This window comes from Ambystoma mexicanum, chromosome 2p, assembly GCF_040938575.1.
Source record: "Ambystoma mexicanum isolate Mex_15411 chromosome 2p, UKY_AmexF1_1, whole genome shotgun sequence".
Lineage (NCBI taxonomy): Eukaryota > Metazoa > Chordata > Amphibia > Caudata > Ambystomatidae > Ambystoma > Ambystoma mexicanum.
In genome coordinates, this window is record NC_090923.1 from 286,635,577 (window position 1) to 286,707,665 (window position 72,089).

Here is a 72,089-nt window from a genome sequence, read left to right on the forward strand (position 1 = left end):
CCCATAAGAAGAGGAAGAAAGGAGACCTTCCTTGTATTTCCTCTTCAGCGCTGCGGTGACAGAGGGAGTACACGAAGTGCACAGAAGAAGCCCACCCAAAAAGGATAAAGTAAGGGGTACCTACCAAACGGCAAATCCCCATGTTAAATAAAAGTTGACTTGCAGTTGAAGAGCACAGCTGAACGCTGGGCATGTGAATCATTTAATGATTTGGCCAAGGAAAAGGCAAAAGTATCAATAAAGAAGAACACAGCAGAGCGCTGGGTATGGAATGTCGTAGACTTTTGAATGGCGGAAGGGATCAGCCTCGAGTTGGCCCTACGATGGAGCAGGGCCCCCGCTCACGTGATCCCAGGTCCCCCGAAACATTTTCTGTTATGATGTGTAATGGTTTTTTATGAGTAATGGTTGAGAATGGCGAATGTCCTCTCAAATGACAAAAACAAAACATACAGTAATTTACCCCATATTAAACCAATTCATGGCCCATATTGTAGAAAGGTCAAGAAATGCACTATTATTGTACTATAAAAAGGACAGAGGGCGACACACCATACGGCAGCACCCTTAACCCAAGGGGAGCCATAGACATATGCTTTAGAATCTGCAATGTAGATACAATAAATCTTATGAGGGCGATAGGCGTGAGACAGGGGAGAACATTGTTCTCAGTACTGCAGTGGTTGAGAACACCCTGAACAAAGTCTGTGTGGAAAAACATAGAAAGAGAGAAAATCTAAGGTAAAAGTCGTCTGTTATTTCTTATGTGCAAACAACATGTCTAGCTGCACCGCCCATAGAAAATCGGCTGCAGCATGGAAAGCCGAGAGGTGCATAGTACTCTAGGGCTCTCATGCTGTACCATCTGTGGGTTTCACAGTCAAGACTAGCCTCTAAGGGAGGTGAAAGGGCAGAGGTCACCTTTAATACTGAGCCTCTAGAGCTGTGCCCAAAAGGCTGTTTTTACAGTTAAGCTGGGTATAGAGTATATGGCGTTGCCCTGTGTCACTCAGCATAGTCTTTAAAACAGGTGATAAAGTAGCCCTTGCTTTATCTCGTAGCACACTCTTTAGACTTGTTGCTACTGCAACGTAGCCTGCAGCCACTTCACCTCAACTATCGATGTCCTGGCCATCTCAGTAGTTAATCCGATAGGCACCGGTTCAGTCCCTGTCAGAATAAATGAATACCAAAATCAAAGATAGCAGTCAATGCACATGCTAAAACAAATCTTTAAATTCTGCCCAGCATAAGATGTGAACAATGGATTGCACCATGAAAAAAGAACATGGCGCAGCAACACCAACCAGTAGAGACAATCAAATGTTAACCTCATTCCAGTAGTGTGCACAAATGTTTGTTGGTTGGGATGGTGGTGTGTGGTTAGTCAAAGTATTAGCTGTGTACGTGGATATTTCAATTAATGGACAAAAGGTTGTGCAGCTACAGGCCTATGAGATTGTTTAAAGAAGGAAGGTGGGGTAATCAATTTCAAAGAGTGGTGAGGTGTCCCTGTTCTTTGATTGGGGATCTTCCCATGACTTGTGGGTGTCATCTTGCTCTTCATCTCTTTGGCACAGATAGGAGTGAGTTCTGCTATTTGTGATTTTGAGTCAATTGTTGTTTGATCCTCAGGATTTATGGGAGGGGCATCATCACTGTATCTGAGATTATTTACCAGGTGTCCAATCATGTTTGTATTACAATTCCCATTGATGAGAGAGTAACTGTGTGGGTTTTTGTGGACATTTTCTGGAAAGTGACGATGCTTATTGGGTCACCTGAAATCCCTGGGTGCGACAAACCACATTCTGCTGGTGGTGGAGGGGAAGATATGCCTTTGCATACAAACCTGATATGATGCTACATTGAGAGTTAACAAATAAATATGACTGAACCAATGGCAATCTGTGAATGGCAAAGGGTGAAATGAGTTGGTCAAACGTTCTACTGGTGGATACTGGGCGGTTGGGTCGTAAGTCCAGTACCACATCTGGTGGCTATTCCTAACGCATCCATGTGCGACAGGTTGGGATGGCCCATTTGTTTGATGACCCTACCCTGGCCTGTTTAGGTAGAGAACAGGAAATATACGAACATGTGTAGAATAATGTAATAATTAGAAGGTCATCATCCACCCCTGGAAGTCTCTTCTGGCCTATTTCCACTCTGCTTCCACAGTCAGAACTATCTTAGTAAAACACCCCTGATCCCGACTATCTGTCTACCTTTTAAACTCCTTTTTGTAAACTCTGTATGTGTGTGTGTAAAATTTCTCTGGAATCTGATTGCCTCACAGACCACCTCCAGTGTGAGTTCCCAAACAGTAACTCCAATCCATGCCCAACACCATGTAAGAGTGTTTGATTTCTACCTTTGGCATCCGCCAAGACACCCACGTCCATCTGCAGCCACTTCTATGTCAGTGGCATTGGAAAGCCCATCCTCCCAATCGGATGCATGGAGATGGCCCTGATTTGGCAAATAGAAGCCACTTTTATCAGCCTGATCGGGTCCTTGATAGCCTCCAGCTCACCCTGATGTCACCTTGTATCTGCACCACCAGCCAGCAACAGCTTCTGCCAGGACCCCCATGACAATCAGCAGAAGCTGGATGGTTTGCAGCATTTAGGATGGCTCTGTTGTGCAGATAGCAGAGCACATGAACATTCTTAGCTGGTTGAAGTGGGACGGGTACAAAGTGTCCAGCTCATGGGCATCAAGGCTAAGGGCAGCTTGACCAAGGGTAAAACCAGTCTGCCTGCTCCCCTGGCTCGCCCTCTTCACTATCTGTCAGGGACCATTCAAACAGCCAATAGGGCTTGACATTGGACTCTGATTCCCTTTAGTATCTGCCCATCAGTTATATCAGCTCCCTCCCATCCACCCCTAAGCTAATTGGGTATTCACCATCTTCACCCATCCTTAGGATGTACAGAGCTCAGCTACCGTTTCACCCATGGATGGACTATTTCATGCTCCCTCCTAATCCATCCCTGGCAAGGTTGTGGCTTATCACTCCCATCACATATGGACTGTTTTTGTTTCTCCGCTTCCCACCCACCCCTGAACATGTTCTCAGCACCCTCTCCTGATTCACTCCTGAGTGGGTTCTGAATTCCCCCTATTCCACCTCCATCCTCTACTCCAATGTATGTTCCTGTCATGTCTGGCCACCCATTATCTCCTTCTCTGATCTCCTGGATTCTTTTTGTTACTCACTCTCAGAATGTGTACAATTGTAGAACGCGCAGCAATGGGATTGCTACTATTATGCTTTGCCCTGCATGCTGTGTTTTTGTTCATAACACATTCTGCGTTTAAAACAAAAATAAATAAATATTTACAAGTACACTCCATGGAAATGCCATTCACCCATGTCTCCAACTGTGTGTCAGTAGCCTCCATAAGTACAACTCATCCATCCCCATTCTACTTCATCTCTCTGCGACCTTTAAAAATCAGCTTCTAGAACACCACCCTTGCAAAGATCTCCTCTTACCTTCCCAACTGTACATGTTGCATCTCATGGGACTCTGGCACATCTTCTGCCATATCCCATCAGGTAGAGAATTCTACAGGTACCTGTTTTTGATCCCCTCCTTTTTACCCGATGCAACTGCTCCTTTGGCAAACATCTCCTCATTTGACTCCTATTATTAATTCGCTGGTTACACCCACATCATCTTTTCATTCCTATCTTTCACCCAGAGTTGTCCCCTTGTATCACCAAGTGCCTCTCCACCATTCATGAAAGGATGGTACTTTTATGGCCTGAACCTCAATCCCTCCAAAACTGAATTAAAATCTATTTCCTAGCATCTATCGCAAAACCTGTCATCCCCATTCTCACCTTTTCATCACATCCCTCATGGCTCAAAATCTAGGGCTGCAATTTGACAGCAACTCCACATTGTGTACTGCTACAACTGCCCACTTCCCTCACACCCCAATAACTATGCAAAACCACTAGCTTTTCAAGCTCCTTCTTTTCTACCAATTGGTCCATGGTCAAGCAGTCCCCCTCACATGGCTAACACTAGGTCTATCTACTTCACCTCTAGCCTCTTTTGCGTGTAGGCCACGCTCACCATATCTGTTCTCTGTCCACCAAGTTCTTCTTTTCACTTTCCCTCCTTCCTTTCCTCTGCCCACACCAATAGAGTACCAATTCCTCAGGACTAAAACCAGTATCACATTCTCTTACTCCAAGAGTGCCCTCACCTATACTCTGTGGAGAGACCACAACAATCTTAAAATCCTTAAAATACCTAAAATCAGGTGTACCTGTAGAAGGATCAATGGAACTCACGTGACAGAAATGAGTTTCAGTTCTTTATTATCAACAAAATAGGTTCAATTGGGAGCGCACATATGATGAAAAGAGGGTCTGTAAAAAAGTACTCTACGATGATCAACGTCAACAGCTTTAGGCTGGCCATACTATAGAGTGAAGGGGTTCCTCGCCTACTCGGGACAGGTGTCTTCCTCCGACTCTGCAAAGGTGCCTGATATGTCTCTAGGCTCCAGACCTCAAATAGAGAGTGGTTTGAATGTATTCCCATGGGGACTAATGCTTGCTTTAAAATAAAGAGCGACAACTATACTTAAAGAGTTAGGATGGTTTGTCTCAAACAGTCAATGGGAATCCCGCCTTAAAAGGATTCCCTAATATAACGCACAGTCTCAAGGATTAAGGGGCCAGCTAATTTCTTAGCTCAGAACTTGCAGTGTAATGGAGATATTGCCAAGCATGCTTATTGGCTTCTCGGTCCCAGAAATACCAAACCCAACATGCTCTTGGCTCCTCTTTTCTAGGGGTATAGTGGTCAGCATCCTTCTTGACTAATTTCCTACAGGCGTGTGTGTCGTTCACCTCTTAATTGCGGTCCTCCCTAGGACACACTCCTACCAGTGTTCGAAGTGTTCAGGCCTTAATGGGCTTTTGATTCACCTTCTCCTGCCAGGAGAGATATTGACCACAGTAAGCTTGCATCACTGTGTATTTAGACACATGTCCTAAGAAATGACTCAATCCCGGATAGCAATTGAAAGTATTTTGTGAGGACCATGTTTACAGCTTTGCCTCTGAATGGGGACATGGCTTGCAAATGAACAAGTATTTCGACCCAAAATCTGTCATTGTGCAGTGCATGTGAGTCTATATAAGTAGCCAAGAATCAATGAATCCACTGAGTAAATTAATCCCCTTGGCTGTTTCTTTATAGATTACTGCTGCATTTGCTCTCTGTTGAGTGCACTCCTGGACTACCACTACCAGCAGGCCGAGGTGTTGACTGTCGGGCAATCACCCTTTGAACCTGTGCAGCTGCTCATTTAAACAACCTGCACACGCTAAAGCAACATGAACGCAACGCGTGGGTGGCATGCAAAGCGTGTCGTCGTTGCCATGCCATTATCCAGGTTCCCGGTGTCCATTGAGGATGCCATGCTTGATATTATGAATCAGGACTTCGATGAAATCAGTCGTGTGATCCTCTCGATGACTACCTGAGAATAAAACTATTTCTGAACCTCAATGTAAAAATGATTTGCGACACCCGCAACGTTGTCCTCCTAAAATTATTAATGTTCCACCTGTTGTTTCATCCAAATCCAATCCACCTCCATTAAGTGGTAAAATTACAAACTACTTTTAGGCCAGAGAAGACCTGATAGAACATGAAGCATTGGCCTTTGAGTCTAGCAAAACAACTAACCTGGCCGGTCTTGGCAGTAAAAGGACCCAGGAAATTGTTCAGTTTTTATGTCCAGTGAACGTTTCCAATTCTCCTTCTTGCTCAGCCACTGAATCCGATGTTGCTTTGGTCTCTGAGGGCAACACTAGGCTAGTTACTCCCGTTATTACTAACACACGCTTCCCTCGGGATGGTTTGGAGACAGGGAGTTTGCCTCATCTACCCCACTCTGTGCTGCCCAGAGAAATACAAACAAATGAATTTGATCTACATAGTGGGGTTGATCGTTTATACGATAACAGCCTCTCGATGACTCCTCACCTCTTCCAGTCTATTTCCACATTGAATAATGAAGAGGAGACCTTTAACCCGACTCTCAATATTTCAGTTACGTCGAGGTCGGAAAGTCTTGCAAACAAGAGCCTATCATCTACCATGCAAATGCAAGTACTTGACCATGTGTTGATGATGTTGGTCGGTGCTTCTAAAGAGCTACGATACGCAGCTGCCTCTCATATCAACTTGCCAAATATTATTATTGAGTGCCTTTCACCTAAAAGACCACTTACCAACGTTGCTTGCAATCCCATTGCTATATCCCTCCCTCTTCTGTTACGGGTATAGCGCCAAGTGTAGCATCTGCCGCCTTGCAAATATGGATGAATGTAGTGAACGAAAAGAGGAATAGAGAGTACAGATCCACTACATAAACAATTGAATAATTGAATGTTTTTCGATGTTTAACGGTTCTCTCCCAGAAAAAGGAAGAAAAAGAATAATAGAGGGCCCTCATTACAACACCGGCGGTAACCAATGGCGCTATTAGCACCATGGTTGCTGCCGGTATTGTAACGAGTCCGCCAATGGTAAATGGGGAAATACCGCCCCATTCCAAGGTTGGCAGGGCGGTAATTCCCCATTTACCATTGGCCCTTCCCCATTCCCATTTTTGCCCCATAGGGCTCAATGGGACTGGGGAAGGCGGTAATTACGGTACCGCAAATTGCGGTACCGTAATTACCTCGAAAGTCCCTTTGCGGGTCCCTACTTTAACGGCTGGTCCAAACCAGCCGTTAAGGTCGGGAGCCGCTAAGGGACCTCGTAATCAACCTTTTACGGCACCGTTAACCCCTTAACGCCAGGGTCCTGATTAGAACAATTGGAGATTAACATTTAATTATACACTTTCAAAAAATCAATCAATTGAATCTTGTTAATATAATGTTTTAAACAGTTATGTTTTAAAGAATAATAAAAAGGTATCTTTTTTGATACAATGTTTCACTGCCCTTCGATTTTGTCACTAATAGACAAGAGAGATAGATATATCAATAAAAGTTCTATCCAACAGTCAATTGGTGTAAACCCGCGAAGGCAAAGGACCACCCAAACACGTTGGCCGTATTAGTATTTCATGTTAAGAAGGGATTGTTTGGAGAGGTCCAGATAAAAATTCCCTTTTGTCTCTATATTTTTGTTTATGAGGTTGGAAATAGAAAGAACAGCAGTAATAGGAAGACGGTTCATGGTGAGGAAATGGTGCCCTCAAATAAGCAAGACTTTCTATGCCGGTATACTATAATTTCTGCCACTGATGAGACAATTAGCATTGACGGGAACGGAAATGACATCATTCTATTTATTAGCATTGATGGGAAATGACATCATTCTGTTTGACCTGCATACAAAAGAAAGAAACTAAGAAGAAACACCAGAGGTCCAGCCTATTGACATCCGTTCAGTTGTGTACAAACAACTATTATGGAAAAAAAGGAAATTAAATAGGCAAAATAAAAAGATAGCCTGATTGTTTTTGATTCACAGTCCAGTGAACTTATCACCAATAAGGCGGGTCTATATGGGTCTGTTAGTTGCACCAATTTGTCCAATATAGTTCAGCAGGGGAGCTGGGGGCTTAAAAAGACAATGGGCCTCATTACGACCCAGGCGGTAAGTTACCGCCTGGGCCGTGACTTTACCACCATGGCGTAAACTACGTTTACGCCATGGTGGTTGGCGGACTTACCGCCCCATTCCGACCTAGGCGGGGCGGTAAGTCCCCAATCCCCATTTACCCTTCCCCATTCCCATTTTTGCCCCATAGGGCATAATGGGAGTGGGGAAGGCGTTAATTACGCCACCGTAAATTACGGTGGCGTAATTAACTCCATGGTCCCTTAGCGCCATGGATTTTAACACCTGCTAAAAGCAGGTGTTAAAAGCACCATGGCGCTAGGGGACCTCGTAATTGGCGGTAAGGGGTCGGCGCAGCTAACGCTGGCGTTAACCCCTTACCGCCAGGGTCGTAATGAGGCCCAATGGCTAAGAAAACGCCCACAATGGATTGTATGCCTGTCAACATTGTTAATAAAGCTTCTGTGAAAGTTGCTAAAGCCATTCGGTCATTTTTGCTCAAGACCTCGGAAGCCCAGACAATAGCCTACCAACCCGTCTCTTCAAGTAAACCACTTGTGACTTGCCCCAATACTGTCAGTGGAGAACTGAACAATGATATGGATGTCTTAATTTGGATGGCGGTAGTAGCACAACTGTTTTATGTGGAGGAGCCTGAAATCCATTGTGCCAAGGCTTTGCCTTTGAACTCTTACGCCACAACTAGCACTTCCTTGTTAGCGACAGGGGGCACTTATCTTGCTGATCCAACGGTTGAGCTTGATCTTAACCTAACCTTGGTTCTGCCAACAAGCTTTAATGCCTCCACTAGTACCAGTTCATCAGAGATAGGGGGTTTCACTTCTTTAAATACAAGTGCATCCAAACTCACACAAGGTAGTGGCTTTTTTGCCCTGAAATTCAAAGCATTTCTGTTTTTCTAATGATCAGTGTTTATATTGCTATTCTCTAGTTGTTCCACAGTGTGATTCCATTGCGCAGTATTTCATCAGATGATGTTGCCATTGTGGAGCAAATGGAGGACTCTGAATTTTCCACCAGTATTGTGCATTTTTCATTCAGTATCATCCCTTGAATGTTTATTCTCATCAAATGGAATTATGTAAAAAAAAGGTTATTACTGCTCTATGGTCAATGTTTCTTTTGAACGTTCTTTGGAGATGCCCTCCCGCCACAAAGAACCCTCATCTATAAGAATGGATAGCAGACATGTAAGACAATCCTATAACTGCTGGAAAGGATGACCATGGCTCTTTAATTATTAGCCTTGATACTTTTGAAAACAGACAAATAACTGCTAAGGACCCCCTCCTCATTGATTAGAACTGGATTCCCAAGGTTTTGCAGCCATGGTTATTAAAACGTCCCCACTATGCAGTTAATTAGTACCTGGAAAAGGGGGGTGTTGCGGCCTCCCAGCCAAAGAGGAGGCTCAGAGAGGGGTCTTTACCATACAGTATAGACCCCACTCTGTGTCTCCTCAGAGCAGGAGGCTGCCATCTTCCCTTGCCGTAAATCAGGAAATTGTGCTCCCGTGTGTCCCCATTTCCCACCCCTCCCCCGTTTCCACATATTCAGGCCCCATCCACGCCCTCCCCACTTGCCTTGTGCTTCCTTGTCTCTTGCCGGCACCAGGAAAAGTAGTGTTCCCGGCACATCTCTGATTATTGAATGGCTGCCATGGAAAGGGAGAAGGAACTACGTGTAGTTCCCTTCTACCCGATCCTAAGCAGCCATCGTTTTTTGTAGTTTTATCACGAGCTGAAAAACGGCAAACATGCAGGGTTGTATTTTGTCTCTCACACACTTTAACCTCTATCTGACTGGCTTGACTACTGCTGTGTCCATGGATAGAGTTTGTCCGCCAAATGTTGGTGGGGTGCCTCTCCAGTAGCAAGAGTATGCAGATGATCTAGTCATAATGGATTTTACACCTATTGGGTTTCAAATGCAACTGAATTCTCTAAACAACTATAACCAGAATGGGCTGAAAATGAATATAGAAAAATCTAATGGCCTTTCATCCAACTAAACATTCTCATAAAGGTTTGAAATGGACTCTCAATGGGTCCCCCCTTGACATTGTCCATGAGTATAAATATCTTGGAATAATTATTGACTAAAACCTTAATTGGTGTCCTCAATTACAAAGCATTGCTCTGAAGGTTCATCAGCTTATTGGTGTGCTTAGAGCTTTTCCATTCCAACATGGGGGCTATACAGTCAATACTCTTATTAGAATATAACAATATCAAATGCCCCTTGTGATTTCATAAGGGGAGCAATGTGGGCAATAGAAATGGGATTGTTTTATTGTGGGCAATGACATAAACTTGATTTATCATTTTACCAATTTATGGATATGTGTAAGAAATTTTCTTTTGGACCTCACTAGTGTTTCGATTTTTTAAACTTGGATGTACTTGTCAGGGTACAGGGAGTCCTAAGGGGGAGTCAGGGCTTAGTGAGAGGCCCAGGGCGCAGAAGAACCAGATACAAAACAAAACAAACCCAAAGGAACAGCCTCCAGCCTTATAGGAGGCTTCTCTGTCCCCTTTGCAGGCAGAAGGCTCGCCTGACCACAACTCCCAGCAGCCTCCGGGACGGGAACTACTTTTCCACTCCCAGGTTGGGAGGGGCTCACGCACACGCATGCGCGCAGAACAAAGGCACGGGGCTTGTGCTTAAGCTCCCGACCGGAACTGACGCATCCTTCAGAGCTCCTGCCGACGGGGATCACGCGAGGGGCCACGCCCCATGGAACCAGCATTCCGGCCCCTCGCTTACAACAGATAAGTGCAGCAAAACCGTTGCGAACGAGCAATCAACCCCCACATGGGAATTAGAAGCGCAGCTGCGGGGGGAAAGCGCGGAACAAGCAGAGGAGCATTGGAATATCCAGTCCGTTGAGGGGTTCGCGCAGGGGGCGCCGCCCAGCCATATTACGTCCCCTGCAAGGGGCAAAAGCTAAGTGCCTATCAGCGCTCCCTAGCATTTAACCAGCGCCGATTTCGGCTACCAAGACCCATTACTATTAACGCTTGCAGCGTTTATTTACTAACGTGTTTTCAGCCACGTGCGGCAAACTTTGGCAGCACAGAGAGCATTTCTGACCACAGCCACGTGCGGCAAACTTTGGCAGCACATAGTGCTTTATATAAGGCCACGTGCGGCAAAACTTTGACGGCACGATGAATCTTATTCCCTTTAAGACTTGGGCCACATGTTCTGAACCACTCGCTATAGTTGGGTACTATTAAGCTCTGTGAGCAGATTGTCTCCAATGTGTAATGTGCATGTGCTAGTACTGTATGTGTGTGTGATGTATTATGCCTATGTGAGTTAACACAGGTCACTAATACCAAAACTCTCTTGCAGCATTGGAACTGCTCCGAGCTCCGGACCTGAGAGTGCGCAGGCAGGAGGCTAGCACTCAACCACAGAGCTAAGTGCCTTTTGCATCAAAACCTATTGTAAATCACTGTGTGTATGTTGGGACGATAGTGCATATGTTACTATTATTTTTTTCCCATGTGTTCCCTTGCCTGTCCACTTACCCTCTCCTAACCCTCACTCCGGTTACCCTCTGTTCGAGACCCATCCAACCAGCGAGATCCTAACCCTGTTTCCCTGCTGGGGTCTTGGCGGCCTGTGTAAGCTTTGTCTTGCAGGTACCCAGACCGCAGTGGGGGTAGTTGGTTCGCACCACTCCTGCACCTGGACTTTGGAGCCGTGACAGACGCACAGGCCCAAGTGTGACAGGTGCCTGAGTGGCACGACCCAGCTAGACTATGGAGGAATTAACCAAGGTCCTGCAGGACCTACAAGCTGAGCTCACTGCCACTAGACAAGACTATGCTACCCTGGCCGTCCAAGTACATTCTTTAGCAGCCCAAACTGCGAGCCTTCCCCCAGAGCAACTGTTGATAATTACACCTCAAATCAGCATATCCTATTCAGTAGAAAAAGTCTATTGAGTTGGCTGCCACTCTGCATCTGATTAACACGACCATGTGATCTCCTGTGCTGTTGCTGGTAAGGGCAGGTGTGAATGTTTCCCATGGACAGAGGGCTCTTGAACTTTTAATTAAATCAGACTGCCTTCTAGTATAGGGCCCGAGAACAGTAGGTGTTAAGAATTCTCATTAACCAGCAAGGCTTTGAAGTTTCCAGCTAACCCAGGTTCCTTCTCAGCTCCTGAAATACCGGTCTCCTGTCAGAGTTTAGATCGCTAGTGCCGGTTAGTGTCAAGCGCCAATACTGCATCCATTTTTGGGAGCTGTCTTGAATTAATACATTTCAAAAAGAGGATTTTACTTGATAGCATATGATCCTTGCTAACATTGTATTAATGTGGATTCTGCAGTAGAGTAATGTAGAACACCCTACCAGAAGTTGGATATTTTGTCTGGTGGTTTTGTGCCCATGATTTTAGCGATTTTTGACATTAAGACAGATTTTGAACAGCACCATATTCCTTTGCACTGATTTCGCCCATGGCGCTTCTGGCCCATCAAGTTCGCACTGGTGGGTGGCAGGTCAGGCGACCATTTTGGTGTGCGCAAAAACTGCGCAGTTTTCCTGGGTTCTGGCGCAAATGTGGGGGTTTCGGCCATCTTGGATTTTCTAAGCCCACAGCACCAAATGTTGCAGCATAATAACTTGAACGTGGGTCGATACACCTGACACTCCTCTTTTCTTAATTTTCTTATCTGATGTTTGAATCATGATGTGGGAATGATCTCATTTCAGGGATTTCTTTCCTTTGTGAATGATACACATGTCTAGATTTGAATGTAATATTTAATAATAAAAACAGATTAATCCCTGAGTTCTCACAGGAGCAAATTCTATCTTAGTTTGTGAGCTTGGTGCACAACTTGATTTACATAGTTTCTGGGGTTGACATACTTCTTGGCCTGTGAAAAAACATAATTCACATAAAAGAAATACAAGGAATAGTGGGTACTGCCACTGACTGAAAGTGGAATAGAAACCTTTTTTCATCCCCTTCACTCCCAAGAAAATAATGTCAATTTAAAAAATCCAAGACGTTTTTCCAAATAACACTGCACAGAAAAGATACGATTCTGCCTTAAGAGGATTCTGAATGCCAAGTAAATTACATTGCTGATTCCATTTCCACTTCAATGTTATGATATCATGCATGTTTGAACCCTTAATACATTAAAATATTTTCCTCTCGAAAATATTTTTTTTTACCCTAAACCCAAGTATGTTGAAAAAGTAGCTTAATTAACCGTACAAAACATATTTATCTCCAAGACTGACACCAATAGCGTACAACATTCTAAAATTACACAATTCTATGAGAACCCAATATGTTTGTTTAATGGCAAAAATTGTCGATAGTTTCTGAGAAAACTACATGAATTGTAGTGTGTAAAGTTTATATGTAACATATGTTGGAGAGGATTGCACTCTTTTTCCTAAAATAGTTACTCAGATTTGCTTTTAAACATGTGGATGTCTATGTGCATTGTGAATGTAAATCTTTTGCGAGATAATAGCAGGCAGGTTACGTTTTGTTTCTGCGGACAAACTGCTGGTATATGGAATTTTGTGGATGACGTCCCCAGCATTGAAAGTTATGGGATCCCCATAAATGCATTGATTTATTCTTTTAAATGAAACAGAATATTCAAATTAAATACAGCCGGTTTCTTGTCTGGGATTTTGGGGTGGGGTTGTCCTGGTAGGAGGTGTTAAATCAGGGCAGTTTCATGTAAAAGAACAACGTGTTAGAAATTCAGATTTATTCCATAAATTCACACGATTAAAATGATCAGATGATCAAATAAGGAGACATTTCGGCACAGGAAAATAAAATGAAAATAGAGCAATTCCCCATAGCCTGTGTGAAGGGGGTCAAAGGGATGTGCAGTGCATGAGAGTGTCTTTCAGGACCCGTACATACCTCTTATTTTAGGAAGTCGAAAAAGCAGCATTGTGAACCACTTTCTATCCCATAAATAGGCATAGAATTACATATACTCCCAACAGCAACATTGGTGCTCAGGCCCTGGGTGCTCTGAGCATGTCATGCAAAAATGCAAAATAATGAAAGTGCTTCTACTTGCATTCTTTTTACTTGTGTGACTTTTTGAGAATCTGGCTCAATTGGTGCTTTGATTGCTAGTGGGAATCTACGCTACAGTTGAGTATTTATGAAAACCTTGCACTTTTGAGATTAACACTAATGTTAGAATGTACATACCGTTAGATTCCTTCCAGGCAATCTTTCACATTTGCAAAACTGAGTCCAAATCTGAGTGTCAAAACTAGCAAAATGGCCTAGAAGTCTTGCTTTTACACTCTGTTTTGTAAAAAAGTGTAAAATGTTGCCCTCCCTCAATGCATTGCAGGCAACATGCGTAATTGATTTTAATAGAATAGCAGATGCTAAAAAAACAGGCAGAACCTTGTTTATTTCTCTTGGAAGCAAGACACTGCAGAGCAGTATGCTCTTAAAGGCTGGTCGCCGGTTTTTAGCACCTTCAAAATAATTAATAAATTAAGAATACCACCATAATCGATTTCTTTTAAACCAGCAAGGAAATCACATTTTTCCATAAATCCCAGAGGCATTCCCCACCTTTCCTAGGCCTATCATAAAAGTTACAACTTGCCACTCTCACTACATCATCCCCATTCCACCTCCCACTTCTAACAAACAATGCCAACCAACAGACCGCTCCTATCACCTACCCACCACATGCCTCCTACTCTGCAACTACACTCCTCTACTTCTCCTTGCTGAACATTGCTCTCTGGAACCCTAAGTCTGTTTGCAAAAAGACTTCCTTCATCACTGACTACTTTCACTCGCTCTCACCCCTTGATGTCCTCCCCTTGACATCCTGAAACCTGGACATCTCCCTCTGACATTATTACCCTGGCAGCACTTCTTGACTCCAAACTTACCTTCTTTCACAATACTCTTCTAACAGGCAAATGTGGTGGTGTTGGGCACCTATTCTCTTGCTGCCTTCACATCTCACACACCTCCAATGCCACATCCCCTCCCACCTCCTTTGAATGTACACTCTCAACTATTGCTGTTTCTCACTCTTCTCGCTTCATTTCTACCTATCATCCTCCTTGCCCCAATGGACCAATCTTCAATGAACTCAGGCAGCACCTTAATTCACTCTCCCCATCACATCCACTCATCCTCTTAGGTAACTTTAACCTTCCTTCTTCTAACGCTATTTACACGGTACATTGTCACTCTGATGCTGGGAAAATGGGCCCCATTGTGTTTCCATATGTGTGGTTTGCATCCATGCTCAACTCTCATGTTTAGATATATTTTGTAAAGGTTTTCACTTTTGAGAAATTAACACGTCTGATAAGAAGCTCTGTGTAGGTTTGTTGGACAATACCATCAGTACCAATATTAAATAGTACCTATAAATTCATCACTTTATATTATCTATATAAGGCAAAAAGATTTCTCTGCCAATTACACTGTTGACCAGCTGATGCAGAACTGGTAGAAAAAGCATGAAAACGTGCTTTGTTGGGATGATGCTGACATGGCATCCCTATTTCCTGGGTGCTATGTGAAAATGCGTTTGGCAATGTGCATCATTAACTGGGGCAACCCTCGCAGGCATTGGTTTGATGAAATTGCCATATCAATATTCTGAGCAACCAGTGCTGTGTAGAAATCAGCATGACAGATTAACTAGCGTTACCCTGGCATCACACTGAGGAAACTGGCATGACCTTAACAATATGTGAGTCACATGCCCGAGGCAATTTGAAATTGTCTTGGTGATGACAAAACTGACATACCAAGCATGAAAACTGGCATCTTGAACTGAACACAAATTTGAGAGTACAACAGTGCATTTATGCGTTGCCCTTGGAAGTTGGCTCATTATGTATTCGTTGATGAGAAGTTCACTGGAATATTATGGCAACACTCAGATATAGTAACCCTGCATGCGGAGGCCGCTCTGTTACTGAAAATGCTGATTACTGTTTTTGTTCTGGCAATTTTGATTCCATTTATTAACCAGTGGGCATAAGACGAGTGAGGTACATTACATCAGCTGGGACTACTGTAAAATGGAGTATGAGCTATAATTGAGGTTTTGTCCATGGTGGTAGAGCACACTGTATCAGCCACTGGTTCAGTGATAAGGCTCCAATAAGCTGCCATCTATGGAGAACACACATTCCTGATGAGCAGATATAAATGCCCCTGTTTATGACCTTGTATCTGAACTATAGGACTTTTTAACGTGTTTCCCTTACAGAACTGCTGGGTAACCTTCTGGATTTGTATGTACACCTTGATGAAAATTGTGTTGTGTACAGCACCATTTCATCCATCACTTTGAAAATGTTCTTGCGAAGAGAATCGCTGCCTCCCTCAAAGCCTCACCAGTTGCCATTACTTTCTTGTCAAAGTAGCCAGCAGGTTTTTTTGACTAGTGGGAGGCTAGCTTTTACAAGTCATCAGCAGTGCAACTGGTTATGGGTGATGCCATTTAACTAATCTCTAGATAAAAAGCTTGACAGGTCTCATGATTGCAATACGACTTTGGTAGAGCTTCCACAATGCTCTTCCTGTTAGCAGACTCATTAGATATCACAGCATAATGGAGAGATTATCACAATGACAAAACTTGTTTTACTGTGCAGCCCAAACTCGTTAAGCCACACTGAATTTGAGGTTATTCAAACCAAAAATATGCATATTATTGACATTGCTAGATATGTGAACAGATCATTCCAAGATCAACTGGTGGGCTGCGGGTGGCTCAGTCAGTAGATGCCAGGATGCTTCTAGTGGGGACTTCCTTGATCTCCAGCCAGCATAGTCAGTGCTAAAAATCATGGGAAGGCGCCCCTAATGAGTATCTATTGATCTGATCCAGAATATCTCTTTGAAGATCCCATGGTCATTTCTATGTTATAATATCCTGGGAATAATATTTAGGACTGAAAATGAAGCAGTACAAATAAGCATGCAAACATGAATAGTTTTTCACTGAAAGTAAAATGTACAATTTAAGTAAGAATAACTAAATGTATTAGTTTACTTCTATTTTTGTATTGGAACGTTTTATGGAAATATATGGATTTTTTTCAAAATGTGTTTTGGGATTTATAATGATTCTGCATCACTAGGGGACCCTCCGGATCCACTTCCAGCTCGACTCAGCCCCCCTTCATTTATCCTTACCTATTTCTACCTGTGGATGCCCACCTTAAAAACCAGGGAGTCTCCACCATACTTCCAACACCTTTGACACCCTTCTTGCATGCTCTAGCCATACTGCTCCTGGCCATAAAATGTGTTAAATACATTTGATGGTAATTCTTTATAAGAGTCATTTGTTCTTCACTCGTCCATTTTGTTGAGTTATTTTACTATGTAACCCAAGGTCAAAGTGAAGAAGCTTGTTTCTCTGTGGTAGGTGAGTATTGCTGGGCAACACTTTCCCTTTTTGTCACTGGTGGTGTTTTACCACTGGCAGTAAATACCTTTTACTACCAGTGTGGTCACTGCCTTTTCCAAAATGAGGGCCTGAGTCCTTCAAGTCCTGAATATTATTTCATTCTATTTATGTGTTTGTGTGCTCATCATCACTAAGTGCAGGTTTAAATCTTGAGTCTGGCTAAACTACCACAACTAGAGACGATGACACTGTGTGTGTATTTAACACTTGTATGCTTGTCCCATCCTTCACCCAAACCTTTGTCAGCCATGCTTATGTGGTGTGCAGGATTGATTTGTCCTGCTATGTTCTTATTATTGCTGGACTCTCATTATGATCTGGTTGGTGGTTAATCATATCACTTTCTTTATATTTGGTATTCTTTTTCTGTCCTTTGCGACCTTTTGCTAATTTTCATCATCACATCAGTATTTGAACCAATTGCATAACTTTGCAAAGAATGCTGACGCAAAGTACTGCAGAAGGTCAATCAAGTCAAAATCAAACAATGTTATCTTAGACAGCTTTTGAACTGCTTCTGTTGCTAAAAAGTTGAAAAGGAGCATAGCACATAAAACCCTTTAACGTGCTTTCATTATTTGTGCTAGTCCATAGACCGCGCAGAAGGAGAAATAACTATTTTACTTATCTATTTTAATTTATTGGATATGGTGCACTAGGTGGGAGAACAGGGGAGATAAACAACAATAAGGATCTGACTAGGCCTTGTGACATTCGGATTGTGCAAGTGCAGTAACAAGAAGTGCAGGGGGGTGGTAACTGACAGTCAGGGGGAGGCATAACATGCAAGGGGGGGAGGAAGAAAGGGCCCAGGAGCTAGGCCAGTGCTGGTGGGAGCCCGGGGGGGGGGGGGGAGGTCATTTGCCAGGATGTGCCAAGGGCTGAACACCGGCTAAGTGCGAGAGTGCGAGGGGACACAATTATGGAGACACAGTTAGCAGTGTTCCTACAAGGACAACTAAGCCAGAACCAACTAAGAACAAACCGCTGATCCATATGTGACTTGCGATCATACCATACGCACAAAGATTTCGATTTCTAGATGTAAAGAAATAATACATGTTGACTGGTCTCACAGCAATAAGTGTTATTAGAATAAGGCATCAATTAATATCAGAATTGTGTTAGTATTGCCCTCCCTTTTGATATATGGAGTGATTTGACACCTTCTCAGATCTGAGGTAAGTTGTTTTGCCACATATTGGTGAGAAAGTGCTTGTGGGTATAAAGGTACAGACACCTGAATTGATCGGTGTTGTCCGCACGTGTCTTGTTGTTTCGGCCTTGCACATTTGCACATTGAATGTGTGCATGTTCTTGATAAGAATTGCTGAAATAGCTACAAAGATACTTGGCCCTATTGGGCTACCAGTAATAGACATGGGGCATTTTAAAAAGTGATAATTTCAATAGTTTCTATTGTTTCTGGGTTGCATTAGATCTTTTAGATTTCGTGGGATTATCTATAAACCACAATTATCTGCTAATGTATCATGGCAATGCATTAGAACGGTGTTTTGTATATCATTTACATCATCCTCGACTGATACATTCTGCAGTCAAGAACATTTCTCATCAGGGACTGCGCTCTTGAGATTGACAGTGTCAATTTCACCAGCAGGTTTATTTAAAGAGTGATTGATTTTCTTCTTATAAATATTTGATTAATCACACTCATGATTATTCTCTCTGTGAAGGATTTCATACCTTTCTTTGCAGCTGTGAAACATTTTACTGTATACCTTTATGTTCCAGTACATTAATTGCATTCACCTCACCTGGATACAGTTTAGTCTGATAGATATAACATGTTATTTAAATAAATAAGTTAATTATTTTATTTGTGAGCATTTGTTCAGCAGCATTAAGTCACCTATAGTTGCCGAGACCATTCATTGGATAGTTGTCATTAAGTGTTGAAGCCTGCTCATTACACCGAGCCATGAGTCTGTGTCCTTTGGCAAATTTTGTTTGGAAATGCAGATAGTAGGAATGCAGCCTTAGTAACATCTGATTCACTGATAAAGCATTGCATGTGGCCCTGTATGTGCCCCATACAGAAAAGGCTGGTGAATTTGCAAATTGGATGGATCTAAATGTTTACCACGAATATGCAGGAGTGAACGACCAAGTGAAGCATAATTTGGGGCAGTTCTGTCCTGAAAAAGTTATTTTTTTAAATAATGGATTAAAATCATGTATTTTACAGAACTCTTTCTTTGAAAATGTGGGTGAAAAGAAACACAGTTTGCCATAGGTTGTGTATGTTACCACATGAAAAAAAGCAATAGATGCAAGTCACCAACATAGCACATGAGCATTTTCCAATGCCGTTTCATAATGTCTTTGCGCACAATATATGCCCGCATAAAACATTTTCATGCTGGCTGTGTCCATATGTGCCCATGCAGGCTGCACAAATATATGCCAGTACTACCATATTAGACCATACCCCTGTTAGTTTTGGTGCTAAAATAGCCATGCCACAGTAAGAAAATATATCCAAACTGGCTGCACCAATGTAGGCCAGTATGGCCATGTAAGAAGACTCATTATGCTAGTTTTATCGTTGATGCCAGTAAACAATGCCATAAGACAATAAGAAAATGTTTGTGAGTATTAACAGTATGGACACAAATATAAGACCACTCACCGCCAGTCTTGAGCACCATGAAGCTGTCAGCTGACAAATGGAACCAGTGTAATGGTACTTATTTCCCTGGATTCCAGGTAGGAATAGAATGCCAAAAAGAACAAGAACCCCAAAGGTGGAACCAGGAGGGAAAAGGCAATGTCAGAAAAACCCTTTGCATTCAGGTGATCCAGAAGATGACAAAGCATGTACAGAAGGATTAGGATGAAGCCAGAAGACTAAAAATACTGCAGAATTTGCCTGGGTGGATGAGGAACACAAAAGTTGGAATGGATGCAAAACAAGGGGAAGGTATTGAAAATGTGGAATACAGGAAGCAGGAATGGAAAAGGAAAACATCAGAGGAGGCAAAGCGATAACAGCAAAAGGATTCAAGGAAGCAAGCAAATACAGCATTGGAACTTACTGAGTTGAGACCCATCCACTCAGCTGCTCAGTCCCCGATAAAAGAAGCAGTACTGATCGAATAAGGCACCATCTTGCATCAGACTAGACCACTAATGCAGGAAGGTGATGAAACAACACTTCACGAGAGATGCCTAAATCGCCATAGTGACCTGGACGGCGTTCTTGCAATGTATCCATACTGGTTGTACCAAGGTAACACAGTCTAGCTGCATATTAACACCTATCTTATTTGCTTAACTCTAAGTTCCCAGTAAAAATACCATGTCACACTACAGACTGTCAGTATCAATGCAGCAACATACTTTACCTTTGATGCTAGTCAGCAATACCATGCCAAAGGAAGAACATATATCCAGAATGACTGTACCAATGTGTGCCAGTCTAGCCACATAATGCCACTTTCTAGCTACATAATACCACTTACACTTGTTTTACCATTGATTTTCAGTAATAAATGCCATGCAACAGAAAGAAAATATATCCAAACTGGCTGAACCAATGTCCCCTGCCTGCCTCTACTTTCCATTGCCATTGCACTCACTCTGGGTTGCTGTGCTAGGTATGTGTGGCTTTCTAGCAAACCAGAGGTCCATTCTCATCCCTGATGGTTGTCTCCAGTCACTCATCTATTTTAGTTAAGGCCAGGAACTCCTCATGTTATTCTTGATTTCTCTTAAACCAATGATTGAACTGTTTATTGTCTATCTAAAGGGGACATTCTCTGGGAGTCTGGGCATAACCACCACTTCTGCTTATAGATTATCCCCAGAGATTGCTAGATGGCCTTCTGATAAACCTCCCAGTGCCATGAGTGCAAGTAATCAGGATCAGAGAATTGGGATATTATTGGTTCCAGAAAAATTATATTGTTGAACATGTAGAACTCTCAAACGGATTGGCACAGATAGTATCGTTGTCCAACATTCCCTTATTCAAACACTTCTTGCTCTGTCTCTTCTTTGTGAAGCGTAGGGAAATCCCTTGGTCTTTTTCAGTATTCTCACATTAGTTTGACCTCTCATTGTCACAATAGTTGCAGGTTCTGGAGCAGCAGTGGATGGGAAGTCCCAAGCAGCCTTTTGGACAGAGCAGGTTCATATTCTTTAATTCTAGCTGGCTGATAGTCTAAATATGGGGCTCAGACATAGAACCATCTTTGTCAATAATTCAGGAAAACTTAATTTTCTGATGGTCCATGCTGGATCTCCCTTTTGTGGTGGAGCTAGATGGTTCTTGATGTCATTCTCCCAACTAAGTCTTCTTTGCTGGACTCTCTGAAACCCAGTGACTCTTTGGATATCCTCTTCAGGCTTCAGTTGGTGGAGTTTCCAAATAGGTGGTTGTATACATAGAGCGAGTGAATTAACCAGTTGAGCAAGAACATGGCAATTCTTGATATTTGTCAGTGTTTAGCTCATCAGCCACTTCTCTATTCAAAACTTTGATAAACAGTTGTTGTGGGGTTTCCTATGGCTGCAGTCTCATATTCGTGAGTGTATGCTAATGATACTCTGAGTCCTGATCAATGCAATCCAAAATGCCTTAATGGCATGTACTGGGCTAATCCTGGTTAATTATTTGATTTGCCGCTGGAGGTTCCCCGGATAGTAGTAGTGAGGGATATTGGTAACAATATACCTTTTTCCATCTTGCCACCATGCTACTCTTTAAACATTTTGAAAGAAGGATTTAGGGTCCTTACCTGCCATGTACTTGTGCAGCTGAGAGATGAGGAGGCTGGTGCTCTACCAGGCTGACTAAATTGTCCCAGTATCACCAACTGCTGCATCACCAGGTTTGACAAGAAGGTGTGCAGGATTATGGAAAAGCAGAATGGGGAGATGTAGATAACTGAACCATCTACATGATAGCAGTCGCAGACTTCTCCCCTATTAGGTAGAGCAATGTATCCTCCATTGGACCAGCTAGACCTAGGGTTTGGATTCCCTCTGCTTACCAATTATCTGGACCCCAGATTATGTCCATTATCTGTATTCTTATCAAATAAGAACAATGAGTTGTGCATCCTAGGATCAGGGGAAACTGGAGTCTTTCTTGACTCTAATTGGTGATTCGGGAGATACCGATAAACCTTCTGGCATCTGGTGTGGACATTCTTTCACATTTTCCAGGGAGCCAAATTCTTCCTGAGCCCACCAAGGGATATTCTGCTGGAGGTTCCACTCAGAGTTGAACCTGGTGCTCTTCGAAGGAGAATTTTCTTTTCTGCTACTGGCTTTGCAGGACTGTTGGTTCTGAGGTACTAGCAACACTGTGAGAAGGACCTAAGGTTCCTAATGTAGAGGAGGGCAGCTCCTTAGATGTGCATATACCCATACCGGAACCTAGGGCTCTGATCCACTGGGCCACCTGTAAGCGATATTCAATGAACACTACAGCTAAGTCAATGCCTAGTCTGGAATGCTGAGGAAAAACCTTATTGATGTATTTTTATATCCAGTTCAGTACTCTGGATGACAACCCTTGTATAACACCCCCCTCTTAGAATCCCCCTGACCCCACTGAGCCAAGAAGTAGGTTTGTTTTGCAAATTAAAAGGTTTATTTGGACAATTCCACAATATATATCTATCACACTTTATAAATAAATTGATAACTGATATCACACTTCAGAATACGACCGTGATCAACAATGGATAATGTTACAGGGGTACACTGATTTAGTTACTTAGGAGTAGTGTAGAGGATGAGGTAGCTGAAAATGCTTGATGGTTTCAAGGAAATGCAAGGTGGAATAAAATGCAGTACAGAAATAACTTGTTATGATTTTAGCAAAAGGTAATATGATCACTTTTTCTTTTGACAATTCACTTCCCCCCTATGCAATACCAGAAATGGAAGGAGAGCACACAGTCTTCAAGAATCCCAACAAATCACACTTTATAATGCAATACACAGTTCCAGTTCTCCCAGCAAGCTTAGGGAAAACAGAGATGAGTTTTAAACACAGGCGAATTACTTTAATGTGGTTTGCAAGGAAGTGAAAAGATGCTAAAATTGCTTTTACTTCCCTCTAGAGGTTCAGGGTAGGTGATGGCTACTTTATATTAGTTCAGGCTCACTTTAACAATAATCTATGAATGATTAGCAGATTGCAAACGAATTTTAGCAAAGAGAAGCAAAAAGCTGCTGATTTCTCCAGATGAAGAAATCGGGCCAAATCGCAAATCGCGGTAAATTTCGCGAGTGCGTGTCTCGCGATTATGGGAAAAGTATAGGGAGTAGGAAGTCGGTTCTAGGTTCGTTGGAAAGCCTAGATTCTAAGCTTTCAGATGTAAGTTAAATTTCCAGAGATACCGACGATTAAATAAAGGTAGTTTTTCGGATTTAAAGTAAACTCAAAATGACAGGTGACAGCTTGCAGCTGCAGAATTGACAGGTGACAGTTGTGCAGCTTTATAAATGACAGATGACACGATTTCTAGGAGGCAGTTCTACTTAGGTTAAAATAGTTTGGATTAGATTATTTTAACTAGGAGATTGCTTCTGCACAGTTCTGCTAGGTACTCACAATATAAATTTGAACAAGGCCTCGTCACAGATCTGGTCAACACATCCGGCTGCGGTTCTGTCTGCTCGGCGGGTCAATCAGGCACCGGTTCTGCTCACAGCGATCTGGGTCAGCTCTGATCTGCTGGTCTAGCCTCTCTGGATTCTAGATGTAACACTGCTTTCTCATTGCTGCTACAGGTTCTTGCAAAAATTCTCGGCAAAAATTCAAACAGCTCACCCGGCTGTTGAATAGTTTGGTTAGTTTTGAGGCCTGCTGACGAGGATTCAGCTGGTGGATTCAGGCCTCTCTGCTACAAATTCTGGAGTTCATTTCTGCTACAGGTTCTGGAGATTGATGGATTTGAAGTCTGGATCTCTGGATGTGAAGTCGTCGGTCAGCATGCTCCTCAGCAAATGGAATTGAATGTCTCTACCTGTCCCAGCAGTCTCTTTTTATGTGTTTTGAAAATGGGTGTGTGCCAGGGCCTAGCTAAGCCTTCCCCTCTCTACTTGTCATTGGCCCAATTCTCCCCTCTCCTATGATTGGGGGAAGGAAATGGATTGTCATCATGATGAGGTCTGTTTATGGGTCAGAGGATCCTCCCCTGGTCAGTTTGCCCACAAATCTATATTTGATTCAAATACATCTTTCCCAGATACACAATGTGTTGAAATTACATGTACACATTATATATTCCTTATGGTCCATGCTTGTCCGCCTCTGATCTTCCTGGGGGCTTGCATTCAAAAATGACAACATTTTGCGCTTTTTAACTGGTTTTGCAATATCGGACATTTACTCAAAATTACACACATGTGCGCAAGGAGTATGGACATTAATTGATGAAGTGTCAGATTTTTAACATGCAGACATTTGGAGTAAGACCCTATTTTCCGCTAGCAACCCCCCAGAATACACCACAGGGTCCTAACGCCTCTTAAAATGTGCACTGAAAAATCACAAGAATAATGGTATTACTCATATAATTCTGACAAGTCCGTACTATGAATTATCCATCTTTTTTTAAATTATGCCCTGGTCAAAAAGGGTTGTGGCTTCCCACATCACATGGTGGAATAACTGGTTTATCCACTCCCCCCAAGCCAGCTTGTTCACAGAGGCACAGCTGCCCCCCAGTTTCTCCCAAGAGGAAGCTATTTTACGACACCCCCAATATAACATTTGCCTTCCGTACCCTTCCAGTTCCCAGGTGCTCCACCCCTAATCTAATCAGAGAGGTGTCAAATCCTTTTGGCAAGGGGCAGCAGGATGCAGCTAGGCCTGGGAAGAGTGGCTGTTGATCCAGTTTCAACTCCTGTTGGGGGTAGTTGTCAGGCAGAATTCAGTTTCATTAAGCCAGGTTTCAGCTAAATGTCACTTTTTGTTCCCAGTTTTCTACATTCAAATCAAACTGACAATTTTTACCTATGCATTAAATAATTACTTCCTTCAAGTCATTTCAGAATATAGTTTTACATTGTATCCACCTCTTAGCAAGTCTTTCCTTGGTCTGGTTTTGTTTCATTTGTTCAGTTTTACACAAAAGTCTGGTGGTTTTAAAACGCTGCCTTTCTGATAGTGGTGAGTACTGGTAATGCAACCATTTTTGGGATTAAGAAAATGAATTCCCCACAGTTCTGAGTTGCTTTTTGGCAATCAGCATTGCCATTCCCAATGGTTTCAGGCTACTGTGTGTGTAGCCCAATGGTGGTTTTAGGCAGTGCCCTCCTGTGCTCACAACATAGGCAAAAATGGGTGGCAGCCTATGCTTTGTGGGATGTATTTACCCATGCATCTGAGCCCTACCTCAAAACTGTGCAGTACTGACATGGAAAACATCATGATGGCCAGAGCTTCCCAGAAAATGCACAGGGAAATGCATGAAGAATAGGCTGCCACTCATTTTTGCCGATGTTATGGGCACAGAAGGACGCTGCCTAAAACCACCAGTGGACTACCCACACAGTAGTCTGAAACCATTGGGAGTGGCAATGCTGATTGCCAAAAGCAAACCCATAACTGTTGGGAATTCATTTTCTTAAATCCCAAAAAGGGGTGCAGTACCAATACTCACCACTATCCAAAAGCCGGCGTTTTAAAACCACCAGATTTTGTAGAAAACTGAATAAATGAACCCAAAACATGCCAAAGAAAGACTTACTAAGAGGTGGATCCAATGTAAAGTTATATTCTGAAGTGACTTGAAGGTTTATAACAAGACTGGCTGAGCTGTGGATTTCAGCAGTTTAAGTAAATTTGGACTGAAAGACACTACAAATCTAAATGTTTAAAAGAAATGAGTGACCTACTTTGAGTGTCACATAGGTTGCAATTGTTTAAATGTCATAGTTTTAAACTTAGAATCAGCATCCTAGCTGCATATGTAAAAAAATGTCTTGACTTAAACTGGGGAACAGAAGTGACATTTTATCTGAAACCTGGCTTAAGGAACTGAATTCTGCCTGGCAACTACCCCCCATCAGGAGTGAAACTTGAGTCACAACTGTGTTCCCAGGCCTATCTGCCTTTTGCTGGCCACACTAAGGATATGCCATCTCTCTGATAATTGAATTAGGGGGAGCCCCACAGAACACAGGAGCTCTGAACAATGCAACCCCCTTCACCCAGGCAGATGGTTTATTACAGAGGTCGTAAAACAGCTTCCTCTTGGCAGAAGCTGGGAGGGGCACTGCCTGTGAGAGCAAGCTGGCTTGGCAGAACTGGAAAAAACAGAAATTCAACCTTGTGCTGGGGGAAACCACACCCCTTTGGGGGCCAGAACATAACTTTAAAAAGATGGATCATTCATAGAGCGGACATGTGAAAATTTTATAAATGATACCATAATTCTTGTGATTTTTCTGCCCACAATTTAAGAGGTTTTTAGAACCGGTGGTATGTTCAGGGGGGTTTTAGCGGAAAAGAGGATATTACTCAAAATGTGTGCATGTGAAAAATCTGACACTTCATCAACTAATGTCCATACTCCTTGCGCACATGTGTGTAAATTTGGGGTAATGTCCGGGATTGCAAACCAGTTAAAAAGTGCAAAATATTGCCATTTCTGAATGCAAGCCCCCAGGAAGAGCAGAGTTGGAACAGGAGATACCTCCTGTGATATGTGATGGGTGCATGTAATTTCAAACCACTGTGTAGCTATGAAATATGTATTTGGTTCAAATCTAGATTTGTGTGCAAGTTGCCAGGAGGAGTGGACTTTCTGCAGGCTGTAAAATGAAATCGCTCTGACACAACCTAGCTCCCCCAATCAGGGGAGAAATGAAAGGTTGGCCAATGATAAGTGGAGAGGGGTAGGGTCTAGTGATGCTCACACACACCCATTTTAAAAACACATAAAAGCAGAGAGACAGGACAGATAGGGACCTTCATTTCCATCTGCAGCGGGACGCTCTGCCGGGAAAATCCATACTTTACCTCCATCAACCTTCAGAGACCCAGACCAGACCAGCAGAGTAGAGCTGACCTGTTAGCAGAACCAGAGAGAGCTGACCCAGATCACTGTGAAGTGCAGAGTCCAGTCTAAAACCTGACCAGATCCGTGGCGAGGCCCATTTCACTCAAGAATATAGTGTGAGTACCTAGAAAACTGTGCAGAACCAATCTCTTAGTTAAAATAATATAATCCAAGCTATTTTAATCTAAGTAGAACTGCCTCCTAACTGTCACCTGTCATTTGTAAAGCTGTCACTTGTCATTTTCTAGTTGCAAGCTGCACTTGTCTTTTTGAACTTTAAAATTTCAAATCTGAGAAACGACCTTTATTTAATCGCTCATATCTCCGTAACTGTTTGTGCTAGAGACTTGCAGTAACTTTCATCTGGAAGCTGAGATCCTAGGCTTTCCTAGGACCCCAAAACGATAGTGATAGTCCTTGTAGTTCTTCTGTAATAGCGCCCGGCGCATTCGCGAATTTTGCCGCGATTTGCAAATTTCTCCACGTGTGAAAACAGAAGCTTCTTGCTTTCATTTGCCAAAAATTCATTTAACCTGCTAGTTAATCCTAGATCATTGCTAGTGTGAGCCTGGACTAATATTAACTAGATACCACTCACCCTGAACCTCTAGAGGGAATTAAAAGCATTTTAACATATTTTCACTCCATTGCCAGCATATATCAAAGCATTTTGCCTGTGTTTTCAACTTCTGTAGTCTAAGTTGCTGGGTGAACTGAATTACATTTGAATTGCATTTCTGAGAATTGTGTGCCTCCCTTCCATTTCCTTGCATTGCATAAAGGGGGGGGGGTGAATTGTCCAAGAAAGTGATTACATTGTCTTTTGCTGAAATTCTATCAAGTTATTTTCTTTACTGCATTTCATTCCACATTGCATCCATTTGAAACCATAAAAGTATTGTTGCTATCTTATCCATTTCATGTCAACTCCTTAGTGATTATAAAGAAGTGTGCTAGTGCCAGATTCTCCGTTGTTAATCTTTCTCATATCAGATTAAGTGTGATATTCAATTATTAATTTATTATAAAGCGTGATATATATATATATATATAGTTTAAATTATCAAATAAACCTTTTAACTTGCAAAACAGAACTACTTCTTGGCTCAGTGGGGTCAGGGGGATTCCAAGAGAGGGGTGTTATATAGGGGTAGTCATCCAGAACGCATGAACTGGACATAAAGATATATCAATAAGGGTTTTCATTCAGTATTCTAGACTAGGCGTTGACTTGGCTGTAGTGCTGAATTGAATCCTCTTACAAATTGGGGGCTCGTCCGGGATTCTGGGTTAGAATACCACTTGTGCAGCTTAATACAGTGTGCTAACTTACGGGATACATACATCCAGTCGGATCACCACGCTGCCTTACGCTGTGAAGCATTCCTCAAAAGGGACACTCCAAGAAAAGTTCTGTTCTGCAAAAATAAAATACTAACTTCTGTAAGTCAGGACAGAGACCAATCTCTAGAATGTCGACCTTGGTAGATATGAAAATAGCCAGAGAGCACTTCTTACATAAACTATTTGTGAGAGGTGAATGGGCTGAGCAGTGCCAGGAGGCCTGGTTGCAGGCCATCACGCGACAGGCCACTGAAACAGGGTTAGACTTATGGAGAGATCAGGGTCCATTACATGTGGCCCTGAGTGAACTATATATGGCTCCTAAGGCCGAAGATGAACACGACAAGATTGTTAGGATAGCGGCATATTTATATTTATATATGGGAGCCATATAGAATAAATGTGCTGAAGGCCATGATCTGGCAAAAAGGCAACAGATGGCGTTAGAGAAGGCCCAATCTGATCTGGACTCTTCTGAGCAAAGGCTGCACAGAAGCCAGGAGTCAGAAAATGAGACCAGACAGTACATCACTAAAATAAAGGAGGATATGGATGTGCTGCAAAAGGAAAAGTCAGAACAGGATACCAGATTTCGGGCCTTGCAGAAGGAACACCAAGAAGGTTTGGACTCCATACTGCAAAGCCAGAAAAAGCTGGAGCAACAACTGGACTTCAACAGGGTATGTGCTGAGCAGGTAGTCACCCTGCAAGGCCACCTAGATAGGGAAAAGGCAGAAAGCAATAAACTGATTCTGAAAGACCTGGATACCCAGGCAGAGTTTGATGAAGAGCGCCGGAAAGCTGGTGCCCTTCAAAGGCAGAGGGACGACCTGGCAGCACAGATGCAGGCTCTCAGTCAGGAAAGAGACACTTTAGGCCAGGAAGTCTGCCACTTAAAAAAGGAAATTGAAGAAAATCACCTGGCCCTCCAGGGGCTGGGTGACCTCCAAAAAGAAAACCAGAACTTGGTAGAGCACACCAGAAGGGTGGAAGATGCTCTGGCAAGAAAGGAGCAGGCCAGTAGGGATGGGACTCAGGAGGTAAACCTCCTGCAGCAAAGACTGGCCCAGTTCTCCAGGACCAACCAAGAAGCACAGAGGGAAAATGAGGCCCTCTGTCAACACAATGATAGGCTCCAACAACAGGGAGCAGGGGCAGATAGAGATGAGGTCCGCTGGGAAAGAGAGACTCCTGACCATAACCTCAGGAGCCCTAACACCAGGGGCCTTCATCTCTCCCAGTCCCTGGACTCTACCACCCCCATGTCCCCTGGCGCACATGAGCACAGGGCCACAGGGATGGCAGATTACTATCCAGCTAAAAGTATGGGGCTCATAGGCCAGTACCACTCAGGAATGGAGGGGTGGGCATCCGGGTATGGGCACCCAAGTACAGTACAGTTCAGTGGGGAACCCCAGGAGAGTAGGCCCATTAAGGGCATCCTGAAAACCTCTGCCCAGTTAGGTCAGTGGAGGGGGTACCCATCAAATCCTGGCAGCAAGGAGGAATCTGAAGACTCCTCTGAACTGCGCAGGACACAGGAGACCAGGTCCCCACATTCTGCCAGCCATTCCCAGGCTCGCAGAATCCGGGAAAACCTGGAAGAGCAGACAGGAACCTCTGGGAGCAGTGCCTCTGAGTCAGAGGATGAATGGACAAGGGTTACCCGAACCAAAAAGGCCAATAACGAAAAAAGGGCCTTGCTTAAGGACCCCTTAAAGCAGATTAAGGCGATCAGGAGCGTCATCACGCCTTACCATAAGAACGCTAAGTATTCTGTTTGGGAGCACTTAGAGTTGTTTGAGCAAATGATGGAGACTTTCCATTTGAAGGACAGCCAAAGCTGTATTCAATATGTAAAGTGGACCTTCTCCCCGGAATACTCCAGTTTCTTTGCGGGGCTGGAGGACCAAAATCATTTAAGATGGTCCACCTATAAGGCGGCCATCTTGAAACATTTTTCCATTCATAGAAATCCTCAAGAGGCTCGCAAGGCAGCCTACAATTTGCAATGTGGGGAGGATCAGGCCCCACAAGAATTTGTGCAAGAACTGAAACGTGCTTTTGCGCAGACCACCAGAAGGGTGCGCACAGACAGTAGAGAATTCATAAATACATTTTTTCATGCCTTGCCCAAATACATAATGACCCAGCTCGTGAGGGATTTTCACGAGAAAAGATCTTTAGACTGGGTCCTTGAACAGGCTACCCGGATCTATGAGGTGCAGAAACCGGTAGATAGCAAAAATAATGCTCAGAAAAACCCCAAAGCCAACAGCACCCCTGCTGCTGCCAAGGTGGCAGAGGTAAAGGTCACCCCCGTTTTAGAGTTGGAGATGGGGGGGCCTAAAAACCTACCTGCACCTAATAATGCTAGGCCCAGAAGGTCCTCGGGCCAGTCACAGACAGGGAGCCAGGGAGGCAGCCCCACAAATGGGGTCCCTCGCTCTCCTGATTATGTAAGTCCCCGTTACAAGGGAAATCGACCCATCCTGGGTTATGTGTGGACTCCTCCAGCCCAAGGGGGGGATCCAGCCAAGCACCTAACCCAGGGAACTTCCCTCCCAACTTCCCACAGGAGGGCAGAAATTCTCCAAATCCTGGGCAGAACTTTTTCCCCAGGTATCCACCCAATTTCCAACCCCAAAATCATCCATCCTTCTTTCCCCAATTCCCTGAGCCCAGACAACCTAATCCGGGAGAGGGGAGGCCAAGGGTGGAGGGGTACCCAAATCTTCCCAACCCGGGGTATTACCAGAGGAGGGACAGCTACCCTTCCCGGGATCAGCCCAGGGGAGAAAACAGGGCCCCGTATCAGCCTGAGCGGGTTTCCCAGTTAGAGCGCCAGGTTCAAAACATGGCGCGGGATCTGGGTCACATACTGAGGGCTCAGCAGAACCCTCAGATCAGCATGCCGGCGCAGAACGCACCCAACTCTGGACCTGGTGCCCCAGAACAATGACGGGGGCAGCACCCCGATAACTCACCGGTTCCCAGGGAGGAGGCACAAAGGGAAGGGGGGTGTAAAGCCTTGGAGGAAGCTTCCTTCCTCACTTGTAAACAGCCCCTGGAAACCCAGGAACCGGAAACAAAATCTCTTGCCCCTGAAAGTCTGCCTCCTAAGGAGCAGAGGGGGGGTAGGAGAAACAAAAGACCCAAACAGACTCAGTTTGAGGAGGAGGTACAGATCTTCCAATTTGAGGGAGAGGGATCCTCAGAGGATCCTGGGAAAAGGATCTTCTCCTTCAGAGTGAGGGGAACTCCTCCCAAAGAAAAATGGGTCCCTAGGGATGCAAATCCAGACTGGGGAGATGTGGAGACTGAGCTACCGCCGCCCACCATCTCATCCCAGAACCAACAGCAAGAAAATCCCCTGGTTCAAACCCATCCTGGTGACTGCCTCCAAAAAGGGGGGGGCGGCCCAGAACCGGAGCCAGGGGAACCCACAATGGCTCTGATCTCCAGTTGCCAAATTTTTCTTTCAGATTCCCAAGGCTCTCCACAGAATTCTGCCCAAAATTCTTCGCTAGCGATGTCCAAAACCAGAAAATTAGCCCACCAGTTGTCCAAAAATGTACATTATCTGTGCCCCCTTGAGGAGAAGGAGGGAAGATATTATGCCCCGGTACAAGTACAGGGGCAGGGTACAATTTTGGCACTGGTGGACACTGGATCTCAAGCTACCCTTCTGTCCAGAAGGGCCTTTGACGAACTGAATGCAGGAAGGGGAGAGAATTACCAAATTCCTCTCACCTCTCTTCCTGGGCAACTCCAGAACTTTGACGGGAAGGAAATTCCCGTCGAGGGGACGGCAGATTTGGACATTAAAATTGGGCGACACAAGTTGAAACACCCGGTCATAGTTGTGACCCCAGAGGGCACCCCTTGTTTACTAGGGAATGACCTCCTGAGAAGGTTGTCACCCCTAATAGTTTGCGTAAACAGGGTCCTCTGGACCCAGACTAGCCGACCAATAAAATTAAAACAGAGTGTCAACCATGTTAGTTTAAACGGCACCTGCCACTTGGTTGAACAAAAATCTGACCAAGTAGAATTTCACTTCCAGAATAGCCAAATTCCAGACGTGACAGTAATAGCAGTAGGACAACAGACTGGTGATGCAGGGTCCTCTCTATTTCTGAAAATCAACCTTCCTTCCAGTCTAAAGTGGTAATCCACGCTGGAAGGAAACACTCTGAGATTCTATACTAATCCACAATCTGAAACTCCCACTCCTATAGTCCAGAAAGATGTGAAATCAGCTCAGAGCCTGGCTGATATTCAGCAAATTGGAGAGCAGTTGTTCATCCCTGTTCAGTTAAATGAGGGGAAGGACTCTGTTCTCGCTCGAGTGTGTGTGAACAACGGTAAGAGCTTCATCAGCGAAGCCATGTTCCGCCAACTCCCAAAAGATCCAGCCATTCCCACTTTCAAACTGATAGACAAATGGGAAATGGACCTGGAAGCACCTAATTCCAAACATCTCCTGCCTAGCAGGTGTATGCTCAAAATCTCCATTGGCAACAAGAGCATAGTCCATAATTGTTGGGTCGTGCGAGACGTTACTGCCGCCTTTTACTTAGGTAGTGACATTCTCAATCACTTTGCCATTAGTTTGGACCTAATAAACTTCAAAGCTTGGTCCCGATTAGCGGATAATCCCATGGGCTTTGATGATCCAGAAAAAGCATTTAGGTCAGCTCAATTGCTACCTTATGCAGTTGAAATTCAGATTAAAGAGGAAGTCACCATCCCAGAAAGGACCCGACAATTCTCCCTGGAAGTGAAAGTTAAAAGAGGACAACATTTGAAAAACCCTGATGCTTATATACATCTAAATGCTTCTCTCCAACAGCAAGGGTTGGGGGTAAACCCAACTCCATTAGTCAACATAGAACATGACACCATTCCAATAGAGGTGGATCACAGCGACTTAAAGAGTATTACTCTAGCCACAGGCACCATTATTGGAATGGCGGTTGATGACCGACATTTTTCCATCGACTTAGTAAATGAACTGTTAGGACCAATCCCCAAGGACTGTTTTGACAGTGACAGTGATGACAATACAACACCAGACAGGATTTTTACCCGGCATGGGGGGAATTTCCTGGTGTACACTTCCTGCCCCTATGGTAAGGAAGATGTGACTTGTGACTTCAGGAGGGATGAGGTGATTTTCCAGGTCCATGAGGGCTGCCTTTCCCACCTGAAGCCTCCAGTCCAAATCAGCACTCTGACCAGGGACTTCTCCACCCAGCTGGAGGAGGCCGCTGAAATAGCCAAACCAGAAGTCTTTCCAGGCTTCAGGCAGATGGTGGAAGAGAGAGTCAACCTAGCTGATGCCTGTGTGACTCTGGAACAAAAGCAAAAGTTGAAACAAGTTTTCTTGGATTTCCAAGATCTCTTTGCGGTAGACTCATATGACTGTGGTCGCACCGACATCCACACAACAACAATCCCCACGGACCCTGGCATGACTCCTGTGTTTGTGAAGCAATATCGCTTGCCTCTCGCATCAATGGAGTCCCTTACTGAAATAATTAAGAACCTTGAGTCCAGGGGAATAATCCGTCCAGTCAACAGAACCTTCAATAATCCGGTGCTGGGAATATTGAAGCCAAACGGCCAGTGGAGATTCTGTGCCGACCTCAGGGAGCTCAACAAACGGGTCCATACTTCCCGATGGCCTCAGCCCTACATTGACCAAGGGCTGGCCCAGATCCAGGGGTCACAGGTATTCACTGCAATAGACCTGACCAATGGATACTGGACCGTGCCTGTCAGCAGGGAGGACCAATACAAACTGGCTTTTACCTTTGGGGGCCAGCAGTACACATGGACCCGGACTCCCTTCGGATACCTTAACTCCGGTAATGAGTTCAATATTTTCCTACATAAGGCCATGCCCGACCTGGGTGCGAGGGGTAACCTGGCTTATGTAGATGATGTCCTCATCAAAAGTTCATCTGTGGAGGAACACATAGCGGAGATCCGTTATGTTCTGACGCAGTTGAGGGCCGCCGGAGCAAAACTTTCCTTTCAGAAAGCACAGTAGTGTAGAACCTGTGTTAATTTCTTGGGGCATGAGATTACTCCTCAGGGTCTCTGTCCCCAGGAAAAGAAAGTGGAAGCACTTCAAAAACTGAAAGACCCCACAACTCTGCGGGAACTAAGGAGCCTCCTTGGACTGACTAATTACAGCAGAAAGTTCATTGAGGGCTACGCAGAGATCACCAGACCCCTGATTCATCTCCTGAAGGGTGGGGTCAAGTGGGAATGGGGTCCAGAACAAGCCGAGGCAGTAAGGCAACTCAAGAGAAGCCTCTCACAAGCGCCTTGCCTAGCTTACCCTGTCAGAAACAAGGAGTTCTTCCTGGAGACGGGGTTCTCTAATACGTGCTTGACGGCAGTGTTATACCAAAAGCATGACAAGGTCAATAAAGTAATCTCCTATGCCAGCAAAACTTTATCCTCTGTGGAGGAAAAATTCAACGATTGTGAGAAGGCACTCCTGGCAACGGTGTGGGCATTGAAGAATTACCGCCCGTTTATCCAGGGGGAACACATAATAGTGGAGACTCCACACCAGCCTCTGCAATATCTCCAAAGTGATAGAATCCGGGCCGGAAATGTGAGTAATTCCCGAATTACTTCCTGGATTCTGTCAATGCAAGACTTTCCTGTGGAGGTCCGATATGGCCAAAACAAGAAGAGTCCCCTCGCGCAAGGTCTGGCTGACTTGCATGATTGTGCCAGAGAAAACTGTCTCGAGGACGAAAGTCTAAAAATAAAGGACAACATGGAGGCATACCTTAATTCCCCACACAAAGTCTTTGAAGAGGACAAGTGTGAGGGAATGCCCACTGTCTATGTGGATGGATGCTCTTACCATGTTGACAACGACGGGGAGAAAGAACTGGTGGCCGGCGTAGGGAATGCATGGGTGAATGAGTCCCCAGAACCCTCCGCTGGATACAAAATTGGTCCCCGAAGTAGTCAGGTGGCAGAATTGATGGCTGTGCATCAGGCCATCCTCACTGCTGTCCAGCATCAACTCCACGAACTGGTCATAATCACAGATTCGGATTATGTACGGAACGGGTTCGTGGAGCACCTGGTTAATTGGAAAGCCAGAGGCATGTTATGTGCTAACAACAAACCCTTGAAACATGGGAAGTTGATCCAAAACATTGATGATCTGGTCACCTCAAATGAGATGACCATCTATTGGAAAAAGATCAAGGGTCATTCCAAAGTAGAGGGACCAGACAAAACTGGAAACGACTTAGCTGATCAGCTGGCCAAAACCGGGGCCATCCAAGGGGATCTAATTGAGATTGAGTCCCTGTTGGGGGAAATCCAGGTCACTGCTATCACTAGGTCCCAGACAAATGCTCACAACGACCTTTCAATTGCACAATGGAGTAAGGAGACCCCTGATGCTGATTTGATTACAGCTCAGAAGGGGGATCCCATAATTGGTAAATTTTACCAACACCTTGAGGACCCTGAGAACTTTCCCCTGATGGATACCGATTACATTGGGAAAGAGGACCTAAGAGTGTTGATGAAATGTCCAAAAATGTTCCGGATCCAAGACGGTTTGTTGGTAAGGAAATCCAAAGCTGGCCACGATCAGTGGGTGGTTCCTACCTCATTCCGAAGCCTAATGTTAAGTCACGCCCATGATGCGGCCACCGCCGGTCATAGGGGGTTTCACACAACATTGGAAATCTTAAGAGAGGTTGCATACTGGCCACACATGGGGCAGGACCTCGACCAATACTTGAAGGGGTGTCTTGTGTGTGCACAATTTCAGCCATCATCCCTCACGCACCGCGCGCCTCTCCAAAAGAGGGGGATGACACTGCCATGGTCAGATTTACAAATCGACTTTGTAGGCCCCGTGATTCGCTCTGCTAGGGGGAATAGGTACATGTTGACCGTCACATGCTTGTTCACCAAGTGGGTGGAATGTCTCCCAGCCCCAAATTGCAAGGCAGAAACTGCAGCTGCCTTGATGATTAACCACATCTTTTCCCGTTTTGGTCTACCTCAAAGGATTGAGTCAGACAGAGGTAGCCACTTCACCAGTGAAGTAATGACAAAGATGTGGGAGATACTGGGGGTCAAAAGGAAGTTGCATATTGCTTACAGGCCAGCTTCTTCTGGGGCAGTAGAGAGATATAACCGGACAATTGTGAGCATATTAAAGAAGTTTGTGGCAGATTCTGGGCCAAGTTGGGATATCCGATTACCTCTGGTCCTAATGGCTATCAGATCTACCCCTTCATCTGCAACCAAAATGTCACCATTTGAGTTGATGACTGGACGCAAGATGGTGCTTCCCCAGCATTTGCTCTACAGGACCCAAGAGCAGACCCTAATAAATGCCTCCACAACTCACGAGTATGTGGAGAATTTAAGGAAACACCTTCAACATGCTTTTGCTTACGCTCAGCGGAATCTAGAAAGATCGGCTGATAGCATGAAGACCCATTATGACCTGAAGACTTCCAGGAAGGAATATCAGGTGGGGGACCGGGTCTATCTATACAACTTCCAAAGAAACCAGGCAAAACAGCGGAAATTCTTGCCTACATGGAAGGGACCCTTTGAGATCATCGACAAAATCTCCCCTGTGGCCTACAAAATCCACATCCCCAAAGGTCCTTTGGCAGCGGGGGAAGACAAGTGGGTCCACATAAACCAGTTGAAATGTTGCCATCCCAGGCACACTCTGCAACAACTGGAGGAATCCTCTGGAATCCTAGCGGGTACTGTCTCAGACTAATTCAGTTCCAACCATAAAACATACCACATCTAGTCTCTAAAATATTGTGATTTGCATGAAACTGTCTCTTAGTTATACTGTTCTTTTTTCAAAATAAGAATGTAATGTTTCGTTATGATGAAATGCATATGCTGCCCCACTATCTCAACAGTGGTGGGAAAAAACGTCTATGAATAGGTATTGCCGCTCTTCCTTTGTCGTCCTAGGAGAAAGAAAACCTGGAGACGGGCCAAGGAGGACGATCCGGAGACCGGGAGCAGAGACGCAATGGGCCCGGTGTACCGCCCAATATTCCCATCAGGACCGGCGAGGAGAACCGATCGATCAGTACCGGATGGAGGAAAAGATGCTGAACTGTGCCATCTATTGGAAGAAGATGCGGAAACATCCCAGGTCTTGCGAGTCCCATTCGTGAAATAGAATGGCCATCGCAAGAGGGGGGCTTGTGGGATGTATTTACCCATGCATCCGAGCCCTACCTCAAAACTGTGCAGTACTGACATGGAAAACATCATGATGGCCAGAGCTTCCCAGAAAATGCACAGGGAAATGCATGAAGAATAGGCTGCCACTCATTTTTGCCGATGTTATGGGCACAGAAGGACGCTGCCTAAAACCACCAGTGGACTACCCACACAGTAGTCTGAAACCATTGGGAGTGGCAATGCTGATTGCCAAAAGCAAACCCATAACTGTTGGGAATTCATTTTCTTAAATCCCAAAAAGGGGTGCAGTACCAATACTCACCACTATCCAAAAGCCGGCGTTTTAAAACCACCAGATTTTGTAGAAAACTGAATAAATGAACCCAAAACATGCCAAAGAAAGACTTACTAAGAGGTGGATCCAATGTAAAGTTATATTCTGAAGTGACTTGAAGGTTTATAACAAGACTGGCTGAGCTGTGGATTTCAGCAGTTTAAGTAAATTTGGACTGAAAGACACTACAAATCTAAATGTTTAAAAGAAATGAGTGACCTACTTTGAGTGTCACATAGGTTGCAATTGTTTAAATGTCATAGTTTTAAACTTAGAATCAGCATCCTAGCTGCATATGTAAAAAAATGTCTTGATTTAAACTGGGGAACAGAAGTGACATTTTATCTGAAACCTGGCTTAAGGAACTGAATTCTGCCTGGCAACTACCCCCCATCAGGAGTGAAACTTGAGTCACAACTGTGTTCCCAGGCCTATCTGCCTTTTGCTGGCCACACTAAGGATATGCCATCTCTCTGATAATTGAATTAGGGGGAGCCCCACAGAACACAAGAGCTCTGAACAATGCAACCCCCTTCACCCAGGCAGATGGTTTATTACAGAGGTCGTAAAACAGCTTCCTCTTGGCAGAAGCTGGGAGGGGCACTGCCTGTGAGAGCAAGCTCGCTTGGCAGAACTGGAAAAACCAGAAATTCAACCTTGTGCTGGGGAAACCACACCCCTTTGGGGGCCAGAACATAACTTTAAAAAGATGGATCATTCATAGAGCGGACATGTGAAAATTTTATAAATGATACCATAATTCTTGTGATTTTTCTGCCCACAATTTAAGAGGTTTTTAGAACCGGTGGTATGTTCAGGGGGGTTTTAGCGGAAAAGAGGATATTACTCAAAATGTGTGCATGTGAAAAATCTGACACTTCATCAACTAATGTCCATACTCCTTGCGCACATGTGTGTAAATTTGGGGTAATGTCCAGGATTGCAAACCAGTTAAAAAGTGCAAAATATTGCCATTTCTGAATGCAAGCCCCCAGGAAGAGCAGAGTTGGAACAGGAGATACCTCCTGTGATATGTGATGGGTGCATGTAATTTCAAACCACTGTGTAGCTATGAAATATGTATTTGGTTCAAATATAGATTTGTGTGCAAGTTGACAGGAGGAGTGGACTTTCTGCAGGCTGTAAAATGAAATCACTCTGACACAACCTAGCTCCCCCAATCAGGGGAGAAATGAAAGGTTGGCCAATGATAAGTGGAGAGGGGTAGGGTCTAGTGATGCTCACACACACCCATTTTAAAAACACATAAAAGCAGAGAGACAGGACAGATAGGGACCTTCATTTCCATCTGCAGCGGGACGCTCTGCCGGGAAAATCCATACTTTACCTCCATCAAACTTCAGAGACCCAGACCAGACCAGCAGAGTAGAGCTGACCTGTTAGCAGAACCAGAGAGAGCTGACCCAGATCACTGTGAAGTGCAGAGTCCAGTCTAAAACCTGACCAGATCCGTGGCGAGGCCCATTTCACTCAAGAATATAGTGTGAGTACCTAGAAAACTGTGCAGAACCAATCTCTTAGTTAAAATAATATAATCCAAGCTATTTTAATCTAAGTAGAACTGCCTCCTAACTGTCACCTGTCATTTGTAAAGCTGTCACTTGTCATTTTCTAGTTGCAAGCTGCACTTGTCTTTTTGAACTTTAAAATTTCAAATCTGAAAAACAACCTTTATTTAATCGCTCATATCTCCGTAACCGTTTGTGCTAGAGACTTGCAGTAACTTTCATCTGGAAGCTGAGATCCTAGGCTTTCCTAGGACCCCAAAACGATAGTGATAGTCCTTGTAGTTCTTCTGTAATAGCGCCCGGCGCATTCGCGAATTTTGCCGCGATTTGCTAATTTCTCCACGTGTGAAAACAGAAGCTTCTTGCTTTCATTTGCCAAAAATTAGTTTAACCTGCTAGTTAATCCTAGATCATTGCTAGTGTGAGCCTGGACTAATATTAACTAGATACCACTCACCCTGAACCTCTAGAGGGAATTAAAAGCATTTAAACATATTTTCACTCCAATGCCAGCATATATCAAAGCATTTTGCCTGTGTTTTCAACTTCTGTAGTCTATGTTGCTGGGTGAACTGAATTACATTTGAATTGCATTTCTGAGAATTGTGTGCCTCCCTTCCATTTCCTTGCATTGCATAAAAGGGGGGGGTGAATTGTCCAAGAAAGTGATTACATTGTCTTTTGCTGAAATTCTATCAAGTTATTTTCTTTACTGCATTTCATTCCACATTGCATCCATTTGAAACCATAAAAGTATTGTTGCTATCTTATCCATTTCATGTCAACTCCTTAGTGATTATAAAGAAGTGTGCTAGTGCCAGATTCTTTCTCATATCAGATTAAGTGTGATATTCAATTATTAATTTATTATAAAGCGTGATATATATATATATATATATATTGTTTAAATTATCAAATAAACCTTTTAACTTGCAAAACAGAACTACTTCTTGGCTCAGTGGGGTCAGGGGGATTCCAAGAGAGGGGTGTTATATAGGGGTAGTCATCCAGAACGCATGAACTGGACATAAAGATATATCAATAAGGGTTTTCATTCAGTATTCTAGACTAGGCGTTGACTTGGCTGTAGTGCTGAATTGAATCCTCTTACAGCTTCATGTTTTCCCTGTGCACTCTCTTGGGAGTTCTGGCCATCATGATGTTTTCCATGCCAGTACTGCACAGTTTTATGGTAGGGCTTGGATGCATGGGTAAAAACATCCCACACACCTCATTCTCTTGGGTAATGGTATGAGCCCCACTCTAGGTCAATTATCCCACTTCTAACACCACCTATCAAGAATCCCTAGTATGATGAGGGTGTGGCCAACTAGCACACAATGAGGACGTGATTCCTCGGTGCTCCGTGGCCAACAACCGAATCCTGTATAAATCCTGAAAAGTTTGTACCAGAATTACAGAAAAGGACCATTTCCCAGTGGTGGACACCTGTGGTGCCACCCGATAGCAGTGGGGGACAGAATCGGAGCACAGAGCCGAAGATATTGTGGGCTGAAACTGGCAGTGCCTGCCGCCAAGGCTTTACCAAAGATGGCCGACGGGAGCGGGAGGCGGTAGGAGTCAATGTGGCCTGCTGGCGGAGGCGTCGCGACTCCCTCCTGTTGGTACAACCGACCGATCGAGTGCTGCTGAGGAGACCCAAGACCCAGCTGTCTCGGGTCGGCTACCACCATCTGGCAGGGCAGACCCCGCGGCTGAGTGGAGAAGTGTGACCCCTGTGCCACAGACTGCCCCCAGTCCACACCAATGACCGGAACTGCTTTCAGTGCCGTGACAAGGCCCCAAGGAGGTGAGAGGTCCCGTCGCGTCTGGACCTGAGGCACTGCATTGTCTGCAGGAGGAGGAAGCTCCCATTAACGGTCAATGAAGCGAAGGTGTGTGAAAAGTGTCGTCCAGAGTGGATTGGGTCACCCACGCAATGCACGCCCAGAGGAAGCCGCTTGCACAGGAGGACAGCAGAGCTCCGGGCGCGGTGGTAGTTTAATCGGGTGATGACCCTCCCAAAACTGCCCCATGCAATCCTGTAAAGACCGGGGGTGCAGTGCGTGTGCCCTGCCTCTCGGGAGTGTTCCCACGCTGCCCATACTTGTCGCATGCCCCAGCTCATGAAGATACAGAATGCACAGGGTGCCTTGGAGAAGCAGGTCCTGAATGTGGAAGACCCAGACGCGTGAGATGAACCCAGCTGGACAACAAGGCGACCATCCAGTGCACCGAGGTACGATGCTCTGATATTCCACCCCTGTGTGACTGTGTGGTGCGCTTGAGGAGACGCGTAGCATAGAGCGCTCCACAGTAACAGACGCTCCACCCCCCTCAGCTTCACCTCCATACCCACATTTACCCCAAGACCCAGGGTTACCACCGCATGCCCCCCCCCAGTGTGACCAGATGGAGGGAGTGGGCTTATACTGCTGCCAAAAGGAGCTAGAGAGCAGCTGAACCCTGCAAATTACGCAACAGTGGAAATCTGTGGTAGTAAGGGGGCATGTGGCAGAAATAGCCCCACACTGCTACGGAGCTGATCTGGTAGTGCAGACACTGGCTAATCACTGTGTGTATTTAGTGCTAAAGGGGTACCCACGAACATATGCCAGCAGCCCGAACTGGCTTCATAAGGTTGCGCCTGTGCGCATGGGTTGAGTAGAGTGTCCGTGTGATACAACAGGCGAGGTGAAGAATGCCCAAATATGCAATAACCCACACACAGGCAACATATATGCGCTGAATCTGAAGCTAACCACAACTGTTGCATTGACTTTTGGCGTAACTGTGTTACGTGCTGCCCCCAGATCACAGGCATGCCAGGGCAGCGTGGGTCCACACTGTGTACTGAGGTCCATTCCGCTATTGGGCAAATATCAGGGATACATAAGGTACCAGAGCATCAACTCTGAAATGGGCAAAGAAAGGGCCAAGAAAACTGCCACACAAAGCACAATGGAACAGTTCATGACGTTCGCCCTCCCCAGCCCCACCACCCCAGCGGTACAAAATAAACCTGATAGCCCACAGGACTCTGAAGACAACATATCTCTTAGGGATGTGATTAATGCCATTTCCAGCTCGTGAACTTCCATGGAAGTGAAAATGGACAGCATCAGCACAGAAGTGTCCCTTCTGCATCACAACCTTCAGAAACTGTCATCCCTTATGGGAGAGGCCGAGGCTTGTTTATCTGTGGCAGAGGACGAGATACGGGGTATGGGCCAACAAATGAGCAGTGTAATGGAACGCATCAAATCACTGGAGGAGCGCGTGGAAGAGGGAGAGGAACGTTCGAGAAGGAACAATATCCGCATCCTCGGACTGCCTGAAAAGACAGAAGATCCAAATATGGAACTCTTTCTAGAGCAATGGCTCACTGATTTATTTGCTCCAAAGACCCTGTCAAAATTCTTCTCTGTCGAGCGTGCTCACCGGATACCATCTGGCAACCCGGTCCCCGGTGCACAACCACAGACGGTGATAGCCAAGATCGTGAACTATGGAGACGGGACGCAGTGCTTCAAATGGCCAGATCAAAAGGTTCCATAACATACAATGGCTCTAAAATAGCCTTCTTTTCTAACTTCACCAAGGAAGTACAAAAAGCAAGACAATTGTTTGATCCTCTCAAGAAACGTTTACAGATGCTGAAGGTGAAGTACGGCCTATTATTCCCGGCACAGCTGAAAATATACCATGGCGGCACATCTATACACTTCACAGACCCAAAAGAGGCATGGGCCTGGGCATAACGTCACCTAGAAGGAGACTGGGGTCCATGGAGAAGGCAAGAAAATCGAAGGAATAGACCTCGCCCAGACAGACCACCGGATGGGAGACAACAGCAACAATAATAATTTAGCATTTATATAGCGCTTGTTATATAACAAGAGTGGGTAATGCCGCAAAGAGATAATGAAGGAGCGCCAACAATAGTCAGACAAGCAGGTATGCCTGTCTCATGTGAGTAACTGCTACTCTGCTTCATGGCAGCGCCAATAAAAGACTGTAGTAATCAACAGACAAGACGGCTGGCGGCCCGAGACATGCCGCCTTAACCGCCCCCTCGGTTAACGAACCTGACAACTATGCTCTGACACCATCACAGGTCAGGTACGCCAAATTGTCAGGAGTTCATGCATGCGCGTTGAGTGTTATTAGTTTCTAGGCTTACAAGGGGGCGACAGATGCTTCAGTTGGGGTTGGAGTATAGGGAGGGGGGAGTTGGGTATGAGTTATTTGTTCATTATCTTACACACAGAGGCAGCCACACCAAGCACAAACAAAATAGCAACAGCGTTAATGCTAGTAACTGTGGCAACTAACAAGCACTTGAAACTCCTGACATGGAATGTCAACGGTCTGGGGTCTAGTATTAAGAGGTGCCTGGTGACGCAATTCATAAATAGACAATCACATGATATAGTGCTCCTAACAGAAACACACTTAACCGGAACAAGATATGCAACCTCTTTAAAAGAACCAACTACCGTACTGCGGTTCATGCAGGTTTCTCCATGGGTGCTAGAGGAGTGTTGATCCTAATCCACAAAAGGCTCCCACTAACGATAACTAAGATGACCCAGGATACTGGGGGGAGGTATGTACATATAAATGCCACAATCTGGAACCAAACTCTTTTGATGATGGCAATATGCTCCCCACCGGCACTTATATTCACACTACTGGAAGAGATCACATCCATCCTCGCCACGAATGTAGTAGATATCTGGGTATTAGGTGGAGACTTCAATGAGGTCATGGATAATACACTAGACCGCACACACATAAGGGGGAGGAATCCCACGTCCAACACCAAACTAGCAACCTTCGCTTCCGCACTAGGGCTGAGGGACGTATGGCGGGACTTACATGAAGATGCACGCGAATATGCCTTCCATTCAGGCGTGCAAGCCTCAATCTTTAGAATTTACTATTTTTTCTACCATCTCAGAATATTCACAACGGATATAGCGCGTCCATACTCCCGCGGGGCGTATCTGATCACTCCCCACTACTGATAGAAATTGAAACTGAGAGGCCATGTCCACCACCTGCCTGGCGTCTCAACAACTACTACCTGGGGTTCCCTAACATGGTGGAAAAAATACGCAATATTACTTCCACATATTTTGAGCTGAACCCAGGTTCCGTAGACAACCCTGGAACACTGTGGGAAGCTTGTAAACTGGTACTGAGAGGGGAGATCCTCGCATGGTCAGCAGCGCATAAAAAGGAACACTAGGAAAAGGTGGAAGAAGCTGAACATGAAGTGGCGCGCAGGGAAGTGTACCATGTAGACACTAACACAACGGAGACAAATAGGGCGCCAATATTAGCACAGAAGAAATTGCATAATGTATCTCTAGACTGCGCCAAGAAGTCACAAATAGCTATGAGAGCAAGGCTGTACGAAAAACGGAAGAAAGCAGGTAAGTTACTATCCTGTTTGGAAAGAAGAGATGAGGGTCACTAACAAAGCAGAAATATCAAAACCGCAAATGCGGAAATAGCCTCAACGGACAATGAAATAGCTGAATGCTTTGCGTCCTATTATGCCGAGCTCTACAGCTCCCCTAATGCCCAGATAGACATCACGGCACTAGACGAAATTGCTCTCCCCACGTTGGACGCTGGCAGTCAGACATACTGGAAGGTAATATTACGAAAGAGGAAATATCGTTAGCCATCTCTCAACTCCAATCAGGTAAAACCCCAGGCCTAAACGGCTTCCCAGTGGACATTTGGAAGAAACTAAACAGTGACGGTATTGCACCACACCTGCCTAATATGTTCGAACACTCCAGACTAGCAGGGATCCTTCCGATGGATTTATACAAAGCCACTATAATAGTAATACCAAAAGAAGGGAAGCCACCAGAAGAATGCAGCTCCTATAGGCCCATTTCCCTGTTAAATAGTGAAACTAAGATACTAGCAAAGGTACTCGCCAACAGACTCCAAAAGGTAATTTCATCCCTGGTATATCCGGACCAATGTGGATTCATGCCAAGAAGATCCACAAGGATGAATATCCGTAGACTGCACTTGGCACTTGAAAGAGCACCAGCCTTACAGGAATCACTGGCACTGTTGGCGATTGATTTTGAGAAAGCCTTTGATTCAGTCTACTGTTAAGCATTGTGGGTAATCATGAGAAAATGGGCTTTGGTGAACAATTCATAAGCTGGGTTAAGCTCCTGTACAAGGCCCCCATAGCAGTAGTGAAAGTGAACGGCTGGCCCTCTTGTACCATCCAGCTGGGAAAGTGAACCAGACAGGGGTGCCCCCTATCAGCCATGCTATTTGCATTAATAATAGAGCCCCTAGCAGTAATACTGAGAAACACACCATTGTGGTCAGGATTTCAATGGGACCCAGCTTGGGAAGACATGGTCTCGCTCTATGCTGACGATTTACTGATCTACCTGGGTAACCCGGCAGTCTCCTGCCTTATTGTCACCTGGATACTGATCCAATACGGCAGATTCAGTGGTCTGAAAGTGAACTGGGTTAAATCGATACTGTTCCCGATTAAAGGAATAGACTGTATACCCCCTGAGGGCTCCCCATATAGAGTTGAGAAGGAGCAATTCCGATACCTGGGCATCCTGATCTCAAACAAACTGGAGGAATATGTGACCCACAATCTATACCCAATTATAAAGTGGTTCATGCAAGACGTGAACCACTGGATAACCTGCCACTGACCCTATTAGGAAGGACATGCCCCTTTACACATTCCTGCAGTAGAATTTCGCAAAATAGACAAGACACTGCGGAAGCTCCTATGGGGGGGCAAACACCCAAGAATAGCGCTGAGTACCCTCCAACGCTCTTTATTGGAGAGAAGGATTGGACTTCCACATATTCAAACATACTACTGGGCGAGTCAGATGGCAGCCATAAATGATATATTGCATGGATATCCAGATAAGAGCAGAGAAAGCAGCGAGACATGGCATACCCCCGATCGCAAGCTTATATTGCATAGTGAGCCGTCCTCCCCCTCGCATGATAACAACCCACATGGCTCAGATCTGGGTGGAGACGCACAGACATATAGGCTGGGAAAATAAAATCACCACGGTACAACTCCCCTGGAATAATACTTTCCTCCCTGAGCTTCACAAAGCGAGTTGGGAAACGGCGGGTATACTAACAGTCAAGGAAGTGATGAAAGATGGCAGAATTATACCATTCTCTGAACTCTCGGCCAATTATGGTCTCCTACCAACTAAACAATATCATCACACACAACTGTCCCATGCACTTAGGAAACATATGCCAAATCTAGCCGACCTGCCAGTTTGCACACCCAGAGAGAGGAACATTGTCCTGGATAGCGTGAATGTCAAAACTACATCTGTCATGTATAATGCAATTTCTTCTTTTGCCATGAAAGAATTATGTAGTCTAAAGGCAAAATGGGAGAGGGATGTGGGTCCATTGCTGCCTGAGGACTGGATTTCGACCCAAATGTACCCCATGGAGGTAGCACTTTTGGCTAGAATCAGGCTAATACAACTGAAAGTGTTACAGAGAATATACTATCCACGAGTCTTACTAGACCGCTGGGGCAAAATCACAGATGCCAAGTGCCTACGCTGCAAACAGGAGGAGGGTACCTTCTATCACATTCTGTGGTAATGTGCACACATGTGTGAGATAAGGGCAGGGACCCTCTTTTTGTGTGGGGGCCTGACTCCAGAGGGTTAAACAGGATTATTGAAGGAGCAAAGAAGTCAAAGGCTACCCTTATCATTGACACACAGGTGGTCAACTCTTGTTAGCAGTGAGGCTAGTTGAACATATATATTAGCTCATAAAAAAATATCACCAAGGAATAGGAATATTTCCAAACAAAAACAAGAATTTAATTGCATACATAGAACATAGTTTAAACGAACACATGTGCCTTATCAGGCACGAAGGATATGCATAACATAAAATCAAAACTGAATATGCATATAAGTGGGTTAGTAAATAGTAGGTGACTATTATTTCATGTATTGCTGAAAAACTAGCAATACGCAAACATTGTCGACATACAAGGTTCAGGTGTTTCTGGTTCGGTGAATTATTGGAGAGAGATGCAGGGGCTCTTTTGGATGGAGACCTGCTACTTATGGCACCGAACTGTCGTCAGGACTTTAGAATCTTGAAAAGACGATGTTGCTTAAGAATATGGCGAGCACCTACAGGTAGTGAGAGAAGGGAGGGCGAGTTTAAAAGGTGATCAAAGGCAAGTGATTTGAACAAGAAGGACACTGCAGAGGAGACCTACCTAAGTTAGTAATGGAGCGTCATGGCTTGTATGTTGTTAGGGAGCCAGTTGTCTGTTGTGTGACTGGCGTAGTTTATGTCCGAGGACCGGATAGTGGTCTCTGCAAAATGGGAGAACCAAATGTAAATAGCTGCAGGAAATGAAACCGAAAAGATCACTCTCAGATGAGAGAGTGTATAGCTTTAGGGAGCCAAACAAGGTCGTTACTTGGTGTGATTTGGCGGAATGAAGTCCAAGTAAGTCGATTTGTAAAGGATTCAATAGGTGGTACACTATTCGTGAGCATGCGATGGCGCAGAGAACTTCTGAAAGAAGTCAGAAAAAAACGGCTGTATAAATTACTGATACGAGCTATGCGCTGAAACAGGCATGAGGGTATTTTTTGTCCGAAAAATGGAGGTGCACTTTTAGGCACGGCTGTGGAGTCAACAGTCAATTTATAAAGAGAAAGTGGCCCATTTGGACTATTTGGGGACCGTTTGGAGATATTGTAGAGAATGATCAACGGTGTTAAAGAGAGGAGAGAGGACATGAAAGGATAAGAACTGATGAACAGTACACATGATGTGTGGAAGAGGTGAAATTGCTGACATTGGGGAGAGCTGTCTCGGTAGAATGCAGAGGTCAGAAGACAGATTGAAGAGGGTCCCGGAGTTTGTGAGTATCAAGTAACTCAGTGAGTCAATTGAATACTACTCCCTCTAGGATTTTGGAATAGTGTGGTAGAAGAGAGACAGGAAGAAAGTTGGCAGGACAGTTAGGATCAAGACCAGGTTTCTTAAAGAGAGGGATGACAGTAGCTGGTTTATAGGATTAGGGAAAAGTAGCATTATCAAGAGAGGAGTTCAAGATGGAAGATGTGGAACAACACTGGGAACTATGTGTTTCACAACGTGCAGGTACAATGAGATTTAGTGGGGGAATGGGAAGGGTTAGCCTTGTGGAGTAAGGCAAGAATCCCATCTGGGTTGATGGATGCAAAAGAAGACATAGAAGCGGAAGTGGAGGGTAGGAGTGGTGGAGAAAAGTGAGCAGGAGGAGGAGATAGGTGCCAAGTAGTGAGGCTACTGAGAATGGTAGTCATCTTAGAAGCAAAGTAGAGAGCAAGATCATTTGCAGAAAGAGTGGAGGGTATACGGGAGGGTTTAAGAGGTGAGAGAATTGTGTCAAGGGATTTTTGGAGGTATCTGAGTTGGGAGAACTGAGACAAAATGAAAGAGAGATAAAAGTCACATTTGGCACAGTCAAGAACTGATGAGTAGTATTGAAGAGCAGTGAGATAGAGATGGAGATCTGAGGAGTGCCTTGACCTTTGCCAAGAGCGAAGATTTTTCCGCATTGTTCTATTCACAGTGCAAATGAGAGGTCTAATCCAGGATGTGGAGGGAAGGATTTAGGAGTAAATGTAAAATGAAGATAGCGAGAGGAGAAGGCAGCCTAGAGAGCAGTGTTAAACTTAGTGAAGACTTTTTCAGTGGATGGAAAGGTGAGCTCAGCATTGGAGGAGAAAGAGTGGTGTAGGTCAGAGAGGTAGTCAGGAAGTTTGGAGGAGGGAAACTTGCACTTAGTAACAGCCATATTAGATGGAGATAGTGAGGATTAAGCAGGAGTGGAGATTGATGCAAAGACGATAGAGTGATCGGAGGGAGAAGGATCAATGGAGATATTAGAGGCAACGAGTTGAGAAGAAATGACAACAAGGTTGAGGGAGTTTCCATTTGAATGGGTGGTCAGAGAGTGGACAGAAGAGAGTCAGTGGTTCTGGAGAAGAAACTTAAAGTCAGTGGATAGACCGGCAAAGAGAGAGTCATCAATGAGGTGGTGATCGGGAGGGAGAGAGTGAATTAGTTAGTAGCAGTGATCGAAGAATTGACCTACCATACCAGGTGGCCGAGGGAGAGAGATAATATCTATGTCATAGGGGGCAGTGATTGTGAGATAGTGTATTTGAAAGAGGGAGAATAAGCTGGAGATAGGGTAGTAGGGGTGATAGGAAGCTTGGAATTTGAAAAACAGTCATACACCACCACCCCTGCCAGTGAGGCGGTGAGAGTGGATGAAGGTGTAGACACGGACATGAAGGGCAGCAGAGGTTGTAGAATCAGAGGGAGAGAGCCAAGTTTTGGTAAGGTTAGTGAGGTCAAGAGAAGAATGAGAAAAGAAAAGTCAGAGGTGAAGGAGGTTTTATTAAAGACAGACTGTGCATTTTGAGCAATAGAAAGAGAGTGAGATGTAGAAGCATAGCAACATTGAGACTGAGAAATAGAGAGCCACTGGGGACATTTGTGATAAGAAGAAGTGTTATGAAAGCTGGGTTGGAGTAGGTTTTGCTGATGGAGAGAGTAGTGGAGAGAGAAGAGGGGTGCTGTTGAGGAGAAGAGATGATAGGGATGAGAAGAGAGTTTAGATGGTTCTAAGCAAAGGAGAGTACAGGGAGAAGTAAAAGGGAAAGGAAGAGCTAGCATGAGAATTGCATGGTGAGGGCGAGACTGAGAAGAAGCAATAATGGAGGCTTACAGACAAGTAGCATGGCACAGCAAAGCAAAAGCTTCATAGTCAAGAGGCTGAGGGAAGAAGGCTGGCAGATTGCCCTTAACTTCAACACCCTTAACTGAAGATGCTCATGAGCTGGATGCCCATATGGAGCTACTAAGCAATATAACAGGGCAAAGGCACCTCACAATGGTCTCTGTTTTTTGGCTCCACAATCCCAATCCTTTAATCGCAGCCAAGTTCCCCCATTTGGTGGTTAAAAGGGAGGCAGGTCTGTGGGAAACTGGGAACAGTGTTGGCTGGGATCAGGAGTTGTTGTTGGGATCTCTGATGTGCAAAGTCACCTTAAGATGTCACTTTTAGCTCTGTATGTCTTCTTTCCTCCATTAATCTTTAGCAGTAAACTCATAGTTCCAACACCACCCCTTTCCCTAATATGACAACTTGCACATGAATCTTTTGTTCCTCATGGGTTATAATGTATCTATTTGAGACAGAGAAAGAGAGAGAGAGAGAAAAAGAGAGAGAGAGAGAGAGAGAGAGGGAGAGAGAGAGAGAGAGAGAGAGAGAGAGAGAGAGAGAGAGAGAGAGAGACAAATTGTGGTATTGACGGGATGCATTGTGAGGTAGAAAAATGGGGCCCGTCTGAAAATGGCCAGGAGTAGGAGTCATGGTTGCAAGTCATACACAAACCCTGACAAACGGCCTCCACAAGCCAAGCTTCCAACACACCAACACTAACTGAGCAGTGACTAAACTCTTCTCTTTAGTGCTATCAGACTCTCCCACATCAGCCGCTAACCAGAACCAAGTGTTGTAGTCTATCATATCTTAGAATCATCCCTATAGATAACATACTCCCATGTTTTTCTGCCAAACCCATAGAATGCAGATTGGCTCTCATGAACTGCTTACTTCCAACCTGCAACCATCAACAACATATGTTTCATATCTGCCTCTCTCAATGTCCCACTAACGAACACCAACCCGTTTTTTCTTGCAGAGCAATGCGTAACAAGGACACCAATAGTGGCAGAAGGGCGCTATGCAATATGACTACATGCTATTAATTCAGAATCATTGCTTGGGAGGGGCTTCTGGGGCTATAGCCTCCAGTCTTTTGGTTGTAGCCCAGATTGTAGCTCTGGAGCTACAACCAAAAGGCTTTCTCTCGAATACCGACAGTCCGAACCTTAGTGTAGTCCCAGATCCTTTTCAGACCCAGCAACACCCCTCTGTTAATCAATTGTACCATTCTGGACACATTTTAGGAATCCCATGAGTTGTGCCCAGACCACCTTGGTTAGGTCCACATATTCAAGCAGTGTTTAAACCGGATTGACCGCTTGACTGTTCCTTTTCCTAGATGACCCATAATCTGTGGATGTCCGCATGGTAATGGCTTCATGCATACAGCAAGAGGAATTTCACTAAACTGTTTCTTTGAAAAAGGTAGGGTCCATAATACCCCCCAAAAACATCACTCACCCCTTCTTTGCAATGCCACTCCAAACATGTATCTTCACAAGGTGCTTCGTGCAAGGTTTACTGGTTGACGTGAAACCTTTCAAATGCAACCGTATTTCTCAAATATAAAAAAAGGCTGCCTCATAGTCTTCCATTATCTCCAGCAAGGCTTTTCAATGGGCAAAATGATTTTCTTTGTTGACGTCATGTACCATTGGGAACATCAAGTGGATGAGGACAAGTAATTTAGGGTTTTATTGAATGTAAAGTATGATCAAAACCGACCATTACTAATGTGTAATAGTGGACAAATGAGCACAAAACTTACAGTGAACACATATGTAACACTGACTACTCATCACAGCATTGACTGCTTTAATAGGACATAATTCACTATGGGCTGTAAGAGGATTCAATTCAGCACTACAGCCAGGTCAACGCCTAGTCTAGAATACTGAATGAAAACCCTTATTGATATAAATGTATGTCCAGTTCATGCGTTCTGGATGACTACCCCTATATAACACCCCTCTCTTGGAATCCTCCTGACCCCACTGAGCCAAGAAGTAGTTCTGTTTTGCAAGTTAAAAGGTTTAATTGATAATTTAAACAATATATATATATATATATATCACGCTTTATAATAAATTAATAATTGAATATCACACTTAATCTGATATGATAAAGATTAACAACGGAGAATCTGGCACTAGCACACTTCTTTATAATCACTAAGGAATTGACATGAAATGGATAAGATAGCAACAATACTTTTATGGTTTCCAATGGATGCAATGTGGAATGAAATGCAGTACAGAAAATAACTTGATAGGATTTCAGCAAAAGACAATGTAATCACTTTCTTGGACAATTCACCCCCCCTTTTATGCAATGCAGGGAAATGGAAGGAAGGCACACAATTCTCAGAAATGCAATTCAAATGTAATTCAGTTCACCCAGCAACTTAGACTACAGAAGTTGAAAACACAGGCAAAATGCTTTGATATGTGCTGGCAATGGAGTGAAAATATGTTAAAATGCTTTTAATTCCCTCTAGAGGTTCAGGGTGAGTGGTATCTAGTTAATATTAGTCCAGGCTCACACTAGCAATGATTCAGGGATAATTAGCAGGTTAAACGAATTTCTGGCAAATGGAAGGCAAGCAGCATTTGTTTTCACACGTGGAGAAATTTGCAAATCGCGGTAAATTCGCGAGTGCGTTTTTCACGATTCTAAGCTTTCTGAGGAAAGTTACTGCAAGTCTCTAGCACAAACGGTTACGGAGATATGAGCGATTAAATAAAGGTCGTTTTTCGGATTTGAAATTTTAAAGTTCAAAAAGACAAGTGCAGCTTGCAACTAGAAAATGACAGGTGACAGCTTTACAAATGACAGGTGACAGTTAGGAGGCAGATCTACTTAGATTAAAATAGAATTGAATTATATTATTTTAACTAAGAGATTGGTTCTGCACAGTTCTACTATGTACTCACACTATATTTAGAAATATGCCTCGCCACAGATCTGGTCAGGTTTTGGACTGGACTCCGGTTCAGCTCTTTGGTTCTGCTAACATTGGCCTGGGTCAGCTCTGCTCTCTCTCTCTGGGTACAGCACTGCTTCTGGATTCTGGAGATTGAGGGATTTGAAGTCTCTATGTCTGCTCTCTGAAGGTTGATGGAGGTAAAGTATGGATTTTCCCGGCAGAGCTTCCAGCTGCAAATGGATTTGAAGGTCCCTATCTGTCCTGTCTCTCTGCTTTTATGTGTTTTGAAAATGGGTGTGTGTGAGCATCACTAGGCTCTACCCCTCTCCACTTATCATTGGCCAAGCTTTCATTTCTCCCCTGATTGGGGAAGGAACTGTGAGTCAGAGCGATGTCATTTTATGGCTTGCAGAGAGGACACTCCCCTGTCAAATTGCACACAATCTATATTTGATATAAAAAGACATATTTGCACAGGTAAACATTTGTTTAAAATTACATGCACCCCTCACATATCACAGGAGGTATCCCCTGTTCAAACGTTGCTCTTCCTGGGGGCTTGCATTCAGAAATGGCACATATTTTTCACTTTTTAACTGGTTTGCAATACCGGACATTACCCCAAATTTACACACATGTGCGCAAGGAGTATGGACATTAGTTGATGAAGTGTCAGATTTTTCACATGCACACATTTTGAGTAATATCCTCTTAACTGCTAGTTTGCCCCCAGAACATCACACAAATTGGAGTTTGGGCTTGAATTGAAGGTACATTTTTTAAATTAAGGCTCTCAAAGTTATACATTTCTGTCATTTGATTACAAAGAGTTATCAGTGTTTCTGTAAAATATATATTTTGCTTTCAATTCAGTTCTCAGAGTGTTGGAGTCCGCCTCCAAGACTTGGGTGGGTCAGTCACATGTGTCCTCTGGCAGGCAGGCCTTTGTTGACATTAAACAGTCAAAATCAACATATTCCTTTCAGAGGAAAGGGGCCATTGTGTGGTCTCTGGGAAGCTGAGATCAGGAGGCCAGGGAGCCACTTTGCATTTAATTAACAGAACCCTGTGATTTCCTGGCTTCTTGTGTTGAGTTCTGAAGTGTCAAGAGTTCTCAGGACAGGCAACCCCTTTGAACTTTTAATGAAATAGGACCCCTTTCTTTGCACTAGACAGTTTTGCAAGACAGCTCTCCTGTCAGAGTTTAGACCGCTAGTGCCGCCTTGAGGATTTTGTTGGTACTGCATGCAATTTTGGGATCTTTCTTGGATTAATGCATTCTAAACAGGAATGGTTCTTACATGGTAGTAAATCCTTGCTTAACATTGTTTTGATGGGGCTCCTTACAGTAAGATGGTTATGTGGAACCCCACAAAAGGGTTGAATCTTTAAAGTGGTCCAATGAGTCGCGATTTCAGCAACTTTTTGACATCAGTAACAGTGGATTTTGTTAACAAAGACCTTTTTTTACACTGGTGGGTGGCAAGTTAGGTAACCATTTTGGTGTGCGCACAACTGCGCAGCTCTCCTGGATTCTGGGATGAAATGATGGGCGGCGACAGCGCATCCCCATCTTTACCCACTCCAATGATTTATTTTTGTTCTGGGGTAAAATGATGGGCAGCGACAGCTTAATCCCCATATTTACCCCGTCTAATGATTCCACATGGGTCAAAACCCTCCACAAACCCCCCCGCCCGACTGCGCTTTGACTTGAGTCGAGGGGGAGTCGGTTGCAAGGGAGGTTTTGAACCCTGGCGCTGGTATGTCCACATTATCTTCTTCCAATTCTGTAGATGGCACAGTTCAGCATCTTCCTCTCCATCCGGTCAGATCGATCAGTTCTCCTCGCCGGTCCTGATGGGAAGATTGGGCGGTACCCCGGGCCCCTTGCGTCTCGGCTCCCGGTCTCCGGATCGTCCTCCTTGTCCCGTCTCCAGGTTTTCTTTCTCCTAGGACGACAAAGGAAGAGCGGCAATACCTATTCATAGACATTTTTCCACCACTGTTGAGATAGTGGGGCAGCATATGCATTTCATCATAACGAAACATTACATTCTTATTTTGAAAAAAAAAACAATAACTAAGAGACAGTTTCATGCAAATCACAATATTTTAGAGACTAGATGTGGTATGTTTTATGGTTGGAACTGAATTAGTCTGAGACAGTACCCGCTAGGATTCCAGAGGATTCCTCCAGTTGTTGCAGAGTGTGCCTGGGATGGCAACATTTCAACTGGTTTATGTGGACCCACTTGTCTTCCCCCTCTGCCAAACCGCCTTTGGGGATGCGGACCTTATAGGCCACAGGGGAGATTTTGTCGATGATCTCAAAGGGTCCCTTCCATGTAGGCAAAAATTTGCGCTGCTTGGCCTGGTTCCTTTGGAAGTTGTATAGATAGACCCGGTCCCCCACCTGATATTCCTTCCTGGAAGTCTTCAGGTCATAGTGGGTCTTCGTGCTATCAGCTGATCTTTCTAGATTCCGCTGAGCATAAGCAAAAGCATGTTGAAGGTGTTTCCTTAAATTCTCCACATACTCATGAGTGGTGGAGGCATTTATCAGTGTCTGCTCTTGGGTCCTGTAGAGCAAATGCTGAGGAAGCACCATCTTGCGTCCAGTCATCAACTCAAATGGTGACATTTTGGTTGCAGATGAAGGGGTAGATCTGATGGCCATTAGGACCAGAGGTAATCGGATATCCCAACTTGGCCCAGAATCTGCAATTGTCCGGTTATATCTCTCTACTGCCCCAGAAGAAGCTGGCCTGTAAGCAATATGTAACTTCCTTTTGACCCCCAGTATCTCCCACATCTTTGTCATTACTTCACTGGTGAAGTGGCTACCTCTGTCTGACTCAATCCTTTGAGGTAGACCAAAACGGGAAAAGATGTGGTTAATCATCAGGGCAGCTGCCGTTTCTGCCTTGCAATTTGGGGCTGGGAGACATTCCACCCACTTGGTGAACAAGCATGTGACGGTCAACATGTACTTATTCCCCCTAGCAGAGCATATCACAGGGCCGACAAAGTCGATTTGTAAATCTGACCATGGCAGTGTCATCCCCCTCTTTTGGAGAGGCGCACGGTGCGTGAGGGATGATGGCTGAAATTGTGCACACACAAGACACCCCTTCAAGTATTGGTCGAGGTCCTGCCCCATGTGTGGCCAGTATGCAACCTCTCTTAAGATTTCCAATGTTGTGTGAAACCCCCTATGACTGGCGGTGGCCGCATCATGGGCGTGACTTAACATCAGGCTTCGGAATGAGGTAGGAACCACCCACTGATCGTGGCCAGCTTTGGATTTCCTTACCAACAAACCGTCTTGGATTCGGAACATTTTTGGACATTTCATCAACACTCTTAGGTCCTCTTTCCCAATGTAATCGGTATCCGTCAGGGGAAAGTTCTCAGGGTCCTCAAGGTGTTGGTAAAATTTACCAATTATTGGATCCCCCTTCTGAGCGGTAATCAAATCAGCATCAGGGGTCTCCTTACTCCATTGGGCAATTGAAAGGTCGTTGTGAGCATTTGTCTGGGACCTAGTGATAGCAGTGACCTGGATTTCCCCCAACAGGGACTCAATCTCAATTAGATCCCCTTGGATGGCCCCGGTTTTGGCCAGCTGATCAGCTAAGTCATTTCCAGTTTTGTCTGGTCCCTCTACTTTGGAATGACCCTTGATCTTTTTCCAATAGATGGTCAACTCATTCGAGGTGACCAGATCATCAATGTTTTGGATCAACTTCCCATGTTTCAAGGGTTTGTTGTTAGCACATAACATGCCTCTGGTTTTCCAATTAACCAGGTGCTCCACGAACCCGTTCCGTACATAATCCGAATCTGTGATTATGACCAGTTCGTGGAGTTGATGCTGGACAGCAGTGAGGATGGCCTGATGCACAGCCATCAATTCTGCCACCTGACTACTTTGGGGACCAATTTTGTATCCAGCGGAGGGTTCTGGGGACTCATTCACCCATGCATTTCCTACGCCGGCCACCAGTTCTTTCTCCCCGTTGTTGTCAACATGGTAAGAGCATCCATCCACATAGACAGTGGGCATTCCCTCACACTTGTCCTCTTCAAAGACTTTGTGTGGGGAATTAAGGTATGCCTCCGTGTTGTCCTTGATTTTTAGACTTTTGTCCTCGAGACAGTTTTCTCTGGCACAATCATGCAAGTCAGCCAGACCTTGCGCGAGGGGACTCTTCTTGTTTTGGCCATATCTGACCTCCACAGGAAAGCCTTGCATTGACAGAATCCAGGAAGTAATTCGGGAATTACTCACATTTCCGGCCCGGATTCTGTCACTTTGCAGATATTGCAGAGGCTGGTGTGGAGTCTCCACTATGATGTGTTCCCCCTGGATAAACGGGCGGTAATTCTTCAATGCCCACACCGTTGCCAGGAGTGCCTTCTCACAATCGTTGAATTTTTCCTCCACTGAGGATAAAGTTTTGCTCGCATAGGAGATTACTTTATTGACCTTGTCATGCTTTTGGTATAATACTGCCGTCAAGCACGTATTAGAGAACCCTGTCTCCAGGAAGAACTCCTTGTTTCTGACAGGGTAAGCTAGGCAAGGCGCTTGTGAGAGGCTTCTTTTGAGTTGTTTTACTGCCTCGGCTTGTTCTGGACCCCATTCCCACTTGACCCCCCCCTTCAGGAGATGAATCAGGGGTCTGGTGATCTCTGCGTAGGCCTCAATGAACTTTCTGCTGTAATTAGTCAGTCCAAGGAGGCTCCTTAGTTCCCGCAGAGTTGTGGGGTCTTTCAGTTTCTGAAGTGCTTCCACTTTCTTTTCCTGGGGACAGAGACCCTGAGGAGTAATCTCATGCCCCAAGAAATTAACACGGGTTCTACACCACTGTGCTTTCTGAAAGGAAAGTTTTGCTCCGGCGGCCCTCAACTGGGTCAGAACATAACGGATCTCCGCTATGTGTTCCTCCACAGATGAACTTTTGATGAGGACATCATCTACATAAGCCAGGTTACCCCTCGCACCCAGGTCGGGCATGGCCTTATGTAGGAAAATGTTGAACTCATTACCGGAGTTCAGGTATCCGAAGGGAGTCCGGGTCCATGTATACTGCTGGCCCCCAAAGGTAAAAGCCAGCTTGTATTGGTCCTCCCTACTGACCGGCACGGTCCAGTATCCATTGGTCAGGTCTATTGCAGTGAATACCTGTGACCCCTGGATCTGGGCCAGCCCTTGGTCAATGTAGGGCAGAGGCCATCGGGAAGTATGGACCCATTTGTTGAGCTCCCTAAGGTCAGCACAGAGTCTCCACTGGCCGTTCGGCTTCAATATTCCCAGCACCGGATTATTGAAGGTGCTGTGGACTGGACGGATTATTCCCCGGGACTCAAGGTTCTTAATTATTTCAGTAAGGGACTCCATTGATGCGAGAGGCAAGCGATATTGCTTCACAAACACAGGAGTCATGCCAGGGTCCGTGGGGATTGTTGTTGTGTGGATGTCAGTGCGACCACAGTCATATGAGTCTACCGCAAAGAGATCTTGGAAATCCAAGAAAACTTGTTTCAACTTTTGCTTTTGTTCCAGAGTCACACAGGCATCAGCTAGGTTGACTCTCTCTTCCACCATCTGCCTGAAGCCTGGAAAGACTTCTGGTTTGGCTATTTCAGCGGCCTCCTCCAGCTGGGTGGAGAAGTCCCTGGTCAGAGTGCTGATTTGGACTGGAGGCTTCAGGTGGGAAAGGCAGCCCTCATGGACTTGGAAAATCACCTCATCCCTCCTGAAGTCACAAGTCACATCTTCCTTACCATAAGGGCAAGAAGTGTATACCAGGAAGTTCCCCCCATGCCGGGTAAAAATCCTGTCTGGTGTTGTATTGTCCTCACTGTCACTGTCAAAAAAGTCCTTGGGGATTGGTCCTAACAGTTCATTACCTAAATCTATGGAAAAATGTCGGTCATCAACCGCCATTCCAATAATGGTGCCTGCGGCTAGAGTAATACTCTTTAAGTCGCTGTTATCCACCTCTATTGGAATGGTGTCATGTTCTATGTTGACTAATGGAGTTGGGTTTACCCCCAACCCTTGCTGTTGGAGAGAAGCATTTAGATGTATGTAAGCATCAGGATTTTTCAACTCTTGTCCCCTTTTAACTTTCACTTCCAGGGAGAATTGTCGGGTCCTTTCTGGGATGGTGACTTCCTCTTTAACCTGAATTTCAACTGCATAAGGTAGCAATTGAGCTGACCTAAATGCTTTTTCTGGATCATCAAAGCCCATGGGATTATCCGCTAATCGGGACCAAGCTTTGAAGTTTATCAGGTCCAAACTAATGGCAAAGCGATTGAGAATGTCACTGCCTAAGTAAAAGGCGGCAGGGACGTCTCGCACGACCCAACAATTGTGGACTATGCTCTTGTTGCCAATGGAGATTTTGAGCATACACCTGCTTGGCAGGAGATGTTTGGAATTAAGTGCTTCCAGGTCCATTTCCCATATGTCTATCAGTTTGAAGGTGGGAATGGCTGGATCTTTTGGGAGTTGGCGGAACATGGCTTCGCAGATGAAGCTCTTCCCGTTGTTCACACACACTCGAGCGAGAACAGAGTCCTTCCCATCATTTAATTGGACAGGGATGAACAACTGCTCTCCAATTTGCTGAATATCAGCCAGGCTCTGAGCTGATTTCACATCTTTCTGGACTATAGGAGTGGGAGTTTCTGATTGTGGATTAGTATAGAATTTCAGAGTGTTTCCTTCCAGCGTGGAATACCACTTTAGACTAGAAGGAAGGTTGATTTTCAGAAATAGAGAGGACCCCCCATCACCAGTCTGTTGTCCTACTGCTATTACTGTCACGTCTGGAATTTGGTTGTTCTGGAAGTGAAATTCTACTTGGTCAGATTTTTGTTCAACCATGTGGCAGGTGCCGTTTAAACTAACATGGTTGACACTCTGTTTTAATTTTATTGGTCGGCTAGTCTGGGTCCAGAGAACCTTGTTTACGCAATCTATTAGGGGTGACAACCTTCTCAGGAGGTCATTCCCTAGTAAACAAGGGGTGCCCTCTGGGGTCACAACTATGACCGGGTGTTTCAACTTATGTCGCCCAATTTTTATGTCCAAATCTGCCGTCCCCTCAACGGGAATTTCCTTCCCGTCGAAGTTCTGGAGTTGTCCAGGAAGAGAGGTGAGAGGAATACGATAATTCTCTCCCCTTCCTGCATTCAGTTCATCAAAGGCCCTTCTGGACAGAAGGGTAGCTTGAGATCCAGTGTCCACCAGTGCCAAAATTGTACCCTGCCCCTGTACTTGTACCGGGGCATAATATCTTCCCTCCTTCTCCTCAAGGGGGCACAGATAATGCACGTTTTTGGACAACTGGTGGGCTAACTTTCTGGTTTTGGACATCGCTAGCGAAGAGATTTGGGCAGAATTCTGTGGAGAGCCTTGGGAATCTGAAAGAAAAAGTTGGCAACTGGAGATCAGAGCCATTGTGGGTTCCCCTGGCTCCGGTTTTAGGCCGCCCCCCCCTTTTTGGAGGCAGTCACCAGGATGGGTTTGAACCAGGGGATTTTCTTGCTGTTGGTTCTGGGATGAGATGGTGGGCGGCGGTAGCTCAGTCTCCACATCTCCCCAGTCTGGATTTGCATCCCTAGGGACCCATATTTCTTTGGGAGGAGTTCCCCCCTCTTTGAAGGAGAAGATCCTTTTCCCAGGATCCTCTGAGGATCCCTCTCCCTCAAATTGGAAGATCTGTACCTCCTCCTCAAACTGAGTCTGTTTGGGTCTTTTGTTTCTCCTACCCCCCCTCTGCTCCTTAGGAGGCAGAATTTCAGGGGCAGGAGATTTTGTTTACGGTTCCTGGGTTTCCAGGGGCTGTTTACAAGTGAGGAAGGAAGCTTCCTCCAAGGCTTTACACCCCCCTTCCCCTTGTGCCTCCTCCCTGGGAACCGGTGAGTTATCGGGGTGCTGCCCCCGTCATTGTTCTGGGGCACCAGGTCCCGAGTTGGGTGCGTTCTGCGCCGGCATGCCGTTCTGAGGGTTCTGCTGCACCCTCAGTATGTGACCCAGATCCCGCGCCATGTTTTGACCCTGGCGCTCTAACTGGGAAACCCGCTCAGGCTGATACGGGGCCCTGTTTTCTCCCCTGGGCTGATCCCGGGAAGGGTAGCTATCCCTTCTTTGGTAGTACCCCTGGTTGGGAAGATTTGGGTACCCCTCCACCCTTGGCCTCCCCTCTCCCGGATTAGGTTGTCTGGGCTCAGGGAATTGGGGAAAGAAGGGTGGAGGATTTTGGGGCTGGAAATTGGGTGGATACCTGGGGAAAAAGTTCTGCCCAGGATTTGGAGAATTTCTGCCCTCCTGTGGGAAGTTAGGAGGGAAGTTCCCTGGGTTAGGTGCTTGGCTGGATCCCCCCCCTTGGGCTGGAGGAGTCCACACATAACCCAGGATGGGTCTGTTTCCCTTGTAACAGGGGCTTACATAATCAGGAGAGCGAGGGACCCCATTTGTGGGGCTGCCTCCCTGGCTCCCTGTCTGTGACTGGCCCGAGGACCTTCTGGGCCTAGCATTATTAGGTGCAGGTAGGTTTTTAGGCCCCCCCATCTCCAAATCCAAAACGGGGGTGACCTTTACCTCTGCCAACTTGGCAGCAGCAGGGGTGCTGTTGGCTTTGGGGTTTTTCTGGGCATTACTTTTGCTATCTTCTGGTTTCTGCACCTCATAGATCCGGGTAGCCTGTTCAATGACCCAGTCTAAAGATCTTTTCTCGTGAATATCCCTCACGAGCTGGGTCATTATGTATTTGGGCAAGGCATGAAAAAATGTATTAATGAATTCTCTACTGTCTGTGCGCACCCTTCTGGTGGTCTGCGCAAAAGCACGCTTTAACTCCTGCACAAATTCTTGTGGGGCCTGATCCTCCCCACATTGTAAATTGTAGGCTGCCTTGCGAGCCTCTTGAGGATTTCTATGAATGGAAAAATGTTTCAAGATGGCCGCCTTATAGGTGGACCATCTTAAATGATTTTGGTCCTCCAGCCCCGCAAAGAAACTGGAGTATTCCGGGGAGAAGGTCCACTTTACATATTGAATACAGCTTTGGCTGTCCTTCAAATGGAAAGTCTCCATCATTTGCTCAAACAACTCTAAGTGCTCCCAAACAGAATACTTAGCATTCTTATGGTAAGGCGTGATGACGCTCCTAATCGCCTTAATCTGCTTTAAGGGGTCCTTAAGCAAGGCCCTTTTTGGCTTATTGGCCTTTTTGGTTCGGGTAACCCTTGTCCATTCATCCTCTGACTCAGAGGCACTGCTCCCAGAGGTTCCTGTCTGTTCTTCCAGGTTTTCCCGGATTCTGCGAGCCTGGGAATGGCTGGCAGAATGTGGGGACCTGGTCTCCTGTTTCCTGTGGTGCTCAGAGGAGTCCTCAGATCCCTCCTTGCTGCCAGGGTTTGCTGGGTACCCCCCCCACTGACCTAACTGGGCAGAGGTTTTCAGGATGCCCTTAAGGGGCCTACACTCCTGGGGTTCCCCACTGAACTGTACTGTACTTGGGTGCCCATACCCGGATGCCCACCCCTCCATTCCTGAGTGGTACTGGCCTATTAGCCCCATACTTTTAGCTGGATAGTAATCTGCCATCCCTGTGGCCCTGTGCTCATGTGCGCCAGGGGACATGGGGGTGGTAGAGTCCAGGGACTGGGAGATATGAAGGCCCCTGGTGTTAGGGCTCCTGAGGTTATGGTCAGGAGTCTCTCTTTCCCAGCGGACCTCATCTCTATCCACCCCTGCTCCCTGTTGCAATGCAAGAGCCTGCATTTGTGCTTTCAGTTCCTCAGTCAAGGCCTTACTAGACTCTATCAGTCTCTCCTGCATCGCTACCTGTTGTTGGAGCCTATCATTGTGTTGACAAAGGGCCTCATTTTCCCTCTGTGCTTCCTGGTTGGTCCTGGAGAACTGGGCCAGTCTTTGCTGCAGGAGGTTTACCTCCTGAGTCCCATCCCTACTGTCCTGCTCCTTTCTTGCCAGAGCATCTTCCACCCTTCTGGTGTGCTCTACCAAGTTCCGGTTTTCTTTTTGGAGGTCACCCAGCCCCTGGAGGGCCAGGTGATTTTCTTCAATTTCCTTTTTTAAGTGGCAGACTTCCTGGCCTAAAGTGTCTCTTTCCTGACTCAGAGCCTGCATCTGTGCTGCCAGGTCGTCCCTCTGTCGTTGAAAGGCACCAGCTTTTTGGCGCTCCTCATCAAACTCTGCCTGGGTATCCAGGTCTTTCAGAATCAGTTTATTGCTCTCCTCTTTCTCTCTATCCAGCTGGCTTTGCAGGGTGACTACCTGCTCCGCGCATGCCCTGTTGAAATTGATCTGTTGCTCCAACTTTTTCTGGTTCTGCAGTAAGGAGTCCAAACTGTCTTAGTGCTCCTTCTGCAGGGCCAGAAATCTGGTATCCTGGTCTGTCTTTTCCTGTTGTAAGATGCCCATATACTCTTTTATTTTAATGATATATTGCCTACTATCATTTTCTGACTCCTGGCTCCTCTGCAGCCTCTGCTCAGAAGAGGCCAGATCAGATCGGGCCTTCTCTAATGCCATCTGTTGCCTATTTGCCAGATCTTGGCTTTCAGTGCATTTATCCTGCATGTCTCCCATATATAGGTACAGGTATGCTGCTATCCTGGCAATCTTATTGTGTTCATCTTTGGCTTTAGGAGCCATATATAGTTCACTCAGGGCCACATGTAATGGACCCTGATCTCTCCATAGGTCTGACCCTGTTTCAGTGACCTGTCGCGTGATGGCCTGCAACCAGGCATCCTGGCCCTGTTCAGTCCATTCACCTCTCACAAATAGTTTATGTAAGAGGTGCTCTCTGGCTATTTTCATGTCTACTAAGGTCGTCATTCTAGAGATTGGTCTTTGTCCTGACTTACAGAAGTTTTTATTTTATTTTTGCAAAACAGACCTTTTCCTAAGAGCGTTCCTATGAGGAGTGCTTTACAGCGTAACACAGCGTGGTGATCCGACCGGATATGTGTATCTGGTCAGCTGGCACGCTGTATTAATCTGCACAAATGGTAGATCTAACCCAAACGTCCGGCACGAGCCCCCAATTTGTAAGAGGATTCAATTCAGCACTACAGCCAAGTCAACGCCTAGTCTAGAATACTGAATGAAAACCCTTATTGATATAACTTTATGTCCAGTTCATGCGTTCTGGATGACTACCCCTATATAACACCCCTCTCTTGGAATCCTCCTGACCCCACTGAGCCAAGAAGTAGTTCTGTTTTGCAAGTTAAAAGGTTTAATTGATAATTTAAACAATATATATATATATATCACGCTTTATAATAAATTAATAATTGAATATCACACTTAATCTGATATGATAAAGATTAACAACGGAGAATCTGGCACTAGCACACTTCTTTATAATCACTAAGGAATTGACATGAAATGGATAAGATAGCAACAATACTTTTATGGTTTCCAATGGATGCAATGTGGAATGAAATGCAGTACAGAAAATAACTTGATAGGATTTCAGCAAAAGACAATGTAATCACTTTCTTGGACAATTCACCCCCCCTTTTATGCAATGCAGGGAAATGGAAGGAAGGCACACAATTCTCAGAAATGCAATTCAAATGTAATTCAGTTCACCCAGCAACTTAGACTACAGAAGTTGAAAACAAAGGCAAAATGCTTTGATATGTGCTGGCAATGGAGTGAAAATATGTTAAAATGCTTTTAATTCCCTCTAGAGGTTCAGGATGAGTGGTATCTAGTTAATATTAGTCCAGGCTCACACTAGCAATGATTCAGGGATAATTAGCAGGTTAAACGAATTTCTGGCAAATGGAAGGCAAGCAGCATTTGTTTTCACACGTGGAGAAATTTGCAAATCGCGGTAAATTCGCGAATGCGTTTTTCACGATTCTAAGCTTTCTGAGGAAAGTTACTGCAAGTCTCTAGCACAAACGGTAACGGAGATATGAGCGATTAAATAAAGGTCGTTTTTCGGATTTGAAATTTTAAAGTTCAAAAAGACAAGTGCAGCTTGCAACTAGAAAATGACAGGTGACAGCTTTACAAATGACAGGTGACAGTTAGGAGGCAGTTCTACTTAGATTAAAATAGAATTGAATTATATTATTTTAACTAAGAGATTGGTTCTGCACAGTTCTACTATGTACTCACACTATATTTAGAAATATGCCTCGCCACAGATCTGGTCAGGTTTTGGACTGGACTCCGGTTCAGCTCTTTGGTTCTGCTAACATTGGCCTGGGTCAGCTCTGCTCTCTCTCTCTGGGTACAGCACTGCTTCTGGATTCTGGAGATTGAGGGATTTGAAGTCTCTATGTCTGCTCTCTGAAGGTTGATGGAGGTAAAGTATGGATTTTCCCGGCAGAGCTTCCAGCTGCAAATGGATTTGAAGGTCCCTATCTGTCCTGTCTCTCTGCTTTTATGTGTTTTGAAAATGGGTGTGTGTGAGCATCACTAGGCTCTACCCCTCTCCACTTATCATTGGCCAAGCTTTCATTTCTCCCCTGATTGGGGAAGGAACTGTGAGTCAGAGCGATGTCATTTTATGGCTTGCAGAGAGGACACTCCCCTGTCAAATTGCACACAATCTATATTTGATATAAAAAGACATATTTGCACAGGTAAACATTTGTTTAAAATTACATGCACCCCTCACATATCACAGGAGGTATCCCCTGTTCAAACTTTGCTCTTCCTGGGGGCTTGCATTCAGAAATGGCACATATTTTGCACTTTTTAACTGGTTTGCAATACCGGACATTACCCCAAATTTACACACATGTGCGCAAGGAGTATGGACATTAGTTGATGAAGTGTCAGATTTTTCACATGCACACATTTTGAGTAATATCCTCTTAACTGCTAGTTTGCCCCCAGAACATCACACAAATTGGAGTTTGGGCTTGAATTGAAGGTACATTTTTTAAATTAAGGCTCTCAAAGTTATACATTTCTGTCATTTGATTACAAAGAGTTATCAGTGTTTCTGTAAAATATATATTTTGCTTTCAATCCAGTTCTCAGAGTGTTGGAGTCCGCCTCCAAGACTTGGGTGGGTCAGTCACATGTGTCCTCTGGCAGGCAGGCCTTTGTTGACATTAAACAGTCAAAATCAACATATTCCTTTCAGAGGAAAGGGGCCATTGTGTGGTCTCTGGGAAGCTGAGATCAGGAGGCCAGGGAGCCACTTTGCATTTAATTAACAGAACCCTGTGATTTCCTGGCTTCTTGTGTTGAGTTCTGAAGTGTCAAGAGTTCTCAGGACAGGCAACCCCTTTGAACTTTTAATGAAATAAGACCCCTTTCTTTGCACTAGACAGTTTTGCAAGACAGCTCTCCTGTCAGAGTTTAGACCGCTAGTGCCGCCTTGAGGATTTTGTTGGTACTGCATGCAATTTTGGGATCTTTCTTGGATTAATGCATTCTAAACAGGAATGGTTCTTACATGGTAGTAAATCCTTGCTTAACATTGTTTTGATGGGGCTCCTTACAGTAAGATGGTTATGTGGAACCCCACAAAAGGGTTGAATCTTTAAAGTGGTCCAATGAGTCACGATTTCAGCAACTTTTTGACATCAGTAACAGTGGATTTTGTTAACAAAGACCTTTCTTTACACTGGTGGGTGGCAGGTTAGGTACCATTTTGGTGTGCGCACAACTGCGCAGCTCTCCTGGATTCTGGGATGAAATGATGGGCGGCGACAGCGCATCCCCATCTTTACCCACTCCAATGATTTATTTTTGTTCTGGGGTAAAATGATGGGCAGCGACAGCTTAATCCCCATATTTACCCCGTCTAATGATTCCACATGGGTCAAAACCCTCCACAAACCCCCCCGCCCGACTGCGCTTTGACTTGAGTCGAGGGGGAGTCGGTTGCAAGGGAGGTTTTGAACCCTGGCGCTGGTATGTCCACATTATCTTCTTCCAATTCTGTAGATGGCACAGTTCAGCATCTTCCTCTCCATCCGGTCAGATCGATCAGTTCTCCTCGCCAGTCCTGATGGGAAGATTGGGCGGTACCCCGGGCCCCTTGCGTCTCGGCTCCCGGTCTCCGGATCGTCCTCCTTGTCCCGTCTCCAGGTTTTCTTTCTCCTAGGACGACAAAGGAAGAGCGGCAATACCTATTCATAGACATTTTTCCACCACTGTTGAGATAGTGGGGCAGCATATGCATTTCATCATAACGAAACATTACATTCTTATTTTGAAAATTCCACATGGGTCAAAACCCTCCACAGGGCACATATCATGCAGAGACCATACACACCAGCATGCACTGGGTTCAGAGCACAAGACTCACTTTAGGCGCATATTTGGTTTTGACTACACTCTCTCTATGCACTAAACAAAAGATGGCCCACCTATGCATACAGTACTTTACATTAACAGGAACCCTCACCTTGCACCAACCCTCTGCAAGTGCTTACCTTGCAAACACTGCACATCCCAGCATTCAATGCATAAGGCTCACAAAACTCACTGTGGATGCTTATCTAGCAGATACTACTTATTCCAGCATGTACTGCACTGAAAGCACACAAATCACTGTACGAGCATATTAGCCAGCGACTACACAGTCTATCTGTAGCAGAGACAGCCCACCCTTATATAATGTTCTCATTATTAACTGGAACCCACATCTTGCACAAGATTCAATGTAAGAGCATATCTGGCAGCAACTAAAAGTCCCAACATGTTAATGTTAATGTTAAGGGATATTTGCACCGTGCACTATCACCACTGGAGTGGTCCCCTGGAGCTCTGGTGGATCTGAAAAGGAAAAGGGATGGGTGAGTTAGTGGGACCGAGCGGGAACAGTGCAAGAGAGTAGTGATGTGCTGTTGGCAGCTTCAGTTCGGTTAGCACCGTTCTCTGGGCTTAGGCGTGCTTTTCGGTTGGTAGCCGTCGTGTTCTGTTGTGCGAGGCTATGTGTAATTTGTTTTGTTGTTGTGGTGTAGTGAAATTTGTGCAGTTTGCTGCGCTTTAGGAATGTGGTTGTGTTGGGTTAGAGTTTGAGAGGTTTATGCAGAAGGCTGAGTTTGTTAGTGGGTTGATCAGTGACCTCGCTATCTAGATGTGATACATGCTAAATTCCAAATTCTTTCTAGATGTGGCGCGTGAATATATCCTCATTTCTATCTCCACATTTCTATCTAAATATGGCACTGGCTAACATTCACAATCCCGGCTAGAAGCGACACAAGCCCACATTTACAACCCTGTCTAGGAATGGTGCAAATTAATTAATATTCACAATTATATCTAAATATGGCACTGGCTAACATTCATAATCCTGTCTGGATGCGACGCAAGCTAATACTCACAATTAAATCTAAATGTGGCATGGCTAACATTCACAATTCTGTCTAAATGCGACGTAAGCCAACATTTACAATGCTGTCTAGATGTGACGCAAGTTAATATTCACAATATTCACAACATACACTGCATTAATAGCACAACACTCACATTGGGTGCATATCTGTCAGAGGCAACTTGTCCCGGAATCTCTCTCTCTCTCTCTCTCTCTCTCTCTCATATTGAAGTCTACATTATCAGAAACCCTTGCACAAAACTGACTGTAAGTGCATATCTGGAAGACAGTACACATCTCAGCATGGACTGAATTCATAGCAATAACTCACTGGGAGAGCATATCTGGCAGAGACTGCATAACTAAGGATGCACTATTTTAAGAGCAGCACACAATTCACTGTAGATGCACATCTCCAAAAGCCTATACTCTCTCTATATATTGTAGAGAGAGAGGCAAGAGAGAGAGGGAGACAGAGAAAGAAAAATAGAGAGTGAGACAGAGGAAGAGAGCTAGCTTAGCATATGATTTTCTAGGTCAATGAGTGCTCTTTTATCGACTATTTCTTAGAAACTAGAATTTCTTATACTGCACATGTGACAAGGCTTTGCAACCTCTCGGGCAGGCCCTATCATGTTTGCCTCTTTCTTGGCTGACAGGGGCCCAATTCTTTATCTGTCCTCTTTTTACTCTCAATCTAATACTCTTTCCTGTGGGGTCCCCCAGGTCTCTGTTTTGTCCCCTACTCGATTTAACATCTATATTCAGCCTCTTTTCTTGCTCATCCACTCCCACGGCAACCATTGCTACGCCTATGCTAATGATACGCACATCATCGTCCGGCTTGATCTTGCTCAGCCGGACACATCGGGGTTCATTATAACTTTGGTGGTAGCCGTGCCGGTCAATACCAGCACGGCTGCCGCCGGTCATGAATTTTCTGGCGCCCGGGAAGGGCAATAACCGGGGCATTACAGCCAAGGCGGACCATTCCGGGGCACCGGAAAATATTACGCCCATTCCCATTTGAGTCCTATAGGACTCAATGGGAATGGGGAAGATGGATGCGCCAGCACCATTCATGAAAGGTGCGGGTTCATACGTCATGGTCTGCGAGCGGGTGCCATTCCGCCCACCAGGTCAGACGGTTGAAAGGCACCCACTCTCAGAACTGGTAGTTTGCCGTTCCGGAAACAACGGTACCAGCAAGCTTACTGGTACCATTGTTTCTGGACCGGAAAACTTATAATGAGGCCCATCATCTCGGCTTACGAGTTGCCTGGTGGCGGTGGGATGTTGGATGAGTGACAACTTGCTTAAGCTGAATGGGGACGGGACGGAGGTACTGGTGGTAGGCCCCTCCTCTACTTCTCACTTTGCTTCTGCCTTCTGGACTCCCTCTTGCTGGCCTTCTGAGCTAGTTTATTTTCCCACACTAGTTTCTGTGGTGAAAACCTTGGTTTAAAAATGTCTCTTTCCTTGTCCACCAAGGCACAGGTCAGCTCAATCTGCCAAACTGGCTATTTTCAATTAAAGATCCTTTGCAAGTTTCTCCCTTGTCGCTCCTCTCATCTTCTAGCTCCAGTTGTTGCTTCCCTAATTCTGAGTTGCATCAACTGCTGTTATTCTCTTTTCCTTGCCCAGCCATAGTATCTTTTCCACATACTGCAGCTTTTTCAAAACCTGGCAGCACGGATTGCTACTGGCCCCCCTTATGGTTCCCATATCTCCCCGATACTCTGCTCTTTGCATTGGCTGACTGTTCCTAAACATGTTGCTTTTAAGACACTCTGCATAGATCATCTGGCATTCTATGGCTCTGGGGCAGCATATCTACAAGGTAAGTTCCTGCCTTTTCACCCAGGGTGGACATTACATTCTCAAGATTACCATTTGCTTCCTGTTCCCTTTTTCCTGCTAACCAGGACGGGCAGTCAATCTTTTTTCATCGCTTCAGCCAAACTCAGATACTCTCTTCTGTTTCTCCTCCAGGCTACTGTAGACTATCTTATGTTCGGACGCTCCTTGAAGACCTATCTGTTCTAAGTTTCTTGATTGTCTATCCTGTTGTATCCTTTAACACCAAGATGTCTATGGTTAATGTGTACTTTATAAGTCTATTTAACATCATTTTTTAACAAAACCTAACTGTGGTCTTTTGGGGTGTCTAAGAGATCCTCCTTGCATCACGCATGGGCCCTGCATTAGACAGCGGATGGCGGAATTCAGTCCATGTCATGATTACCAGCCAAACCACCAACAATCCAGATCCTGGGCCCCCTTACACACCCCGCGTGAGTGCTCTCCCATTTGTTGCAAGGGAAAGGCTCAACCGCTTTGGTTCGCTCCTGGTGCTCTCATCCAGGCAGACTTTTGCCAGAATAAGTACTGAATCCATGCATGAGGTGCCCTCCCAACATGGCTTCCACTATGGCCTTTCCGCGTTCACCCAACATGGCTTCTAAGGGGCCCAAAGCAAAGCATGGCACAATGTGCTCTAGTGCACTGGAAGTGGCCTGCTATAAAAGCCGTGCCTCTTTCGGTGCTTCGCGTTGTTCCTGCTTCTGCAGCTGAATGCTTACTGATCCACAGCACAGTAAGAAAAGGTTCCTGATTCTGCTACTGCAGCGTCCGCCACGAGGACATCGGCAAAACATAAAAAGACAAGTTAGTAAAGAACCGCTCCTATAGCCACGCTCAACCCAAAGGAGCGCACATCTAAAGACAACCCGAAAGAACGGAAAGTAACACAATTGGAAAAACAGTGCAAGGACTATATCGGACAGTGTAAAGACAGTACATATCAGTGCTTAGGGGATCCTGTCTTCAGGAGAGACACTGTTGGCGCATGAAGGGACTTAGGTTCAGCTGCCTTAACCACATCTGTTGAGCTACAGCTGGGCTGAGCGAGCAGCATCCCAGTGACGCAACTGGCAACGGATGTCTCCCATATAATACACCTAATCACAATACTGAAGATGAGTCCAGACTTTCCCGGGGGTGAGTGGCACTGGGGTAGGGAGGCATTGATGCATAGCTTACACCTGTGTTTCACCCTAGGTAATCCCTTCACACCGGGCAGCCCACAAGAGACCAGCCCCTTCTGAGCTTTCATCACAACATCCCATCCCTTTCACTCCAAAACCGGCAGTGTGTTTCATACTCCGCTGCACAGGTTTGGGGAGACAAGAAGTGGGAACAGTCAACATAGAACCCGGGTGTTCCCGCAGAGTACCAAGGTAAGCATTACAGTCCCCTTGGTCACCTCCCCACACAACCCAAGGGTGAGGCAGAGGACAAAATCAAAGTACCAACATCTTTTATTTCAATGTCTTGGAGCATTCGATTCTGAAAAGCGCAGAAAAGAGTCAGAGAGGATAATGTGCAAATTTGAAAAGAATATCAA